Consider the following 71,489-nt stretch of genomic DNA (forward strand, 5'->3'; position numbering starts at 1 on the left):
CCCCCCCCCCACCTACAAACCCGCTCGGATCAATCACACACACACAGAACATGGAGAAATGCGCTCTCTCTCGCTCTCTCTCCGCTCTCTCCTGCTCCGTCAGTCAATTCGGTCTGCGGATCTGTTCCGTTAACGTTTAGGGTTCTCAGACGCAGGTTTGTTTTTAACTTCGGTTTGTAGTCCTTAAATAATAACCATAGCATTTTGGTGAACGTGGGGTTTGTAGTCCTACATTAGTAAACCGTAGATTTTGGTGAATTGGTTTGTAGTCCTTACATAGTAACCAGTAGATTCTGGTGAACGTGGGGTTTGCAGTCCTTACATAGTAACCAGTAGATTCTGGTGAACGTGGGTTTCAGACATGCTGCTTGTTTTAAATGCGACTACAGTTGCGTCTCTGCCATCGGAGTTTTTTTTTTTTTACTGTCAGCTGCCCCCCCCCCGCCCCTCTCTCTCTGTGTCTCTCTTACTCACACACACCAAACACTCACACACACACACACACACACACACACACACACACCACACACAAATATACCTGGTGTGAAAATAAAAAAAATAAAAAAAGAACCAAAAAAAAAAAAATCACATGATCATCAAAAATAAAAAGTTAAAAAAAAGAAAGTATATTGATATGAAAACTCTTTTTCATTACATTTACTTCATAATTGCAACAGCATGTGTTGTATTAATTGTTGCAAAACGTTCTGTATATAGTTTGTTTGTTACCATGACAACACATGGATCTGAAGCTCGATGCTGTCATGTAAATAGTTTTCAAATCAGCAATAAATATAACAATTTTTGATCAACTCATATCAATTGCTCTCAGGTCCATTGACAGTTTTGGAACGGGCAGCTCAATGTGCATCGTAAATTGTTTTCCAAAGACAGAAGAGGTGCACCGTTCCCAGCGATGCTGCAATACGGGTCGATGCGTGGAGTGAATGAAGCAAGCCCCTTTTTCAACTCCCATTGCTAAAAATCCATTTAATATGTTGTCCCTGATAGAGGACATATCAGATTAAAGATAAGAACAGATACTACACTTGATCTTAGCCAAAAGGCCGAGAAGCGATGACCACCACCTCTATGCTGTCAGATGCGACCCCCTCCCGGACGGTTCTCAGTTGTCACGGTCCAGTAATTTGAAATGGACATAACAGCTGCTGCTTAGCACCCCGTCCAAGCGCTTCATGGGGAAGCACAAAAAGTTTTAGTTAAGACGGCAATTGTGGTTTTCCCAATTGGTCAAGCTCCTGCCAACGGCAATATTCCCATGCTGTCACATTTTGGCTACGTTTAAGAATCTGAGTTCCTTTTGGAGAGCGCATATTGTTTTTCACATGTACAAAAGGCTTAGCCAAACAGCAAAGCCCACCAAAAATAATTTCAACTCATAGGCGTCTCACCTATTCCCACAGTCACAGGGCCAATATTTTGTCCTTGCTGTTTTTCTGCCAATCAAAAGTGCAAATCTTGCTGCACTTTTGTATGGCTTTATCTTGTGTTGGAGCTAAATCCTGCTCCATTCTCAGGGTTCATTCATTTAGTAGTCAAAATCTCAGATGTGGATGTGTGAATCCATTTTATACATAGGATATCCTAGAGACAAATACAGAGTCAACCTAACACGGCTCAACCCCAAATCTGTCTGACTCTCTGCTCCTGACCCCCTGGTCTTATTCCAAAGGGTGGGGTCTTTGGCCACAGTGGTGTGTGTGTGTGCCTATTCGTTATCTTTCAATTGGAATGTGACTTAAAGTTTATGACCCTCAGTTCAGGACTGGCAAAGCAAAAGGTCAGTGGCCATGAAGAAGAACATCATCGATTCAACTTCTGACACATTTGTAGAGCTGTATTTAACAAATGTAACAGAACATCTTATCTTATAAAACAGAAGTATTGCAAAACATCTTAATGTAACAAAAAAAACAAAAACTATATACTTATGACAACAAACTTAATGCATGACCAACATGTCTTCATTTATGCTGAAATAATGCTTTACCTTTTGACTTGAATGTATAATGCAATCACCACAATGTTTAAGCACATATAACATTTTAAATTCCAACAACGCATACTCTTAATAAGTAGACTTCCAGAGTATTTGCATGACAAAGACACAAGCATGGACACAAGCATGGCTGTTGTGATAAGATGGGATATAATCAACCACGTTCAAACACACCACAAGCTATTATGGGTTACAATTTTTATCATTTAAAATACGGGTCACTTCCTGTCACCGGGAAGTCTTACCGTCTTATAAACCTGGTGTGCACGGCAAACTTCCTTTTAAAACAGAAAAGAGAAGATGCCGGTAAGACAAATCTGAAATGACTAATGTTAACCTGTGTTACACTTTGAAACTAAATAAACAGACACATAGTTGTCGGAGATGTGAGTATTGCGTGGTTATTGTGAATAGATAATGTTTGTGAAGTATGGTATAGTTTTAAACAGAATGACGGATTGATGAATGTAGCAGTAGCATGTAAATCACCGTAGTTTTAGATGTTAAAATGTCTGCACAAGAAAGCTACGAGATTACTGTGGGGAAATGAGAATGGCTAGGTTAACTGATGATTTTAAACATTGTGAAAATTAAAGAAACATATGAACACGTTAAACATATGCAGATATATAACAAATCCCTGCAGTCTCAGTCTTTGGATGGTATAGGTAGCATACCGTGACGGCCGACACGCGCCCCGTCAATTTTGGCAATGAATGAGTATTTCACATTAAACACCTACGATTGGGTGGTCATTATAGCCAGGGCAGAGTACAGATTTTAACAGCAGAGTCAGCAAGGAGTCTACCAAGTTTCCTCTAATGACTTTTGGTATTTACCAAGCTATGTCATAAGGAATGCCGTCATCTGAACTACAAGTCATCACATTGGTTGCCTTCCAGCAGTGTAGTATTTGCAGATGGCAGTGGTGGGATTTGAACCCACGCCTCCAGAGAGACTGGAGCCTTAATCCAGCACCTTAGACCACTCGGCCACACTACCTGTATGCAACTATTAACAGCATTGTGAGATGCACAGGGACCGTAACTAACAGTATGCTTGTTAATGTTATTGGAAATAAACTTTTGCAAGACAAAAGCCAATATTATATAAAAAAATGCCAGTAAAAAATGTTATCACTCTTTGTCATTTTTCTCTGGCATCGTTGATTATTAGAATATTGTAACCAGCATTAAGTGAATAGGTTTAGGTCTGTGTGAATATGGGCTGAGCATCTACCTGGGCTGAACTTGCGAACAACTCTTTTGCATATTCACTGTAAAGAGCCATTACTCCTCCAACTGCCAACTATTGTTCTAGAGACAATAGGATATACAGTTTTAGATTGCAAGGTAACTGTCAAAGAAGAAAGACTACACGGAAATACCTCAAGTGATCAAAACAGTTTGTCAAAATTCACAGCATATAAAACTACTCTTTAAAATATGTTCATGTACCATTCAAAAACAAAAGTACAATCATAAAACATATACTACTTAGATACTGCAGCCATCCTGATCACAGCCACGGGGGGGGGGGATCTGCATGTGCTTTCTTACCAGCAAGTTTCTGGAGGTTCAAATGGCATCTTTAGATGGCAGCCAGGGTGAAACACTGATTTGCAAAGTGTATAGCTGTAAATCTGCTTCCTAAAAACAATAACAGATCCGGCACTCCTCTCCCTATTTCCTCTTTTCATCACTCTTTTTTCCTTACCTCTATTAGCAAGTACAGTTCGGCAAAATTAATCTTTGCGGCCATTGGTATGCAGGTCACTTGATGTAATACAAGCAAATACATAAGGCCCCCCCCAACAGTTTTGTGATACGTGGCGTGCAACTATATGTCAATGATCAAGCTTGTTGCTGTGACCAAGAAACCACCAAAAAAATGACTGATACATCATCAGTTCCAAAATTTTCTTGGATGCCAAATATTTGAATTCAAAGTCAGAATCCAATTGACATGTAAGAACAAGACAATGCACGTCCAGCTTCTATCACCAGTCAGCCATTGCACCCACACTGCTGTATGTGGACTGTGGCTTCTGCGTCAGTGAGGGGTCCAGCAAGCTGCAGACAAAGTTTGGGGAGTGGCCAGACCAAAGGAGGCCACCATCAGCCTCATTGAGCGGCGGCTGCAGGAGCTAGGAGTGGCAAACCGGAAGGACCTCATGGGGTTGCCACTGCAGGACCAGGTGCGCATGGAGCAATCTGGCGTGTGCAGCAACGCCATATCAAGTGCAGGACCTGCCTGGCTGGTAGCAGCTTTCTGCTTGTTTCTTTGAGCTAACTGTATTAGCTTTAGCCTGGCTGGTAGCAGCTTTCTGCTGTTTCTTTGGGCTAACTATATCAGCTTTAGACCAGCTGGTAGCAGCTAATAAATCAGCTATTTATTTGAGAAGTGGGAGAACTTGCAAAATAGCAGGGTGTTCAAATATTTTTCCTCACTGTACGAGGAAAAATGTCTTTTTAACAGGCAGAAACCTCAAACTAAAACTGGCTCATGGTGGGCAGTCATCTGACACAACCAGTTGGGGGAGAGGGGGAGAGAGAGAGAGAGAGAGAGAGAGAGAGAGAGAGAGAGAGAATGGATTGAAAAGATGACCGGTGGTAATTATGGCAGCAGTAAAGGTAGAAAGAAGAACTATTACTAATAATAGTAGCAGTAATAGTGCAGGGCGTCTAGCAGGACCATGGCAGCAGCTGCATCCACTACTCAGGTGCCACCACAATCCAAGGAAATCTGACAAGGGAGAAAGCACAAGGGTTTCTGGAAAGAAGCAACATTAGTTACATGCATGCTTTTTTCAAGTATCATCAACAACAAGAACTATCATATATATGATAGGGTAGAAACATTCTTGCAGGGGGCACCCAGATTTGAACTGGGGACCTCTTGATCTGCAGTCAAATGCTCTACCACTGAGCTATACCCCACACACTTTATGTGGAATAAGACTATGGTGCATCAAAACAATGGCTGGGCCTCCACCATGTGGTTACCTTTGTTGGTAGGTGGAGTCTGACGGGCCTGTTGGGTTTAGAAAAAATAGTAGTTTGTAGCAGTTCTTTGTAGTAGTTCATGGCATAGCAGGGCACTGTGCGGCATTACAAGGCACAGCAGGACGTAGCAGGGCACCACAGAGTGTAGCAGATGAACATGGCATCGCAAAACGTGTAGCGGGACCATGGCGACAGCTACTACCCTGATTTCGGAGCCTCTCTGATCCAAGGGAACATGCTGGGAAAAAAGAACATGAGGACTCCGGGGAGTGACTCCCCAGAGCTAGGTTAGTAACAAGCATTTCTGGGAATATTCAATTCTATGCCCTTACTATAAACTTTATGATTCAACAAGGTGCTGAAAGCATTCTTTAGAAATGTTGGCCCATATTGATAGGATAGCATCTTGCAGTTAATGGAGATTTTTGGGATGCACATCCAGGGCACGAAGCTCCGTTCCACCACATCCCAAAGATGCTCTATTGGGCTGAGATCTGGTGAGTGGGGGCCATTTTAGTACAGTTAAGTCAGGGGTTGGCAACCTGCGGTTCCGGAGCCGCATGCGGCTCTTTGATCCCTCTGATGCGGCTCAGCTTTTAAAAAATACTTAATGAATATTTAATTAAAATGTATTTTATTTTAGTTTGTACAGCAAATTAAAGACATCATTTCAGCTGTGGCCTGTGGCCTCCTCAACTGCCTGTGATGAATCTAAAGACTAAGGTGATATTGAACAAATTGCGCTGTTCTGCCAGTATGTAAACTCAACTGGGCCACAAGTAAAAATGATCCAGTGATACCACTTAAAGGCCAAACATGGGGGGGGGGGGGGGTTGTGAGGCTGTCTTGAATTGTTTAAGAGCAAGAGGAATAACCCCCCCGGTGTCAGTGGTACAGACGGAGCACCGAGTATGACAGGCGCGCACAACGGCTTTGTGGCTTTGCTGCAGAAGTTGCTGGACAGGAAGTTGCTGACTTTTCACTGCATCCTGCACCAAGAAGACCTGTGTGCTCAAACATTTCCTCCGGAATGCACAGAAGTCATGAATGTTGTCATTCAGATTCTGAGCAAATTAATGGCGAAAGGTTTAATTCCCCGTCAGTTCCGTTCGTTACTGGACGAGCCGGGAACAACCAGAGTGGCTGGGTCTCGTAGACATGACAGCACACCTGAACACCTGAACACAGCTCTTCAGGGTAAAGGATGCGCTGCCCTGTGTGTCCTTTACCCTGAGGACCTTTTTGCCATTTTAGCCAAGTTGACAGTGCTAGCCCTATTTTACCAAACCGTTAACCCAACGTTTTTTGTTTTTTTTCGGAGTTAAAAATGATTTGTTGCATGCAGAAATGTTATTTCATTTTCTCTGCAGTCGTTCATTGATTTCATAAATGTAACACAGTTTAGTTTGTTTATACATAGCACAAATGTGTTATATACAGTGTTATTTCATTTTAAATTTTAAAAGGGTTTTGTGGCTCCCAGTGTTTTCTTTACTGTGTGAAACTGGTCCAAATGGCTCTTTGAGTGGTAAAGGTTGCCGACCCCTGCACTAGACCATATGGGACTGACTAGATATTAATAACAGGGATTTCAGGAATCAATTCATAGTCTGGCTGGAAACAGGCCTTCTCCTGAACATGAAAAAAGAAGCTTCTTGTCAACAGGTTGATTTCTGTTAATAACAAACACAACTATAGTCAAAAGAAAAAGAAAATATATATATGAAAAGCCGTCTTGGTTCATCTTTCCACTGTTCCTACAATCACCGATCTGGTCTGGTTGGAAACTAAAGGATCTAAACTAAAAGGATGTTCCTCTTTAACTAACAGGTCTATCTCTGCAGGGATCCATCCCATAATGTTGTCACACACTTAGAATAATGATCTGAGTCTGTCAGCAACAACAACACAACCTTTAGTGGACCCTGACTTTACCTTTAAATTAGGAGTTTAAACAGAGACACAACAGGAAGAATAAATCCATCAAATCAAGTCCCCAATAATCAGCATGTGGCCTTGTTTTATTTCAGGTAGTCACCATGGAGCTGTTCCACATTCCCAGACATTTAAAACAAGTCAATCATTGGCGTTATTCTACGAGTCAGATGAATAAATCAGCTGTTTGCTATTTGAGCTGCTCTGTTTCCTGCTGCTCCGTCATTCTTTAGTGTCCTCTGGAAACAGGTTGCTGTCCTTTATGTTTCTTTTGGATGACATCATCAGTGTCTTTGCTTTAGTCTGAAGAAACTCCAACAGATTTAAAACCATATGCAGTCACAGAAAAAACAAACAGGGAATAGAAAATGTCAGACAAAGAATATGAAATGAAAAGTCCCCAAAGTAGGAAAATATAATGTTAATCTACCAAACAACAACTGGAGAGCATCCAACTAAACATGGCCGACTTCCAGTATGTCGGTAATGAAGAGAGGAATGTTTGGACATATTACAGATTCATTTTATTTTTATTTAACCTTTATTTAACCAGGAACAATCCCATTGAGCTACAGTAACTCTTCTTCCAGGGAATCCTGCCAAGACAGACGGCAATAAGTTTCATAATACATAAAAGACAGGACAATGGTTCCATACTACACCACAAATCTCTATAGATACTACAACACAAACAAGATACTACAACACAAACAAAATACTACACTTAACTTAAGCCAATGCATACATGCAACTTAAAATCAGGTTCCACTGAGATTTGAACTCAGATCGCTGGAGTCAAAGTCCAGAGTGCTAACCATTACACCATGAAACCCTTAAAAGTGTTGCAAGGGTTTGCCTGGAAGTTTCTTTCATAATATCCACATGTATGCTATTGAAGGCACACAACAGTCACAATGAAGATGAAAAAGCAACAATTGCTTGCCAACTTAAGTCATTTAGTTAGCTAAGCGTTCAGAGGATGTGGGAAGAAGCAAGTCAAGAACAGGTTTTGAAGGACTTGCCACAGACAGTGAATACAGCAGTAGATATGTCTACTGTGTACAAACACATGGTAACTTTACATCTGTTGACAATAAAGATGCTCACAAAACGCTGCACTTGCAATTGCGTTTCTTGGGCACATTCATGTCCTCTTACATACAAAGAACTGATCAATTCTTTAATCGCGATATCATGTGTCAGACATTAGTTCCAGATGAAAACACTGGTTGTCAGAAGTGGGATTTTAACCCACGCCTCCAGTGGAGACTGCGACCTGAACGCAGCGCCTTGGACCGCTCGGCCATCCTGACTGATCCAACAGATGTTCAGTAGGACCTGTTTAAAAAATTATAAGATAGTGAATTAAACATGTCACTCTATTGTAGGTTCTCAGTCATCCATGTCATAGTTAACAAGGGAAGGTTTCTCAACTGTCAGTCCAAATATATGGGTGTTCATGGAGACATGGAAGAAAGTCACCATTGTGGCAATGTGCTTGACAATGGCATGGCATTGCGTGTGATGTGAAGGGAATGTGCAATACAGGCCAAATCCTATGGTGGGAATCAAGATCCACCAATGTTTCTGTCAACAATGTCCACCTGAATCCAGAAATGTCCCTGCCAGATGGGAAATAGACTGACAATTGGGTCAACATTGTGCAATTATCTTCAAAATGTCCAACTGAGTCCACAAATAAACCTGCCAGATGGGAAATAAACTGATAACTGTCTTCATGGTCTAAACGTGTCATATATTGCCGTACAATTCCCACAATGAGTCCAGATGTGTCCGTTTTGGTTCTTGATCCATGCTATTACCCCAAAAGTGCACAACTAGGCCAAGGGACATTGGACTTGGTAAAAGGTCCTCCGCAGAAGTTTTGTCTCTCATCCAAGAGACTTCTTTAGTTTTTTACACAGAAAGGGTTTGACACAGTGCCCACTCCCCAACCATATCTGACAGTTGAAAGCTGTGGGGAAAGGGGGGTTCCAAAGCTAATAGACCATCAACAAGCAATTCTGATGCTCTATACTGGCCCATTCAGGATGAACACTGTATACTCTGACTATTGCAACACAAGTTCAAATTTCAATGATAGCTTATTTTTATGGTGATTATGAGACTGAATACAAAGTTTGTTTCCCCCATGCAACTCAAAGCCTATCACTTCCAGTCAATACTGTCAAATTTGGAGCTCCTTCAGATTACATTAACAACCAGGTGACTCCTCAACATGCCCCCACCAACATAAGCTTACTTTAAACTAGATGTGGAAAGTTGAAAGGTTGAATGTTTTCACCTATGCTGTGGCTTAAAAACAGGTTCCACCGAGATTTGAACTCAGATCGCTGGATTCAGAGTCCAGAGTGCTAACCATTACACCATGGAACCTTCAAAAGAGTTTGCTAGGCAGTTTCTTTCATTATATCTACATGTGTGATATTAAAGGCACACAACAATCACAACAATTAAAATATCACGCCCCAATATATTCTCGGTTTTGAGTCCTCGCCCGTACTATTTACGACATGGCCAGACGTAATCCGGCTAAGAAGCAGCACTTTTCACAGGTGGAGATTGAAACCCTGACATCTCAGTTTAATTTGCAGTAAAGTATACACCTACATGTAAAGTGTACCCATATTTAAATAAACACACGGTAGCAAAGTTTATGCAGTGTTTTTTAATTTTACTCGTGTTTTTTCGTGAGTCAGTGTAAATATTAGTGCAAATCAGTATTACACTATATTTCAGGTTGTTGTGGCCGAGTGGTTAAGGCGATGGACTTGAAATCCATTGGGGTCTCCCCTCGCAGGTTTGAATCCTGCCAACAACGAGAGGGGCTCTTTATTGTGGTCACACATCTCATTATGACAACGGCAGATGTGCCTTCATGGACAATACTATAATATCAAATAGTTACTGGAAGCCACTGAGCATTTATTTTCATTCTCAATGCCCAGATGTGTTGCAGTTGATATGGCTTTGGTTCCCAGCCAGTAACATTCTTTGAGTGACGTTACTTGCTTTATTTTTCGGGAAGTAACCAGAAAGGTTACTCTCCCAACCCGGTTTGATAAAACATTAGATCTCTGTTATATCGCACAAATAAGGGAACATAACAATCAATTAAGCTGCCTCCATGAGGATCCACAGACATAGACATGTTCCACCACCCGCAATTAAGCCTGTCTCCTCAGCTTCTAGACGCCGCTGCATCACCTCGCATCTGCGTTTGTGACAGTTTCTCACAGTTAGCAAAGCTCACATAAAGCAAATGCTTGTGGCTTAAAGATCGAGCTCCCTGGAGTGAGCCAACTCTGGGATTTATCCTTCTGCAGAAGACCATAGAGGCAGCTTCTCCAATTTCTGAGTAACAGGAAAATAGCCTGATAAGCATACATGTGCAGCTCAACCTCAAAAAGCCATAAATTAAATGCTTGTGGCTTAAAGATCAAGCTGGCGCTCATAAAACATCAGCCAGGCGCAGTCTCTGTGGCGCAATAGATCAGCGCAGTCGGCTGTTAAGTGAAAGGATGGTGGTTCAAGTCCACCCAAAGATGATTGTTGCTTAAATAAACTGGAGTAATCCAACTCTAGGATCTATGAGCTCAAAGATAACCCAAGCAGCCTTATATCAGAAGGTACAGTTCTGCAAACCATGTACATATTAATCTTTGCAGTCATTGGTATGCAGGTCACTTTATGTAATACAAGCAAATACATAAGGCCCCACCCAACAGTTTAGTGATAGGTGGCGTGCAACTGTATGTCAATGATCAAGCTGGTTGCTGTGACCAAGAAACCACCAGCAAAATGACTGATGCATCATCAGTTCCAGAATTTTCTTGGATGCCAAATATTTGAATTCAAAGTCAGAATCCAATTGACATGTAAGAAAAATGCAATGCACGTCCAGCTTCTACATTTCCACATGAGTCAGCTTCCCCAATTTCTAAGTAACAGGAAAATAGCCTGATAAGCATACATGTGCAGCTCAACCTCAAAAAGCCATAAAGCAAATGTTTATGGCTTAAAGATCGAACTCCCATTCATAAAACATCAGACAGGCGCAGTCTCTGTGGCGCAATAGGTCAGCGCAGTCGGCTGTTAACCGAAAGGATGGTGGTTCAAGTCCACCCAGGGACGTTTGCTGCTTAAATAATCTGTAGTGAGCCAACTCTGGGATTTTTCCTTCTGCAGAAGACCATAGAGCAGCCCAAAGATAACCCAAGTGGCCTTACCTCTATTAGAAGGTACAGTTCTGCAAACCATGTACATATTAATCTTTACGGTCATCAGAGATGGGAAGTAACAAAACACAAATACTTCATTACTGTACTCCAGTTGAATTTTCAGGTATTTTTACTTTACTATTTATTTTTTGGGCGACTTTTTACTTCTACTCGAATATCGGTACTTTCTACTCCCTACATTTTACAAAATTGGCTTGTTACTTTAGTTTTGTACTAAAGGTTGTCTATCAGGTGTGATTTGGAGTCCATGTCGGAGAATAGCGCGGACATGCGCCTCACACCACGAGCAGGCGCGCACGGCACACGGAGACAAAAATGAGAGAAAAGAAAAAGAGACGAGCTGTCTGGAGGATAACCAGCTGAGAATGTGTGTGCGTCTTTGAGAACTGTAAGTCATATAAATGATGTTGTCAGTTCATGTAAGCCTGTTGTTGTGTTGGTCTGTAGTTCTGGTACATTTAAAAGTTAGCTTGTTTACGTTCTTCTACTGTTGGCTAGGTTACACCTGGCTGTTGATTCGATATAATGGCGATTGTTGAACGTCCTTGCTCATTAAGATAATGTAATTAGTAGTTGGTTTATTGTTATTATTTACTAGCATATATGATTCCTATACATTGTGTATGGTAGCCTTTACAATGTTGTTTATTTCATTTATTACACACACACATTCATAGCAGAGCTGCCCCCCCCCCCCCCATGTTTATACTGATGATTGATTGTAATAAATCAACAGAGAGAAGTTGTCTCCGTCTGTGTTTTAACAGACACACCTGGGCCGAAGTTGGAAACCACAATTAGCTTTAAATCCAGTTCTAATCTAGTCCTCACTAAATTTCAAATAATTCCCTGGAGTTACCATTACAAAATTTAATCTAATTAAATTGGAACATACACAGACTTCTCACAAAATCACACTTGAATTCATATCTTGCTACTTGGTCAGAATCTTATTAACCTGGAGTCCCAGTCTCTGTCAATATATATAGGCTATATGTTATATATGTTTTAGGCCTATTGGCAGACGGCCATTTAAAATGTAGGCAATGGCATATAAAGAATAAAGAATAAAGAGTCTTTTCTCCATGTCCACTGTAGTTTCTCAGTGTGTTCTCTAGTAACATGTGTCTGGTCCAGGGAGCTTTGTCATTCATAAGGCTACTTTTACTTTTATATTTTAAGTATATTGCTAAGCCTGTACAGATGGAGGAGAGATGAAATGTGTCAGTAATATAGGAGATTGTTGGCTGGAAGTATGGAGATACTAATATGCATTTCTTAAAAGGAGAAAACTAAAATATTCTATGGTCATGTAAGTATCTGTTTTCCAATAAAAAGATTGACTTGAGAATAATTACTTGGTCTATAAGTGATGCTCAGAGGCCCGACATGGCCCTTCTATGTTCATGTTAGTATGTGTTTTCCAATAAACATTTGACTTGAGAATAATTAATTAGTCTATGAATGATGCTCAGAGGCCCCACATGGCCCTCACCTTGTTCGGCTTATTGAAGAGGCAGCTCCCGCCCCCTGGAGCAAGAACTGGATGTACTCATCAACGCTGCAGCGAGAAAACTTTCTGGGTAGATAGTATCTGCATTCGCACACGCACGCGCGCACACACACGCACGCACACACACAGATCGAGACCAGGACATGACAAAAAAATTAAAAACGGCTCAATACTTTTCTGCCAGTAAGGAACGTGGGTGTCTGTGCCACCACTTTGCAATCTGACATAAATGTTACCATCTGTAGTAGGATATAACTCATATGAATAATTCAAATCTGTATGGTTCCCTCTGTTTAGGAGAGCCAAATCACATTAAAAAAATCACATTCTGTGTAGTAAATACTTTTAATTATTAATTTTGTAATTCTTTCAAGGTGGTGGGCATGCTGGTGTCTGATGTTTCAACGCATCAAATACAAGCTGTGATTGAGATTGTGAGTAAAAGTCAAAGCATCCCTCGGTTACCGGTGTTTAATTGTCTAATTAAGTAAAATGAACAGAACAAATTGCAGCGACAAGAAAACAGTCTTGCTGTTTAATTTTGTCAACAAACAGAGAAGAGATTACTTTTACAGGTCTGTTGTGTTTTGTTTTGTTGTTCACATCAGTGTGCTATGATGTGAATTTTTACCCTGTGTCTTCCATGATGCAGCCCAGCTAAGCATCTGGGCACCTGCAGTCCCCTGTAATGAAGACAAGGAGGAAGAAGAGCATAGATGAGTGGGAAAAGGTGACTCAAAGGAAAGGAAAGGAAAGGAAAAAAATAATGTGTTAATTGGCATTTACAACCCAAGATATAACACTTCACGTGCTGCAGCGAGAGTTATGATCAGCAAAGAAGAATAGACTTTCCATAGAACTGGCACCTAGTGACAGAGGCATGGAGAGCCTATAGTGTGTGCACTGAGCTCTTGTCCTGACGTTAAATAATAGGCATAATGGCTCTTCAACATTAGTCAGAGCCCAGTGTTCAGTGGCAGCAATGTTCTAACCACCGCCCCCTCCTTCTTGGACACAGGTGACTTGTCACCCAATAGAAGAGTCTAATGACAGAAGAGAACTGATGGACACGGATACAACACCCAACTCTCTCTCCAACACCCCCCCTCAAAACCATCCCTCCTCCTCTCAATCCTTCCCACACTGATCTTGCTTTGATCATTTATTCAGTTAAGCGCCTGGTTTATTAGATCTCTCTATCGCCCCCCTGCATTATCAAGGTTTCATGTTATCTTTTACCTGCAGAGTTGCGTACGTTGTTCCACCTCATGCCGATGTTCTGGCCGAGAGTCTGGCACAAAGTGATGGCCTACATTCCCATACTGGAACAAATACCCATTGGAAAACTTTATTTTGAGATGGGGACAACGTTAATATACAATGCTAAAGTTAACTTGGGCTGCACCAAACATGATGTACTTAAAACCAGGATTAAAGTAATGATAATGATAAAATAAGGGCTACAGCCAGCAGCAAGTTTAGCTTAGCATAGAGACTGGAAGCAGGGCTCTGTCAAAACGGTGACAATAGCCTTAAAAGTTGTTAAGTCTGTACAAAAACAAAAGTGTAAAAACAACATAAGTAAAGAAGTTAAATCAGTACTTCTACTTTTACCAGAGTATTTGTTAACACAATTATCTCTTCTTCTACTTGAGCACGGGCAGTGAGTACTTTTGCCATCTCTGACGGCCTCTGTATTGTTCTGTTTAGAGTATGTATATATTGTGTGTATAGACTAGTGTGTATATTTTGTTGTTTTGGTTGTTTTGTGTTTTGTGTGTAAGCACAGTGTGAGCAACACACAAAAAAAATTCCTCGTATGTGTCCTCATACCTGGCGAATAAAGCTGATTCTGATTCTGATTCTGATTCTGATATGCAGGTCACTTGATGTAATCCAAGCAAATACATAAGGCCCCCCCCAACAGTTTTGTGATACATGGCGTGCAACTGTATGTCAATGATCAAGCTTGTTGCTGTGACCAAGAAACCACCAGCATAATGACTAATACATCATCAGTTCCCAAATTGTCTTGGATGCCAAATATTTGAATTCAAAGTCAGAATCCAATTGACATGTAAGAAAAATACAATGCACGTCCAGCTTCTACATTTCCAAATGAGTCAGCTTCCCCAATTTCTGAGTAACAGGAAAATAGCCTGATAAGCAGACATGTGCAGCTCAACCTCAAAAAGCCATAAAGCAAATGCTTGTGGCTTAAAGATGGAGCTCCCGCTCATAAAATATCAGACAGGTGCAGTCTCTGTGGCGCAATTGGTCAGCGCAGTCGGCTGTTAACTGAAAGGATGGTGGTTCAAGTCCACCCAGGGACGTTTGATGATTAAATAATCTGGAGTAAGCCGACTCTAGGGTTTATCATTCTGCAGGTGAATATAGAGCAGCCCAAAGAAAACCCAAGTGGCCTTGCCTTTATCTGAAGGTACAGTTCTGAAAACCATGTACTGTACATATTAATCTTTACGGTCATTGGTATGCAGGTCACTTGATGTAATACAAGCAAATACATAAGGCCAGACAAAGACAAAAAGTAAGAGAAAAGAAAAAGAGACTAGCTGTCTAAAGGATAATCAGTTGAGATTGTGTGCGTCTTTGAGGACTGTAAGTCATATAACTGATGATGTCAGTTTATTTAAACTAATGAGGAAGAATTTGACAAATCAAAATCAAGTCCAGCAACTTATTCTTTCAAACATCACACCTGAGTCTCTCAAGTCCTGACCATTCCCTGACCGGGAATCAAACCCAGGCCGCGGCGGTGAGAGCGCCGAATCCCAGCCACTAGACCATCAGGGAGTCACATCTATCAAATTTATCTTTGTAGATGTGAGTTTTCTTTTCACTTACTGGAATGACTCATATTGTTTTAGGCGAGGAGTGGCGCCTGGCTAGAGCTTCAGAAGGCAGGACATGACAGATTACACATCTGTCACATAGTCAGTTTGTAGTCTTAAATACCAAGTCTCTTGCTGTTCCTTGACTAGTTGGCCACCCCTGCTTTGCATCGCTCAGGTATGTAGAAAAAAAATCTGTTATGCACCTTGCATTGCGCTAAAATGTCAAAATTGGACCTGAATCCAACAATAAACATTACTTGACACTCACATACATTGGTTTTCAGTTAAAAATGTTGGTTAGGGGTTTAGTTACTGCTTGAAAAAATGAAAAGAATTGTTATTGTGATGGAGGCAGATGAAGTGTTTATGACCCATCAATGATGACAAAAGGATACATCCACTGTCGTGGTCTGATTTAAAGGAAATGGTACTCTTTAAAACGTTAAACTAATGAGGAAGAATTTGACAAATCAACCAAAAACTTGCTCTTTTAAATCTGTATCTGTCAAGTCCTGACCATTCTCTGACCGGGAATTGAACCCCGGCTGCGGCGGTGAGGGCGCCAAATCCTAGCCATTAGACCATCAGGGAGTTACATCTATCAAATTTAATTTAACATATTGTTGGTTATATTGTTTTAGGCAAGAAATGGCGCATGGTTAGAGATTTAGAAGGCAGTGGTGCAAAATGCAAAACTGCCTGTTTTGATTTAATTACATGGTAATATTACAATAACAGAGGTGTAGTGATTACTTGGAAATGCTCCCGGTAGTTTCTGAAATAAAAACCATGAATCAGTGGTGGAAAATGCAAAACTACCTGTTTCTATTTTATTACGTAGTAATATTACAATGACAGAGGTGTAGTGTTTACCTGGAAATGCTTCTGGTAGTTACTGTCAAACAACCATGAATCAGTGGTGGAAAATGCAAAACTGCCTGTTTCAATTTTATTACATGGTATATTAGAATAACAGAGGTGCAGAGATTAGAGGTGCAGAGATCACCTGGAAATACTTACCATGAAATATGTCTTGTCCTTCACGTACGTAACGCTGTGCAATCTGACCAGCAGCTAAACACCTTCCACCATCAAGCACTGGCGACCGGGATCCTGTAACACGTTTATTTGAGTAACAAAGGGTGAAACTGGGAGGAAAACACAATGACCAGTTACTTAGATAGTAATGAGTCACAGATATTAAACAAAGATAATGTAAAAACAATATAACTACACAACAGGCTAGCAAAAATGTAAGATGAAATAAAGAAACACGTAATGTATTGTTATACAGTGTACGTAGTATAACCTATGTTGGGTATCTAAATAAACTAAGATATACTTACATGTGGCATTACCCAAGATAAAAGTGGGTAAACTAGCTACTGAAGTATACCGTCAGTTAGGGCCTGACAATATTGTGTTTTAGCATTAACATCGCGATGTGCGCATGCGCGAAAGTCACATTGCAGGACGTTACGATGTTGACGTTAATACTTTTTTGCTGCTTGATAGAAAAGTAACCTTTCACGTTTCTCCTTTACATGATTATTACCATCCGACCGTTCCCCTTTAAGACAGGTAGCCATGTGGGCAACGTGTGTATGTGACGTAGTCCGACGGGGTTTGGTATGGAAGTGAGGCTCTCCGTGTGTAGAAAAGTAGCCTACCGTTGGTAAACAGCTGCCTCTGACACAGTGATGTCATAGTATTTGATGGGTAGTGAGTGACGCTACAGTAGTTGGGGTTTTATGTTCTCCTCAAATACAAAACTAAACCCCTGATTAATGCAACATAATCACAACGTCTCCCGGCCATTTCCCACCGCAGAAAGCTGCAACCAGTCAGGCTAAAGCTAATATAGTTAGCTTAAAGAAACCAGCAGAAAAGCTGCTACCAGCCAGGCTAAAGCTAATATAGTTAGCTTAAAGTAAGGTGACCAGATTTCTCAGACAAAATCCGGGGACATTTTCAGCTCCGAAGCGTATTTACCTCCAAAACAAGTAATGTTTTTATTTTTATAAAACTTAAAACGGGGACACTAGACCTAGAGCTGTTCTCATTAGGGGCTGAGCCCCCCCCCCACCCCCCCAAGGTATGATCCTAGACCCACCCCTGCTGCTACTTCCTACTCCACTCCACTACACCTCAAGATAGAAAGTCCTAATATTTCCAGATAAAAAATCCATCCTTATACTTCAAGATAAAAAGTCCTAATATTTCAAGATAGAAAGTCCTAATATTTCAAGATAGAAAGTCTTATATTTCAAGATAGAAAGTCTCAATATTCATAATGTTGTAATGTTTACTGAACTATGACAGCTTTGCTTTATTGCTCAAGGCTTGTTTCTGCAACAGCTCATTGAGAATCAGATACAACAAAAAATTATTGAGGACATATTTTCCTTTGACATTGATGCATATTAAACAAGATCGCTGCAATGTAAGTTAATAGGATAATTGTCCAGCTTGTATTTACGTTCATAAAAGGGCTTGTTTAGCTGCTAACAGACTCAGATTAATATTCTAAGTGTCTGACAACATTATGGGAAGGATTCTAAGTTCTAGGTCGACCTTCCTGTTAAAGATTAAGCTTCTTTTTAAAACATAAAAGTCCGCGGAATTCCGTTTGCTAAACCCACCAGACTCCATGTAAATAATCAGTGATCTTAAAACACGGCTTCTAAAACATCTCTGAGCACCGCTGGCTCTGGCGGTCTGGAGCCTGCGGTGCTCAGAGATGTTTTAGAAGCCGTGTTTTTAAGATCACTGATTATTTACATGGAATCGGTGGGTTTAGCAAACGGAATTTCGCGGACTTTTATGTTTGGGTGTGCGACCTTCGGCTCCGTTTTGTCAGTATTTTCTTTCTTTCAGTCCAATTTCGGGGTCTGTCAGTCACAGTGAAAACCGGGGACATTTCGGGGACAGATCCAGCCGGGGACAGGTAGCCAAATCGGGGACTGTCCCCGGAAAACCGGGGATGTCTGGTCACCCTACCTCAAATACAAACTAAACCCCCTGATTAATGCAACATAATCACAACGTCTCCCGGCCATTTCCCACCGCAGGAAGCTGCAACCAGTCAGGCTAAAGCTAATATAGTTAGCTTAAAGAAACAAGCAGAAAGGCGCTACCAGCCAGGCTAAAGCTAAAATAGTTAGCTTAAAGAAACAAGCAGAAAGCTGCTACCAGCCGGTCTAAAGCTAATATAGTTAGCTTAAAGAAACAATCAGAAAGCTGCTACCAGCCAGGCTAAAGCTAATACAACTAGCCCAAAGAAACAAGAGTTATGCAGGTCTGGTCAGTTTATCAATCAGTTTATCCATGTCCGTCTGCAGCTGCAGGACCTGGAGCTCACCGCCAGTGTTTCAGTTTGACTGTTAAAAAGTGTTGAGATAATTAAAAAGTATTTGTTTAGAAGCAGGCTGGCTGCTAGTTAGCCAATGCTAGCTTCCATGCTACATAAATAAGCCTGACAGAGCTGTCCCTCACAGAAAAAAAACACTGGTAAAATTAAAAAAAACACTACATAAACTTTGCTACTGTGTGTTTATTTAAACATAGGTACACCTACATGTAGGGTGACGAGATTGCAATATAAGCCTTTATATTAATATTAGTAGCGGAAGCGTGCTGGGCCCATAACCCAGAGGTTGATGGATCGAAACCATCTTCTACTATTTCCTGTGCTTTGTATCTTCAGTAAGTATATATCCAGTCTGTTGATGTTTAACACAGCAACTGATGTTGCAAGTGTCTGAAGTGAAATGTCTCCACCTGCTGAAGAGTATAAACTTACTGGCATGTTGAGATTATTTCACCCATAAAAAAAGAAACTACAGTGCTCATACCTTTTATTCCCGCTGCAACACACATAAAAACTGGAGTGTAATACAGTAAATATATTACACTACAAGTAATAAATACTGTAAATAGAAACCGTAAAACATGTACGTTCAAAGTGCTTGTTGTGTTGTTTTCCAGTCAGATTACCACAGGAGGTAATATCTGTTGCAGCTCTTTTAAAGACTCTACCATAATACCTGCTGGAGATGCCAGGTCCTCATACATGTAAAGCATGAGCTCTACCACTGAGCTACATCCCCTGAAGATTTTGAAATTCTTTTGACCTTTTTTCTGAGATAGACTTAGACTTATCTTTATTAATCCTTTTCGGATGACTCCCGCAAGGAAACTGAAATATGCGGTGGCTTGAAATCAAACCTGGGCAAAATGCTTGCAATGCTATGGTATAAATCATAGTCGAAAAGTAACAAACCTGTTCCCTTTCTGCTGGACAATACAACGTTCACTGCAAATCTTGTAAGACAGATTGATAAGAAATACATTGGTGGAGACTGGTTGCTTCCAGTACCTATGAGATAAGAAAATATTGATTATGAAGGCACATCTGCGATTTGGTATACTGTGATGTGTCATTGGTTGGCTACCACTCTTAAAAAACAGCACTCGTTGTCGGCAGGATTTGAACCTGCGCGGGGAGACCCCAATGGATTTCTAGTCCATCACCTTAACCACTCGGCCACAACAACATGACAAGTACTTCTCTACCTTTTGCACAAATGTTCATAAACGTTTCTATTGGTTAAGACTGTAACTTAAGATGTCATTGTAATCACATTCAGATCACCTCAAATAAAGACACTGATGATCATTGTGTTCATAAGTGCTTCTCTTTGGGGTTGTCTTGGTTGTGAGTTCATCATCAGACACTAACACATGCAGAGCAAGTACATGTCACCAGTTGTCCACCGCTAGCTAAATATATAAAAGAATGGGAGTTTTGGAATAGATATTCAGCACTAACTGGTACTTTCTATTGCTGAATGAGCTCTATCTGGAGGAAAAAGGAGTTGCCCCAAAGAAAGTCATTGGACTCTAATTGACCACTCATAGACTGTTAATGGCATACATTGGGATGATGGTTGTCTATTCATGAAGCCATTCATTACTTACAATAGTCAGTTTTTTTGTTTCTTGTTATGTCTCGGCAAGAAGTATTATACTTTTGGGTTGTCTGTCCATCTCTACATCAGAATCAGAAAATCTTTATTGATCCCTGAAGGGAAACTCTGGAAAAGACTGCTCCTTCGAGCCAGATTTGAACCAGTCTCAATGCCCAAATGTGTTACAAGATTTGAAGTGAACATCACATTGTCCAGTGATGGTGGTATAGTGGTGAGCATAGCTGCCTTCCAAGCAGTTGACCTGGGTTCGATTCCCAGCCATCGCAGTAACGGTTTTTGGGTTGTGGTACTTTCTTTTTTTACAAGAAGTCAGCAGAAAGGTTACTTGCCCAACCTGGTTTGATAAAATCTCTTTGAGCTGCATGATTATGGCCAAAATGATAACGACAATTACTTTGATCAATATGGATATCACGATTAATTATCACAATTATTTGTTGATTTTCTAGTCCAAAGTGCTGGAAAGGAAGGTTTCACCAATCGTTGAACCTCAGGTTAACAAGGAACAATCTCAGCAAAGTTGTGATGGATGATTCTAGTTACTTCACCAAGTTCAGGCCAAATGCCACAGCTGTAAGACATCACATTGGTTGCCTTCCAGCTATGTAATAGACGCAAATGGCAGTGTGGGATTTGAACCCACACCTACAGAGAGACTGGAACCTTAATCCAGCGCCTAGACCACTCAGCCACACTACTGCAATTATCAACCTTCCACATCATGACAACACAGGCCCGTAATCAACGTTATGCTTGTTAATGTTATTGGAAAACTTGATGTAATACAAGCAAATACTTAGGCCCCACCCAACAGTTTTGTGATATGTGGCGTGCAACTGTATGTCAATGATCAAGCTTGTTGCTGTGACCAAGAAACCACCAGCAAATGACTGATACATCATCAGTTTAAAAATTTTCTTGGATGCCAAATATTTGAATTCAAAGTCAGAATTCAATTGACATGAAAGAACAATACAATGCACGTCCAGCTTCTACATTTCCGCATGAGTCAGCTTCCCCAATTTCTGGGTAACAGGGAAATAGCCTGATAAGCATACACGTGCAGCTCAACCTCAACAAGCCATAAAGCAAATGCTTGTGGCTTAAAGATCGAGCTCCCGCTCAAAAAACATCAGACAAGCGCAGTCTCTGTGGCGCAATAGGTCAGCGCAGTCGGCTGTTAACCGAAAGGATGGTGGTTCAAGTCCACCCAGGGACGTTTCTTTCTTAAATAACATAGAGGGAGATAACTTTGTGATTTATCCTCATACCAGGATACCACAGAGTAGTCCTAAGAAAACCCAAGTGGCCTTACCTCCATTAGAAGGTACAGTTCTGCAAACCATGTAAATATTAACCCTCTGAGCCCGAGACACTCGCCCACGAGTAAAAAAGTACCTCTGATTCATAGTTTAATAACTTTTGAACCATACAAGCGATTTACTCACTTTCGGTTTCGTTTAAATCCTGACGTTTTTGGCTTTACGGCGGTCTTTTCCCTGTCTTTCTAGCCTCTACAGGTGATTTTCTATCCAGCCTGGAACTTCAGCCTCTTTGGGCTTTAAATCCATACTGTTATATCCAAGATTGATCCACTTTATATATTAATTCATAGCGTTTTGGCTCATTTTCTGTCGCTGGCTCGCTCATCCGCGTCTGCCCTGTCTGTCCGTCTATTGTTTCAGGAAGTACATGCCCATATATGGGAGATAAAGGCAACCCCTCTTGTATGGAAGGCCAGAGGGGACAAAAATGCCTATATACTCTATGGAAGGCCAAATAATGCAATATTTAGCACACATATTTGCTTGTATCACATTGCTGTGGGTGTAATATCAATAAATATGAACATTATTATGTTATTATTGGCATAAGTAAATGTCATGAGAGCAAAACGTCTTGACTTTTTTTGGAAAAAAGCAGTATTTTGTCAACTGTATAAGTTATAATGATTATTCTTCACAGTGTGACTCCCAAGACATATGACCAGTGTTTTAGAATGGAAAATGGCTTAGGTTTTACTTATATTTCTGTGATATCAATACATATCTGGAAGATTCATTTATTTATTTATTATCTTTAAGGCCCTACAACCATTTTTAACATGCAGGTGACCTCACTGCAACCCAAATATTCCAATAACCCAGTTTGTCCTAAAAAATGATGTTCATATCTTGACTGTAGACAACAGGGTTGATGTTTTACAAGCTTTTTATAAAATAAATCCAGACGGAAATTAACTGTAAAATGGCCTCAGGGCCAGAGTGTTAATAAAGATAAGTCTATGTCTATCTCGAAAAAGTAAAAAAATCTGAAAATCTTCAGGGGATGTAGCTCAGTGGTAGAGCTCATGCTTTACATGTATGAGGACCTGGCATCTCCAGCAGGTATTATGGTAGAGTCTTTAAAAGAGCTGCAACAGATATTACCTCCTGTGGTAATCTGACTGGTAGGGTTATAGAACGTAGTGGTAGACTAAGACCTCCTGTCACACAAACTAAGCGGTATACTCTCTCTTTTATACCTCAAACTATCAGACAGCACAACAAGCACTTAAATGTACATTTTTTACAGTTTCTATTTTACCGTATTATGTACTTGCACTGTAGTATATTGTGTATACTCTGGTTTTTTATGGGTGTTACGGCGGGTATGAGCACTGTAGTTTCCATTTTTATGGACGAAATAAACTTAACATGTCATTAGGTTTACTCTACAGCAGGTGGAGACATTTCACGTCAGACACTTGCAGCAACAGACACTTTGTTAGACATCAACAGACTGGAAATAGACTTAAGTTGGCCAGTGATTGTTGCTTTTTCATCTTTGTTGTTATTTTTGTGTCTTTAATGTCACACATGTGGATATTATGAAATAACTGCATAGAAAACCTTTCTAGCAAGTTCAAAGGTTCCATGGTGTAATGGTAGCATTCTGGACTCTGAATCTAACATCTGAGTTCAAATCTCAGTGGAACCTGGTTTTTAAGCCACAGCACTGTGAAAAAGATCAACCTTTCAACTTTCCACATCTAGTTTAAAGTGAGCTTACAGGTTTAATGTCCTGGCCATTTAGACTGTAAACACTACGTTAGTGGGGCATGTTGAGGAGTCACCTGCTTGTTAATGTAATTGAAGGAGCTCCAAATTTGACAGTATTGACTGGAAGTGATAGGCTTTGAGTTACATGGGGGATACACACTTGCATTCAGTCTCGTAATCACCATAAAATTAGGTATCACTGAAATTTGAACTTGTGTTGCTGCAGTCAGAGTGTACAGTGTTCATCCTGAATGGGCCAGTATAGTGCCTCAGAACTGCTTGTTGATGGTCTATTAGCTTTGGAACCCCCCTTTCCCCACAGCTTTCAATTGTCAGATATGGGTGGGGGAGTGGGCACTGTGTCCAACCTTTTCTGTGTAAAAAAAAAACACTAAAGAAGTCTCTTGGATTAAAGACAAAACCCGGAGAACCTTTTACCAAATCCAGGTGCCCTTGGCATAGTTCTGATCTTTTGGGGTTTAGCATGGATCAGGAACCAACACATCTGGACTCAATGTGGGCATTGTACGACAATATTTGACACATTTAGACCATGAAGACAGTATCAGTTTATTTTCCATCTGGCAGTGTAATTGTGGACACAGTTGGAAATTTTGAAGATAATTGCACAATATTGACCCAACTGTCAGTCTATTTCCCATCTGACAATCAGAAAGGGTGATGCAACAAGAAATTACCAGTCCAAACCATCGTGGTAATTCTCACTGGGATGTGGTGGAACGGGAGCTTCGTGCCCTGGATATGCATCCCACAAATCTCCATCAACTGCAAGATGCTATCCTATCAATATGGGCCAACATTTCTATGAAGAATCAGGTCAAACACAGTATTAGTATGGTGTTCCTAAAAATCCTTTAGTGATGTGAGTGTGAGTATGTGAGTGTCGAGTATTGTTATTGTTGGATTCAGGTCCAAATTTTGACATTTTAGCGCAATGCAAAGGTGCATAACAGATTTTTTTTCTACATACCCGGAGCGATGCAAAGCAGGGGGGGCCAACTAGTCAAGGAACAGCAAGAGACTTGGTATTTAAGACTACAAACTGACTATGTGACAGATGTGTAATCTGTCATGGCCTTCCTTCTGAAGCTCTAGCCAGGCGCCATTCCTCGCCTAAAACAATATGAGTTATTCCAGTAAGTGAAAAGGAAACTCACATCTACAAAGATAAACTTGGAAGATGTGACTCCCTGATGGTCTAGTGGCTAGGATTCAGCGCTCTCACCGCTGCGGCCCGGGTTCAATTCCCGGTCAGGGAATGGTCAGGACTTGACAGATACAGGTGTAACATTTGAAAGACTAAGTTCCTGGACTTGTTTTGGTTGATTTATATTTGTCAAATTCTTCCTTATTAATTTAACGCTAGAACCCCAACATTTTAAAGAGTACCATTTCTTTTAAATCAGACCCCCGACAGCGGATGTATCCTTTTGTCATCATTGATGGGTCATAAACACTTCATCTGCCTCTATGTCAATAACAATTCTTTTCATTTTTTCAAACAGTATCTTGTAATGGAAAATTAAATTTAACCAATGATTTTCATATTAATTATTCATGATAAGATCTCCAATGCCTCTCAGAGTATATGACTTCTGAATCTGTCCTCAGTGTCTTCTCCTTGTAGAAGACAACTGAATTTGCTATGACTTTGCATTTGTCCTCCAAGGACAAATGGCCTAAAGTCCGACAGAAACAGTTTTGTGTTTATCATGGCAGGTCCCAGGTCGAGACCATGGCCTATCCAAGAGACAAGATGTTCTTTTTCAGCTAAGATAGAATGACCGGTCAAGACACTTGACACAAGGAGGGCAGATTCAGAAATACTTAATGGAACTAACTGTCTGCCTGAGGTCCACTGATTGTTATGTTTGAGATTAAACTTTTTTCCAAACAAGGGTTTTTCGCCTCTGGGGGCACTGGATATAAGGAAGTGTATCACTGATTGTATTCACACAGAACTGTTGTCACTCTGTAACTTTGTGCATTGTGAAGGCTGTTCTTGTCATTTTGATTTTTCTCTGCAGAAAACAATTAAACTTTCACCGGAGACTAAACTTTGATTCAGTTTGCAGCCTTCAGTCTTTATTCTATATACAGAGTCTTAATTCCAGCCAAATTCCTCCCTTGCTGTAACAAGAAACTTCTACTACAGTTTGGCGTCACAAACAGGATTTCAAGGAGGAATCAGAAAGGGACTCCACCGGTGACTGATGAGGGCGTGCATCCAGGGATCTGATGATCACCTGCCTCTAAACCTCGCCAAACATCTTTGAGAGACAGAGGGTCAGAAACCACGGAGGGCTCGCTGAGTCCACTCTGAAATCCAAACAACAAGGAAGCAATTTCAAACAGCGGGGTAAGTTAAAGTTTCAATTCTGTTGGATAAATGATTTGAATTGGACATTGAGACGGTTTGTGAGACAAATATTGACTGTGATTTAACTGAGGGATTCGGTGAAAGTTATCTTTTGTTTTGTAAAACTTTGGGTTGTGTACAAAACAGGAGAAAAGAGAAGGTATTTTTTTTTCCAATTCTTCTGGTCACACTTGGCACTATTTCACAACTTTGTCTGAAGTTCTCTATTCAGTCAGGGCTTAACTCTGTCTCCCCAACATCTTCTTTTTTTTCTTGTTATGTCTCGGCAAGAAGTTATTATGCTTGTGGGTCGTCTGTCCATCTATACATCAGAATCAGAAATACTTATTTATCCGTGAAGGGAAACTCTTGAAAAGAGGGTTCATTTCAACTTCATGCCACTACAGTCCTCCGCTCTACCAACTGAGCTATCAAAGGGCAACAACATGTATGAAAGCACTTCCTATTCTTGCGAATGTGATGACACAGGACCCCCCTGGAGGGAATTTCTTCAAATTTTGCCAAAACATTCACAAGAACTCGTAAATCAATGATGAGATTTTGGGGGTCAAAGGTTCAATGTCAAGGTGACTGCGTCTTCATGTCTGTCCATCCGATTCTTGTGAATGCAAGATCTCTGAACCTCTAGAGGGAATCACTTTTTTTTTGGTATACATAACCACTTGGAGTCGCGGATGAACTTATTTCGATTTTGGAAGTCAAAGGTCAAGGTTACTGTTTCATCACGTCTCCAGAACTGCACATGTATTTCTCCTGAACTGGTGTATATGGTACTTGTAAAGCCCCAGTGGCCTAATGGATAAGGTGCTGGCCTCCTAAGACAGGGATTGTGGGTTCAAGTCCCATCTGGGGTGGTTTTCAGCAGAGTGGCACAGCGGAAGCGTGCTGGGCCCTTAAACCAGAGGTCGATGGATCGAAACCATCCTCTGCTAATCTCCTTTGCTAGTGACACAATGGTAGACAATCAGAAAAGGTGATGCATCAAGACATTGTGACCCTCAACTTGATTTCCATGGGGGGATGAATCATGATAAAACTGCTGTAATTGTTGACATCACTGTAACTGTCTCTGGAACAATAGTTGGCAGTTGGAGGAGTAATGGCTCTTTAAAGTGAATATGCAAAATTCAGTCCAGGTAAATGCTCAGCCCATATTCACACAGACCTAAACCTACTCACTTAATGCTGGTTACAATATTCTAATAATCAACAATGCCAGAGAAAAATGACAAAGAGTGATAACAGTTAACAAGCATTACGTTAGTTAAGGTTTCCTGTGTGTGTTACGATGTGAAGCATAGTCATGTGCAGGTAGTGTGGCCGAGTGGTCTAAGGCGCTGGATTAAGGCCCCAGTCTCTCTGGAGGTGTGGGTTCAAATCCCACCACTGCCATTTGCAAATGTTACATTGCTGGAAGGTAACCAATGTGATGACTTGGTGTTTGGATGAGGTTATCCCTTGTGACATAGCTTAGCCTGAGGTATAAAAGGGAGAGCATACTGCTTAGTTTGTGTCACAGGAGGTCTTAGTCTAACACTACGCTCCAAAACCCTTCAAGTCAGATTACCACAGGAGGCCTTGGTCTACCACTATGTTCCATAACCCTATCAGTCAGATTAACACAAGAGGTCTTAGGCTGAATCTCATTTCTCTATCTTACCCCTACCCCTTTCCCTACATCTTGAGCGTTCACGTGAGTGCTGTCCCAATAATGTTTTTGATCGAGGGGTAAGGGGTGTATGGCCCAAGGAACCATAGACAATGAATGAAGAAAATCAAGGGAGAATGCCATCTTACTTGAAACCGAGGGGTAGCGATATACAATGTGCAACAGGCAACAATGGCTGCCGCATCGACCAGAGAGACGCATTTCTGGTATTTTCGGCTTAAATAATTGATTTAAAAATTACGACAGTCTTGTTTTGTGGTCTATACAGTCCTGTCCATACATGCTTGCAACCATGTTCCTAACTGAAACTTTTTAAAAATCGCTAGCTTGCTATGCTAACGCCAATCGCTAACCACTAACGTTAACGTTGACTTTTGAACAAAATCTATTGGATATTTTAAACTTTTTTAGCAAATAAAAAACTGAAAAGTGGTGCGTGCTAAATTATTTGGCCCCCTTGCGTTAATACTTTGTAGAGCCACCTTTTGTTGCGATTACAGCTGCAAGTCGCTTGGGGTATGTCTCTATCAGTTTTGCACATCGAGAGACTGAAATTCTTGCCCATTCTTCCTTGCAAAACAGCTTGAGCTCAGTGAGGTTGGATGGAGAGCGTTTGTGAACAGCAGTTTTCAGTTCTTTCCACAGATTCTCGATTGGATTCAGGTCTGGACTTTGACTTGGCCATTCTAACACCTGGATACGTTTATTTGTGAACCATTCCTTTGTAGATTTTGCGTGTGTTTGGGATCATTGTCTTGTTGGAAGATAAATCTCCGTTCCAGTTTCAGGTCTTTTGCAGGCTCCAAAAGTTTTTCATCCAGAATGGTCCTGTATTTGGCTGCATCCATCTTCCCCTCAATTTTAAACATCTTCCCTGTCCCTGCTGAAGAAAAGCAGGCCCAAACCATGATGCTGCCACCACCATGTTTGACAGTGGGGATGGTGTGTTGAGGGTGAAGAGCTGTGTTGCTTTTACGCCAAACATATCGTTTTGCATTGTGGCCAAAAAGTTTGATTTTGGTTTCATCTGACCAGAGCACCTTCTTCCACATGTTTGGTGTGTCTCCCAGGTGGCTTGTGGCAAACTTTAGACGAGACTTTTTATGGATATCTTTGAGAAATGGCTTTCTTCTTGCCACTCTTCCATGAAGGCCAGATTTGTGCAGTGTACGACTGATTGTTGTCCTATGGACAGACTCTCCCACCTCAGCTGTAGTTCTCTGCAGTTCATCCAGAGTGATCATGGGCCTCTTGGCTGCATCTCTGATCAGTCTTCTCCTTGTCTGAGCTGAAAGTTTACAGGGACGGCCAGGTCTTGGTAGATTTGCAGTGGTCTGATACTCCTTCCATTTCAAAATGATCGCTTGCACAGTGCTCCTTGGGATGTTTAAAGCTTGGGAAATCTTTTTGTATCCAAATCCGGCTTTAAACTTCTCCACAACAGTATTACGGACCTGCCTGGTGTGTTCCTTGGTCTTCATGATGCTCTCTGCGCTTTCAACAGAACCCTGAGACTATCACAGAGCAGGTGCATTTATACAGAGACTTGATCACACACAGGTGGATTCTATTTATCACCATCAGTCATTTAGGACAACATTGGATCATTCAGAGATCCTCGCTGAACTTCTGGAGGGAGTTTGCTGCACTGAAAGTAAAGGGGCCGAATAATTTTGCACGCGCCACTTTTCAGTTTTTTATTTGCTAAAAAAGTTTAAAATATCCAATAGATTTCGTTCCACTTCACAATTGTGTCCCACTTGTTGGTGATTCTTGACAAAAAATAAAAATTTTTATCTTTATGTTTGAAGCCTGAAATATGTCAAAAGGTTGAAAAGTTTAAGGGGGCCAAATACTTTCACAAGGCACTGTATACATACATCAACTTTCTTTTTGACTAATGCATATACACATCAACTTTCTTTTAGATTTATCATCACTATTCATTATGACATCAACTTTCTTTTAGATTAATGCATATACAAATCAAATATCTTTTTGATTAATGCATATACACATCAACTTAATTTTAGATGTATGCATACACATATTAACTTTCTTTTATATTAATGCATATACAGGTTAACTTTCTTTTTGATTTATCATCACCATTCATTATGTCATCATCACAATTCATTATGACATCAACTTTCTTTTTAATAAATGCATATACACATCAACTTTCTTTTAGATTAATGCATAAACACATCAACTTTCTTTTTAATAAATGCATATACACATCAACTTTCTTTTAGATTTATAAATATTAGGGGTGATCCGAGTATCCGGCTGAAACGAGTATCCGGTACGGATAAAGCACTTTTGCCGAGTACAAGTATTATCCGAGTAATATGAGTCAATATCCGTGCTCGGATTGAATAAAACTCCTCAACTGGCCGCGCAGCGTTCTGTGATAGTCACAGCCCCCCCCACCCCCCCCCGCCTACAAACCCACTCACAATCAACCACACACACACACACACACACACACACACACACCACACAGAACATGGAGAAATGCGCTCCCTCTCTCCCCCCTCCCCTCTCTCTCTTTCTCTCTCTCGCTCTCTCTCTGTTCCGTTAACGTTTAGGGTTTCTTCAGCTTCAGGTTTGTTTTTAACTTCGGTTTGTAGTCCTTACATAGTAACCAGTAGATTTCTGGTGAACGTGGGGTTTGTAGTCCTTACATAGTAACCAGTAGATTTCTGGTGAACGTGGGGTTTGTAGTCCTTACATAGTAACCAGTAGATTTCTGGTGAACGTGGGGTTTGTAGTCCTTACATAGTAACCAGTAGATTTCTGGTGAACGTGGGGTTTGTAGTCCTTACATAGTACAGTAACATTTAGATTTAGATTTAACATTTAGATTTAGATTTCAGATTTAGATTTAACATTTAGATTTAGATTTAGAGTTAACATTTACATTTAGATTTAGATTTAACATTTAGATTTAGATTTAATATTTAGATTTAACATTTAGATTTAGATTTAGATTTAACATTTAGATTTAGATTTAACATTTAGATTTAACATTTAGATTTAGATTTAACATTTAGATTTAGATTTAACATTTAGATTTAGATTTAGATTTAACATTTAGATTTAGATTTAACATTTAGATTTAGATTTAGATTTAACATTTAGATTTAGATTTAGCATATAGATTTAACATTTAACATTTAGGTGTAACATTTAATATTTGGATTTAACTATTTAAAATATTTCCAAGTTGACAAATATTGTTGTAAATGTGCAAGAAAGTGACCCTCAAAATTTCATACCAGTTTTTTAAACATTATTTAAAGCTAAATGTGACAAAATGTTGCTGTTATTTTCAGCACGAGCCGCTTTACAAACGGCGCCCCATAGAAATGATCCCTGAAAGTATAGTCTTGGCTAGACTGAGGGGAACTGCATCTCATTCACTGCAGACTGATTTTCACTCAGGGTTCAGAGGGACAGAAGCTAATCGTTACGTGCTCCAGATGACTCTGAGGTGAGAAAATCTATTTAGATCTTTAAGAAGACCGATATGTAGATTGAATTAGATTTTCAGTCACTGTTGTCTCAATACTTCAGTGTCAGTCTACTTTTTTTCAACATTAAATGCTCCAGTTCTTTCTTTGCATTAAACACCAGCCAATCACAAGTGTTACATATGAATAATCAATGTGTGAGTAATCAGGAAGCTCACATAAAAGATAGTTGTAAGGTCTACCAAATGTTTAACTTTACAACCCGTAAGCTGTTGGAGCCTTGGTTGCCACCTTGCCTCAAAATGTCAATCACAGATTTTCTAACCCCTGAGAGCAGAGCGGGAGCGTGCTGGGCCCCTAACCCAGAAGTTTTTGGATCAAAACCATTCTCTACTATTTGTTATGCTATCAGCATGAAGTCTACTTCCAGTCTGTCAACAAATCATCTGTTGCTGCAAGTGTCTGATGTGAAATGTCTCCACTTGCAGAAGAGTAAACTTAATGGCATGTCAAGTTTCAATAAATCTAAAAATGGAAGCTACAGTGCTCATAACCGCCATGACACCCATAAAAACTGGAGCGTAACACAATAAATATATTACAGTACAAGAAGAAGATTTTCAGATTTTTTCATAGATAGACATAGACTTATGTTTATTAATCCTTTTGGGATGACTCCCACAAGGAAATGAGGTTTACTGTGATGTGGTTTGCTCTCACTCTTAAAGAATGCCATTCGATGTCAGCAGGATTCGAACCTGGGCAGGGAGACCCCAATGGATTTCTAGTCCGTCGCCTTAACCACTCGGCCACAACAACTTGAAAAGCAAATATCTGTTAGCACAAATGTTCATAAACTTTTCAATTGGTTAGTAGTAGTTATCAGACACGGGCAAAGTGCAAATCGTAGTGCACTGACTGAGTCTGTGGATCCTCGTGGAGGTAGCTTGATTGATTGATATGCTCTCTTATTTGTACCATAACAGAGATCTAATATTTTATCAAATTAGGTTGGACGAGTAACCTTTCTGGCTAATCTTCACAAATAAAGCAAGTAACCACACAATGAAAACTACTGCAATGGCTGGAAATTGATCCCAGGCCAACTGCTTAGAAGACACCTATGCTCACCACTATACCACCATTGCTGGACAGCACAATATTCACTGAAAATCTTGTAACACATCTGGGCATTGAGACTGAAAATGTGCTCTATCACTGAGCTACAGCCCTTGAAGATTTTCAGATTTTTTAAACTTTTTTTGTGTTACACGGAATAAGAGAAGAAACCTGGGTGGAATATGTAATTTATGTTGTATATGGCTTCAAAACCTGGTAGTGGCTGGAAATCAAACCATGGAAAATGCTTGCACTGCTATTGTATAAATCAAAGTTAAAAAGTAACATGACTCAAAGAAATTACTGCGATGGCTGGGAATCCAACACCGGTCATTTGCTTGGAAGGTAGCTATGCTCACCACTATACCACCATCGCTGGACAATGCACTGTTGATTGCAAATCTTGCAACACATCTGGTCATTGAGACAGATTTTTGCATTTTTGCATTTGGTTCCATGGTGTAATGGTTAGCACTCTGGACTCTGAATCCAGCGATTTCAGTTCAAATCTCAGTGGAACCTGTTTTAAAGCCACAGCACAGGTGAAAAAGATCAACCTTTCAACTTTCCACATCTAGTTTAAAGTGAGCTTACAGGTTCAAAATGGAACTGAACACGGAGGAGGATTCCTCCCTAACGGCCACTCTGCTCTGCTCCGTGCCCCCGTCGTCCGGTAATAGTTAAAGCAGATAAAAACCAAAAGAACACTCAAAAGCTTCAAGATAAAACTTTTTAAGAAGCTTCTTCACGTTCAAGAGAAGGCCTGTTTCGAGCCAGCCTATGAATTGATTTATGTAATCATTTTCCTGTTATTAATGTTCCATATGGTCTAGCAGTTAGGATTCCTGGTTTTAACCCAGGTGGCCTGGGTTTAACTCCCGGTATGGGAATCGATGTCTAGCCGATGAAGGTCTGCAGCAAGGTCTGTGTCATTGGTCCTGTATTAAATGAGAGCTGTATTAGCCCTATGCCCTGATATGCATTTCCCCGAACCTAACTCATGTAATGATATATGTATCATTGTATTTATATGTATTTGCCCTGTTCCTGGCATATCTATGGATGTATTCATAAAATCACTGTTATTATTCAACGTGTCAGTCCCATATGGTCTAGAAGTCTGGATTCTGCCTAAATAACCTTTACATGCATTCTTAAGGAGTCCTCTGGAAACTACAATCAGTAGATCTGAGAAAGCGTTCAGTTAGTTTGATTTTACATTCATTTGGCCTAAGTGGTGTCCAAAAGGTCTTGGTTGCTGCTCTTAAAGACTTCTAATAGTAAGGAAAACCCTGGTTTTCACCCAGGTGGCCTGGTTCAGCTCCTGGTATGGGAATTGGTATTTAGCTGGTGAAGATCTGCACGATCTCTGACATTGGTCCTGTATTAAATCAGAGCTGTAGTTACGTACGTAAAAAGGCAAAAAAGTGGAAGTTAACTCAAGAAGTGTTTAATAAAGATTAGCACGTACAGCTGTATCTGTATCTGTTAACCATATGAATTATCTGTATCTGTATCTGGCCAAACCCAGAAGTGGACAGGATTTAACCTGGAAGTGGGTTAGGTTGTCATGAAATGGGCGGGGCTTTAACCATATTTATTTAAGCATGCAATTGATATGGGTTGATCAAAAATTGTTATATTTATTGCTGAATGCCAGGGACCCGAATGGCGAGGCTGCGGCCTCAAGGTAGTAAAAAGACATCGAACAGGGATGCATAATAAATAAAACAAGGGGCTCCAAGACCCAAAGGATGAGGTCATGATGGCATTTGACATGAAATGAAAGCGGTAGGCTAGTACAAAGGTCACATAAACTAAACATGTCCCTGTGACACAAAGGACAATACAAAAGGTTAAGTTGGCCAGTAATTTTTGCTATTTAATTTGCGTTGTGATTGTTTTGTGCATTTAATATCACACATGTGGATATTATGAAAGAAACTGTCTTGCATACCCCTGCAACACTTCTAAAGGTTCCATGGTGTAATGGTTAGCACTCTCAACTCTGAATCCAGCGATCTGAGTTCAAATCTCAGTGGAACCTGTTTTTAAGTTTTATATCTGCATTAGCTTAAGTGTATTGTCTTGTTTGTGTTGTAGTATGGAACCATTTTCCTGTCTTTTATGTTTTATGAAACTTATTTCCCTGGAAGAAGAGTTACTGTAGCTCAATGGGATTGTTCCTGGTTAAATAAAGGTTAAATAAAAATAAAATTAATCTGTAATATATCCAAACATTCCTCTCTTCATTACCGACATACTGGAAGTCGGCCATGTTTAATTGGATGCTCTCCAGTTATTGTTGTTTGGTAGATTAACATTATATTTTCTTACTTTGGGGACTTTTCATTTCATATTCTTTGTCTGATATTTTCTATTCCCTGTTTGTATTTTCTGTGACTGCATGTGGTTTTAAATCTGTTGGAGTTTCTTCAGACTAAAGCAAAGACACTGATGATGTCCTCCAAAGAAACATAAAGGACAGCAACCTGTTTCCAGAGGACACTAAGAATGACGGAGCAGCAGGAACAGAGCAGCTCAATACAAAAGCTGATTTATTCATCTGACTCGTAGAATAACGCCAATGATTGACTTGTTTTAAATGTCTGGAATGTGGAACAGCTCCATGCTGACTACCTGAAATAAAACAGGCCACATGCTGATTATTGGGGACTTGACTTGATGGATTTATTCTTCCTGTTGTGTCTCTGTTTAAACTCCTATTTAAAGGTAAAGTCAGGGTCCACTAAAGGTTGTGTTGTTGTTGCTGACAGACTCAGATCATTATTCTAGTGTGTGACAACATTATGGGATGGATCCCTGCAGAGATAGACCTGTTAGTTAAAGAGGAACATCCTTTTAGTTTAGATCCTTTAGTTTCCAACCAGACCAATCGGTGATTGTAGGAACAGTGGAAAGATGAACCAAGACGGCTTTTCATATATATATTTTCTTTTTCTTTTGACTATAGTTGTGTTTGTTATTAACAGAAATCAACCTGTCGAACAAGACTTCTTTTTCATGTTCAGGAGAAGGCCGTTTCCAGCCGACTATGAATTGATTCATGAAATCCCTGTTATTATATCTAGTCATCCCCATATGGTCTAGTGCAGGGTCGGCAACCTTTACCACTCAAAGAGCCATTTGGACCAGTTTCACACAGTAAAGAAAACACTGGGAGCCACAAACCCTTTTAAAATTTAAAATGAAATAACACTGTATATAACAATTTGTGCTATGTATAAACAAACTAACTGTGTTACATTTATGAAATCAATGAACGACTGCAGAGAAAATGAATAACATTTCTGCATGCAACAAATCATTTTTAACTCCGAAAAAAAACAAAAACGTTGGGTTAACGGTTTGGTAAAATAGGGCTAGCACTGTCAACTTGGCTAAAATGGCAAAAAGGTCCTCAGGTAAAGGACACACAGGTTCAGGTGTTCAGGTGTGCTGTCAGTCTACGAGAACCCAGCCACTCTGTTGTTCCGGCTCGTCCATAACAAACGGAACTGACGGGGAATTAACCTTTCGCCATTAATTTGCTCAGAATCTGAATGACAACATTCATGACTTCTGTGCATTCCGGAGGAAATGTTTGAGCACACAGGTCTTCTTGTGCAGGATGCAGTGAAAAGTCAGCAACTTCCTGTCCAGCAACTTCTACAGCAAAGCCACAAAGCCGTTGTGCGCGCCTGTTCTACTCGGTGCTCCGTCTGTACCACTGACACCGGGGGGTTTTCCTCTTGCTCTTAAACAATCAAGACAGCCTCACAGACCCCCCCCCCAGTTTTGGCCTTTAAGTGGTATCAACGGATCATTTTTACTTGTGGCCCAGTTGGTTACATACTGGCAAAACAGCGCAATTTGTTCATATCACCTTAGTCTTTAGATTCATCACAGGCAGTTGAGGAGGCCACAGGCCACAGCTGAAATTATGTCTTTAATTTGCTGTACAAACTAAAATAAAATACATTTTAATTAAATATTCTTAAGTATTTTTAAAAGCTGAGCCGCATCAGAGGGATCAAAGAGCCCATGCGGCTCCGGAACGCAGGTTGCCAACACCCTGACTTAACTGTACTAAAATGGCCCCCACAGTCACCAAATCTCAGCCCATTAGAGCATCTTTGGGATGTGGTGAACGGGAGCTTCGTGCCCGGATGTGCATCCCAAAAATCTCCATTAACTGCAAGATGCTATCCTATCAATAATGGCCAACATTTCTAAAGAATGCTTTCAGCACCTTGTTGAATCATAAAGTTTATAGTAAGGGCATAGAATTGAATATTCCCAGAAATGCTTGTTACTACCTAGCTCTGGGGAGTCACTCCCCGGAGTCCTCATGTTCTTTTTCCCCAGCATGTTCCCTTGGATCAGAGAGGCTCCGAAATCAGGGTAGTAGCTGGCGCCATGGTCCCGCTACACGTTTTGCGATGCCATGTTCATCTGCTACACTCTGTGGTGCCCTGCTACGTCCTGCTACGTCCTGCTGTGCCTTGTGATGCCGCACAGTGCCCTGCTATGCCATGAACTACTACAAAGAACTGCTACAAACTATATTTTTCTAAACCCAACAGGCCCGTCAGACTCCACCTACCACAAAGGTACCACATGGTGGAGGCCCGCCATGTTTTTGATGCACCATAGTCTTATTCCACATAAAGGTGTGGGGGTATAGCTCAGTGGTAGAGCATTTGACTGCAGATCAAGAGGTCCCAGTTCAAATCTGGGTGCCCCCTGCAAGAATGTTTCTACCCTATCATATATATGATAGTTCTTGTTGTTGTTGATGATACTTTAAAAAGCATGCATGTAACTAATGTTGCTTCTTTCCAGAACCCTTGTGCTTTCTCCCTTGTCAGGTTTCCTTGGATTGTGGTGGCACCTAGTAGTGGATGCAGCTGCTGCCATGGTCCTGGATACGCCCTGTACTATTACTGCTACTATTTCTTTCTCTACCTTTACTGCTGCCATAATTACCACCGTCATCTTTTCAATCCATTCTCTCTCTCTCTCCTCTCTCTCCCTCTCCTCTCTCTCTCACACCTCCCCAACTGGTTGTGTCAATGACTTCCCACCATGAGCCAGTTTAGTGTGAGGTTTCTGCCTGTTAAAAAGACATTTTTCCGTACAGTGAGGAAATAAGTATTTGAACACCCTGCTATTTTGCAAGTTCTCCCACTTCTCAAATAAATAGCTGATTTAATAGCTGCTACCAGCTGGTCTAAAGCTAATATAGTTAGCCCAAAGAAACAAGCAGAAAGCTGCTACCAGCCAGGCTAAAGCTGATATAGTTAGCCCAAAGAAACAAGCAGAAAGCTGCTACCAGCCAGGCTAAAGCTAATACAGTTAGCTCAAAGAAACAAGCAGAAAGCTGCTACCAGCCAGGCAGGTCCTGCACTTGATATGGCGTTGCTGCACACGCCAGATTGCTCCATGCGCACCTGGTCCTGCAGTGGCAACCCCATGAGGTCCTTCCGGTTTGCCACTCCTAGCTCCTGCAGCCGCCGCTCAATGAGGCTGATGGTGGCCTCCTTTGGTCTGGCCACTCCCCAAACTTTGTCTGCAGCTTGCTGGGCCCCTCACTGACGCAGAAGCCACAGTCCACATACAGCAGCAGTGTGGGTGCAATGGTGACTGATGATAGAAGCTGACGTGCGTTGTCTTGTTCTTGCATGTCAATTGATTCTGACTTGAATTCAAATATTTGGCATCCAAGAAAATTTGGAACTGATGATGTATCAGTCCTTTTTTTGGGGTTTCTTGGTCACAGCAACAAGCTTGATCATTGACATATAGTTGCACGCCACGTATCACAAAACTGTTGGGGGGGGCCTTATGTATTGCTTGTATTACATCAAGTGACCTGCATACCAATGGCCGCAAAGATTAATTTTTGCCGAACTGTACTTGCTAATAGAGGTAAGGAAAAAAAGAGTGATGAAAAGAGGAATAGGGAGAGGAGTGCCGGATGTTATTTTTTTAGGAAGCAGATTTACAGCTATACACTTTGCAAATCCGTGTTTCACCCTGGCTGCCATCTAAAGATGCCATTTGAACCTCCAGAAACTTGCTGGTAAGAAAGCACATGCAGATCCCCCCCCCCGTGGCTGTGATCAGGATGCTGCAGTATCTAAGTAGTATATGTTTTATGATTATACTTTTGTTTTTGAATGGTACATGAACATATTTTAAAGAGTAGTTTTATTGCTGTGAATTTTGACAAACTGTTTTGATCACTTGAGGTATTTCCGTGTAGTCTTTCTTCTTTGACAGTTACCTGCAATCTAAACTGTATATCCTATTGTCTCTAGACAATAGTTGGCAGTTGGAGGAGTATGGCTCTTTTACCAGTGAATATGCAAAAGAAGTTGTTCGCAAGTTCAGCCCAGGTAGATGTTCAGCCCTATTCCACACAGACCTAAACCTATTCACTAATGCTGGTTACAATATTCTAATAATCAACGATGCCAGAGAAAAATGACAAAGAGTAATACATTTTTTTACTGGCATTTTTTAATAAAGTATTGGCTTTTGTCTTGCAAAAGTTTATTTCCAATAACATAACAAGCTACTGTTAGTTACGGTCCCTGTGCATCTCACAATGCGTTAGTAGTTGCATGCAGGTAGTGTGGCCGAGTGGTCTAAGGCGCTGGATTTAAGGCTCCAGTCTCTCTGGAGGCGTGGGTTCAAATCCCACCACTGCCATCTGCAAATACTACATTGCTGGAAGTACCAATGTGATGACTTGTAGTTCAGATGAGGGCATCCTTATGACATAGCTGGTAAAATACAAAAGTCATTAGAGGAAACTGGTAGACTCCTTGCTGACTCTGCTGTTAAAATCTGTACTCTGCCCTGGCTATAATGACCACCCATCGTAGGTGTTTAATGTAAATACTCATTCATTGCCAAAATTGACGGGCGCGTGTCGGCCGTCACGGTACGCTACCTATACCATCCAAAGACTGAGACTGCAGGATTTGTTATATATCCGCATATGTTTAACGTGTCATATGTTTCTTTAATTTTCACAATGTTTAAAAATCATCAGTTAACCTAGCCATTCTCCATTTCCCCACAGTAATCTCGTAGCTTTCTTGTGCAGACATTTTAACATCTAAAACTACGGTGATTTACATGCTACTGCTGCATTCATCAATCTGTCATTCTGTTTAAAACTATACCATACTTCACAAACATTACTCGTCACAATAACCACGCAACACTCACATCTCCGTTAACTATTGGTCTGTTATTTAGTTGTTATATGTGCTTAAACATTGGGGTGATTGCATTATACATTCAAGTCAAAAGGTAAAAGCATTAATTTTCAGCATAAATGAGACATTTGGTCATGCATAAGTTTGTTGTCATAAGTATATAGTTTGTTGTTTGTTGTTTGTTACATTAGAATGTTTGCAATACTTCTGTTTCATAATATAAGATTCTGTTACATTTTGTTATAATCCACTCTACACATGTGTCAGAAGTTGAATCGATGATGTTCTTCTTCATGGCCCACCTACCTTTTGCTTTGCAGTCCTGAACTGAGGGTCATAAACTTTAAGTCACATTCCAATTGAAAGATAACGAATAGGCACACACACACACCACACACAACACACACACACACACCACTGTGGCCAAGAGACCCCACCCTTTGTGAATAAGACCAGGGGCCAGAGCAGAGAGTCGACAGATTTGGGGTTGAGCCGTGTTAGGTTGACTCTGTATTTGTCTCTAGGATATCCTATGTAATAAAATGGATTCACACATCCACATCTGAGATTTTGACTACTAATTGAATGAACCCTGAGAATGGAGCAGGATTTAGCTCCAACACAAGATAAAGCCATACAAAAGTGTAGCAAGATTTGCACTTTTGATTGGCAGAAAAACAGCAAGGACAAAATATTGGCCCTGTGACAGTGTGGAATAGGTGAGGCCTTGGATTTGGAAAGCGGCACACCAAGTGAGAATTACCGCGAGGGGGGGACTGGGAAGACTGGCGTTTTCGGCTGCTCTCGAGAGTGGGCTGTACTTACTCTGGTTCTCTCATAACGCACAAGTCTTTCGCCTTTTACTAAAGACTTCCGTGGAGAGGAACGCCTATGAGTTGAAATTATTTTTGTGGCTTTGCAGTTGGCTAAGCCTTTTGTACATGTGAAAAACAAATATGCTCTCCAAAAGGAAACTCAGATTCTTAAACGTAGCCAAAATGTGACAGCATGGGAATATTGCACGTTGGCAGGAGCTTGACCAATTGGGAAAACCAAAATTGCCGTCTTTAACTAAAACTTTTTGTGCTTCCCCATGAAGCGCTTGGACGGGGTGCTAAGCAGCAGCTGTTATGTCCATTTAAAATTACTGGACCGTGACAACTGAGAACCGTCCGGGATGTCGCATCTGACAGCATAGAGGTGGTGGTCATCTGTTTATCAGGTTAAGATAGGATATGTCCTCTATCAGGGAAAACATATTAAATGGATTTTTAGCAATGGGAGTTGAAAAAAGGGGCTTGCTCCGTTCACTCCACGCATCGAAACGCGGTATTGCAGCATCGCTGGGAACGGTGCACCATCTTCTGTCTTGGGGAAAAACAATTAACGATGCACGTTGAGCTGCCCGTTGCAAAACTGTCAATGGACCTGAAGAGCAATTGATATGAGTGATCAAAAATTGTTATATTTATTGCTGATTTGAAAACTATTTACATGACAGCATCGAGCTTCAGATCAATGGTGTGTCATGGTAACAAAACAAACTATATACAGAACATTTTGCAACAATTAATACAACACATGCGGTTGCAATTATGAAGTAAAATGTAATGAAAAAGAGTTTCATACTCAATATAACTTTCTTTTTTTAACTTTTTATTTTTTTATGATCAGTGTGATTTTTTTTTTTGGTTCTTTTTTTTTCCACACCAGGTATAGTGTGTGTGTGTGTGTGTGTGTGAGTGTGTGTGGTGTGTGTAAGTAAGGGAGAGACACAGAGAGAGAGGGGGCAGCTGACAGTAAACAAAAAAAATCTCCGATGGCAGAGACGCAACTGGAGTCGCATTTAAAACAAGCAGCATGTCTGAAACCCACGTTCACCAGAAATCTACTGGTTACTATGTAAGGACTACAAACCCCACGTTCACCAGAAATCTACTGTTACTATGTAAGGACTACAAACCCCACGTTCACCAGAAAATCTACTGGTTACTATGTAAGGACTACAAACCCCACGTTCACAGAAATCTACTGGTTACTATGTAAGGACTACAAACCCCACGTTCACCAGAAATCTACTGGTTACTATGTAAGGACTACAAAACCACGTTCACCAGAAATCTACTGGTTACTATATAAGGACTACAAACCCACGTTCACCAGAAATCTACTGGTACTATGTAAGGCTACAAACCCCACGTTCACCAGAAATCTACTGGTTACTATGTAAGGACTACAACGAAGTTAAAAACAAACCTGAAGCTGAAGAAACCCTAAACGTTAACGGAACAGATCCGCAGACCGAATTGACTGACGGAGCAGGGAGAGTGACGAGAGAGGAGAGCGAGTGTGAGTGCGCATTCTCCATGTTTGTGTGTGTGTGTGATCCGAGCGGGTTTGTAGGCGGGGGGGGGGGGGCGCTGTGATTATCACAGAACACTGCGCGGCAGTTGAGGAGTTTTATTCAATCTGAGCACGGATATTGACTCATATTACTCAGATAATACTTGTACTCGGCAAAAGTGCTTTATCCGTACCGGATACTCGTTTCAGCCCGGTACTCGGATCACCCCTAGTGTATATGCAGTAATATAAAAGAAAGTTGATGTCATAATGAATTGTGATGATGACATAATGAATAGTGATAATGACATAATGAATGGTGATGATGAATCTAAAAGAAAGTTGATGTGTATATGCAGTAATGTAAAAGAAAGTTGATGTGTATATGCATTAATCTAAAAGAAATTTGATTTGTATATGCATTTATTAAAAAGAAAGTTGATATCATAATGAATTGTAATGATGACATAATGAATAGTGATGATAAATCAAAAAGAAGTTGATGTGTATATGCTTAATAAAAAAGTTGATGTGTTATGCATTATCTAAAAGAAAGTTGATGTGTATATGCATTAATCTAAAAGAAAGTTGATGGGTATATGCATTTATTAAAAAGAAAGTCTATGCCATAATGAATTGTGATGATAAATCAAAAAGAAAGTTGATGTATATATGGTGGAACGTACATATACTGGCATATAATACGTACATATAATGGCATGATAAATAAAACAGGGGGTCTCCCGAGACAGGTCAGGTGACTGAGAACTACTATATCTACTATAAACTACTATTCAAATTTGATTTACTATATTATCATTTTGAGACAGGTCCTTCGGAACATCTGTTGGATCAGTCTGGATGGCTGAGTGTCCAAGGCGTTCAGGTTGCAGTCTCCACTGGAGGCGTGGGTTCAAATCCAACTAGTGTTTTCATCTGGAACTAATGTCGGAGACATGAGATTGGGAATAAAGAACTTAAATGTTCTTTATATTTAAGAGAAAATGAATGTGCGCAAGAAACGTTATCTCAAGTAAAGCGTTTTGTGAGCATCTTTATTGTCAACACATGTAAAGTTACCATGTGTTTGTACACAGTAGACATATTACTGCTGCATTCAGTGTCTGTGGCAAGTCCTTCAAAAACCTGTTCTTAACTTGCTATTCCCCACATCCTCTGAACGCTTAGCTAACTAAATGACTTAAGTTGACAAGTACGGAGTTTTGTGAGCATCTTTATTGGAGAACATGTTGTCCAGGAACTAGGGCCATTGCTGCCCAGTGGTACAGAGCCGGTGCTGTGCAGAGGGTCGGAGCTCTCAGTGCTGTACAGCAAGCCGGAGCCTTTGTGCTGTGCAGCGGGCTGGAGTTCTTGTTACTGTGCAGTCCAGCCATCCAGGGTCTTAACTGACGTCCAACTATCCAGAGTCTTAGCTGAGTCCAGCCATCCAGAGTCTGCATCCAGTGCTTTGTTGGTGGTCCGTCTAATTCCTGATAATGTTCTTTGTTGCTGGCCGCAGCATCTCAGTCCCTAAAGGGCTATAGGAATGACTTAGAAAACATTAAACATTTCTTTATGGAGGAAATCCTGGACTTTAGAGGTCAGTAAAACTACCCCAACAAGTAGCACTTACTGCATAAACAACTCAAGTCAGTGCTTATTGTTAGTTATTGGGTAGTTCTTGTGCCAGATGAATGCATTTTACTAGTGTTGGGAAGAATTGTGAATTAGCCTGTCTCTGCATTTGTTCAGAGATATGTCTGATGATGAACTCACTACCAAGACAACCCCAAAGAGTAGCACTTATGAACACAACAATCATCAGTGTCTTCATTTGAGGTGATCTGAATGTGATTACAATGACATCTATCTTCAGTTAGTATTTAGCATTATCATGTTCAACTGCCCCAACAAGTAGCACTTACTGAATTCAACAGTCAAGTCAATGCTAAAGTTAGCGTAATAAGAATGACTTACCAAAACAATCATTTACCCAGAGACACAATCTAGAATGAATTATAACAGATTTTAGTTTTGTCCAACTAGTAATACAACGTAAAATAGCTGTTACTGTTAAGTCTTTAGATAAAATAGTGGGAATCAGTTGTCAGAAAAACAACCCCATAGATTAGCACTAACTAAAATCAATCCAATGCCAATGCTTGAGTTAGACCAACGTCAAAGTCTTACAGTAAGCACCTCTTTGCTCATGATCTTCTCCAAGTCCCGATGTTTCTTCTGGCATCTTCTGTGTTGTGGAAGTGGTCCTTACACAGATGTGCCATCTTAAATACTAAATGCAGCCATTTCACAAGGGGTGATCGAGTATCCGGCTGAAACGAGTATCCGGTACGGATAAAGCACTTTTGCCGAGTACAAGTATTATCCGAGTAATATGAGTCAATATCCGTGCTCGGATTGAATAAAGCTCCTCAACTGGCCGTGCAGCGTCTGTGATATGATAATCCCCCCCCCCCCACGCCTACAAACCGCTCGGATCAATCACACCACACAGAACATGGAGAAATGCGCTCTCTCTCGCTCTCTCTCGCTCTCTCCGCTCCGTCAGTCAATCAGACGGCTGCTGGTTAAAGTAGTAAGTAAGTAAGTAAGATGTATTTATATAGCACCTTTCAAGATAAAAATCACAAAGTGCTTCACAGTAAATGAGTACAATATATGCAAAGACACTTAAAAACAATGGAAAACATAACACAAACCATAAAAACACCCACGTCTAACTAAAGCTGTTTGAACAGCAGCGTTTGTACTGTGACTCCCGTGCGTCTCTGCCATCGGAGATTTTTATTTTTTTTTACTGTCAGCTGCCCCCCGCCCTCTCTCTCTGTGTGTGCTCTCTCTACTCACACACACCAACACACACCCCACACAAAACATACCTTGTGTGGAAATAAAAAAATAAAAAAATAAAAAAAGAACCAAAAACCAAAAAAATCACACTGATCATCAAAAAATAAAAAATTAAAAACTTCATAATTGCAACCGCATGTGTTGTATTCATTGTTGCAAAACGTTCTGTATATAGTTTGTTTGTTACCATGACAACACCATTGATCTGAAGCTCGATGCTGTCATGTAAATAGTTTTCTAATCAGCAATAAATATAAACATTTTTGATCAACTCATATCAATTGCATGCTTAAATAACATACCGGTTAAAGCCCCGCACATTTCAAGAGAACCTGACCCACTTCCTGGTTAAATCTGACCACTTCCGGTTTAGGCCCCGCCCAGTCCGAGTATGGATCCGGATACAGATCATTCATGTGGTAAACAGATACAGATACAGATAATGCTGTACTCGCTCATCCCTAATTTCCACTCAACCCCACCTTCTTTTTGATCAAGTTTCAGTGGTCTTTTCTATTGTAAGTAATGAATGGCTTCATGAATAGACAACCATCATCCCAATGTATGCCATTAACAGTCTATGAGTGGTCAATTAGAGTCCAATAACTTTCTTTGGGGCAACTCCTTTTTCCTCCAGATAGAGCTCATTCAGCATTAGGAAGTACCAGTTAGTGCTAAATATCTATTCCAAAACTCCCATTCTTTTATTTATTTAGCCAGCGGTGAACAACAGCTGAAAGAATTCCTAAGAATATTTAAATTATTATATGATAAAAATTGTCCAACGAAAATATATAGCAGAAAACAAAAACTAAATGATAGACCGTGGATTTCCAAGGGATTACAAAACGCCTGTAAAAAGAAAAATACACTTTATAGAGAATTTATAAAACACAGAACCATAGAGACAGAAAATAAATATAAGAAATATAAGAATAAGTTAACTAATATTATGAGATCTTGTAAAAAAGAATACTATACAAAACTATTAGATATAATAAAAACATTATAAAGGTATGTGGAACATTTTAAATAATATTATTAAAAATAATAATAGACAGTCTACTTATACTTATCCCCATTACTTCATCGATAATGATAAAAATATTAACATGGAGGATGTGGTTAATAACTTCAATAATTTTTTGCAAATGTGGGACCAAACTTAGCTGAACAAATCCGGTTCCACAGTCTTTAGAAAGTACATATAAGAGATAATAGAAAGAAATCCAGTTCAATATTTCTGACAGCAGTAGATGAAAAGAAATAATTGATATTGTTAAAGAATGCAAAAACAAACCATCCATGGATCACGATGGAATAGATATAAAAATTATACAAAAGTAATAGAGGGGATCGCCAAACCCAACGAACATCTGCAATTTATCATTTTTAACCGGTAAATTTCCAACAAAAATGAAAATAGCAAAAGTCATTCCTCTATACAAAACTGGAAATAAACACCACTTCACAAACTACAGGCCTGTCTCTTACTGTCACAATTTTCAAAAATTTTAGAAAAATTATTTAACAACAGATTAGAGAAATTTATTGATAAAATAAACTACTCACTGACAGCCAATATGGATTCAGAAAGAATAGATCAACCTCACTAGCACTAACAGAACTCATTGAAGAAATCACAAACTCCACAGATAAAAAGAAATATGCAGTTGGGTTTTCATTGATCAAAAAAAAGCATTTGATACAATAAATCACGAAATATAATCAGTAAACTGGAACGAATCGGGATCAGGGGGGTAGCTCTAGACTGGATAAGTAGTTATCTGAGAGACAGAAAACAATTTGTGAAGATGGGAGATTATTGTCTGAATGTCTGGGCGTTGCTTGTGGTGTCCCCAGGGTCAGTGTTGGGACCAAAGTTATTTCTATTATATATCAATGATATTTGTAAAGTATCTAGTATTGAATTTTGTATTATTTGCAGATGATACAAACATATTTGGATCAGGGGACAACTTACAGCAACTCTTGGAGTTAATCACTTTAGAATTCAAGAAAATTAAACAATGGTTGACATAAACAGGTTATCAATAAATTTGAGTAAAACTAAATTCATGGTATTTGGAAACTGTAAGTCAAAGCATCAGGCAGAGATACAGATAGAGGGGGTTAGCATAGAAAGAGTATATGAAAATAAATTCCTGGGAGTGATCATAGATGACAAGATTGCTGGAAGCCTCACATAAAAACACATCAAAACCAAACTGTCCAGAAGTATTTCAGTCCTAGCAAGAGCTAAGCACATTCTGGAACCCAAATCACTTCACATCCTATACTGCTCACTACTGTTACCTTATTTAATTACTGTGTAGAGGTTTGGGAAACACTTATCAACACTCACTACAGCCACTAGTCATTATGCAAAAAAGAGCAATAAGAATCATTCACAACGCCGGATTCGGGATCATACTAATTCATTATTCTAATGTCTAAATTGCTAAAATATCATGATTAATTAAATATCAAACTGCAGTATTCATGTTCAAAGCAAGAAATAGCCTATTGCCTGGGAATATTCAAAAGATGTTCACTGAAAGGGAGGGAGGGTACGATTTAGGGGAAGAGGAAATTTTAAGATTAATAGATGTAGAACATCAAGGAAAGATTATGTTTATCAATGCGCGGAGTAAATTGTGGAACAAACTAAATAAGAACCTAAAGCAATGCCCAAACATATTCCTTTTCAAAAAAATGTACAAAGAAATTAGTTTTAGAAAGTATAAGAAGCACTGTAGAAAGTTTTGTTTGTGTTTTTTGTTTGTTTTTATTTATATATATATATGAGGGTAGGTGTGTGTGTGGTATATGTATGTATGTATGTGGTGTATATATGTATATATATGTGTGGTATGTATATGTGTATATATATATATATATATATGATGTGTGTGTGGTATGTGTATATGTATGTGGCTATGTATGTAAATGTATGTATCTGTAATTGTGTGTATTGTACATGTGTGTGTGGTATGTATTTGTGTAGGTATGTGTATATATATATAATATATCATATATAGCACATAATTATAAATATTGTAAAGCATGCAAGAATTAAAGGGGTAGGAGTACATAAGTTTTACTTTTTACTCCTTTTCGCACATGTAATAGAGTTAAAGAAGGATACTTTGTTTGTTATGTTTCTCTAATTTTTTTGTTTATTATTTATTTTATTATTATTTTTTATTGTATACACTTTCTCTTGCATGTTCGAAATAAAATATATCAATCAATCAATCAATCAAATGTACTTGCTCTGCATTTGTTAGTGTCTGATGATGAACTCACAACCAAGACAAAGAGAAGCACTTATGAACCCATTAATCATCAGTGTCTCCATTTGAGATGATCTGAATGTGATAACAATGGCATCCATCTTCATTTACAGTCTGTAGCATTGTCATGTTCAACTGCCCCAACAAGTAGCACTTACTGAATTCAACAGTCAAGTCAATGCTAAAGTTAGGGTAATAGGAATGACTTAGAAAACATTTCAGCATTGTTCAACCATCATCCAATGTATGCATTAACAGTCTATGAGTGGTCAATTAGAGTCAATAACTTTCTTGGGGGCCAACTCCTTTTCTCCAGATAGAGCTCATTCAGCATTAGAAAGTACCAGTTAGTGCGGAATATCTATTCCAAAATCACATTCTTTTATTTATTAGCTAGCGGTGGACAACAGCTGAAATGTACTTGCTCTGAATGTAGTGTCTTATGGTGAACTCACTACCAAGACAACCCACAAAGAGAAGCATTTATGAACCAAATAATCATCAGTGTCTCCATTGAGATGATCTGAATTGATTACAATGACATCCATCTTCATTTACAGTCTGTAGCATTGTCATGTTCAACTACCCCAACAAGTAGCACTTACTGAATTCAACAGTCAAGTCAATGCTAAGGTTAGAGTAATAAGAATGACTTACCAAAACAATCATTTACCCAGAGACACAATCTAGAATGACTTATAAACGATTTTAGCATTGTCCAACTAGTAATACAACGTAAAATAGCTGTTACTGTTAAGTCTTTAGATAAAATACTGGGAATCAGTTGTCAGAAACAATCCATATATTAGCACTAACTAAAATCAATCCAATGCCAATGCTTGAGTTAGACCAACGTCAAAGTCTTACAGTAAGCAACCTTCTTTGCTCGTGATCTTCTCCAAAGTCCCAATGTTTCTTCTGGCATCTTCTGTGTTGTGATCTAGAAGCCGTGGAAGTGGTTCCTTACACAGATTTGCCATCTTAAATACTTAATCCAGCCATTTCCACTCAACTCCACCTTCTTTTTGATCAAGTTTCAGTGGTCTTGTCTATTGTAAGTAAGGAATGGCTTCATGAATAGACAACCATCATCCCAATGTATGCCATTAACAGTCTATGAGTGGTCAATTAGAGTCCAATAACTTTCTTTGGGGCAACTCCTTTTTCCTCCAGATAGAGCTCATTCAGCATAGAAAGTACCAGTTAGTGCTAAGTATCTATTCCAAAACTCCCATTCTTTTATTTATTTAGCCAGAGGTGGACAACAGCTGAAATGTACATGCTCTGCATTTGTTAGTGTCTGATGATGAACTCACTACCCAGACAACCCCAAAGTGAAGCACTTATGAACCCATTAATCATCAGTGTCTCCATTTGAGATGATCTGAATGTGATAACAATGACATCCATCTTCAGTTAGTCTGTAGCATTGTCATTTTCAACTGCCCCAACAAGTAGCACTTACTGAATTCAACAGTCAAGTCAATGCTAAAGTTAGAGTAATAGGAATGACTTAGAAAAAATGTCAGCATTGTTTAACCAGTAACCAAGGAGAATATCCCTTTTAAACATTTCTTTATGGAGGAAATCCTGGACTTCAGAGGTCAGCAAAACTACCCCAACAAGTAGCACTTACTGCATACACAACTCAAGTCAGTGCTTATTGATTGGGTAGTTCTGGTGCCAGATGAATGCATTTTACTAGTGTTGGAAAGAATTGTGAATTAGCCTGTCTCTGCATTTGTTCAGAGATATGTCTGATGATAAACTCACTACAAAGACAACCCCAAAGAGAAGCACTTATGAACACAATAATCATCAGCGTCTCCATTTGAGGTGATCTGAATGTGATTACAATGACATCCATCTTCATTTACAGTCTGAAGCATTGTCATGTTCAACTGCCCCAACAAGTAGCACTTACTGAATTCAACAGTCAAGTCAATGCTAAAGTTAGAGTAATAAGAATGACTTACCAAAACAAGCATTTATCCAGAGACACAATCTAGAATGAATTATAACACATTTTAGCATTGTCCAACTAGCAATACAACGTAAAATAGCTGTTACTGTTAAGTCTTTAGAAAAATACTGGGAATCAGTTGGCAGAAAAACAACCCCATAGATTAGCACTAACTAAAATCAATCCAATGCCAAAACTCGAGTTAGACCAAAGTCAAAGTCTTACAGTAAGCAACCTTTGTTGCTCATGATCTTCTCCATAGTCCCGATGTTTCTTCTGGCATCTTCTGTGTAGTGATATAGAAGCAGTGGAAGTGGTTCCTTACACAGATTTGCCATCTTAAATACTGAATGCAGTCATTTCCACTCAACTCCACCTTCTTTTTGATCAAGTTTCAGTGGTGTTGTCTATTGTAAGGAAGGATTGGCTTCATGAATAGACAACCATCATCCCAATGTATGCCATTACCAGTCTATGAGTGGTCCAATAACTTTCTTTGGGGCAACTCCTTTTTCCTCCAGATAGAGCTCATTCAGCATTAGAAAGTACCACTTAGTGCTGAATATCTATTCCAAAACCCCCATTCTTTTATTTATTTAGCTAGCGGTGGGACAACTGGTGAAATGTACTTGTTCTGCATGTGTTAGTGTCTGGTGATGAACTCACTACCAAGACAACCCCAAAGAGAAGCACTTATGAACCCATTAATCATCAGTGTCTCCATTTGAGATGATCTGAAAGTGATGACAATGACATCCATCTTCATTTACACTCTGTAGCATTGTCATGTTCAACTGCCCCAACAAGTAGCACTTACTGACTTCAACAGTCAAGTCAATACTAAAGTTAGGGTAATAGTAATAACATTTTAGCATTGTTCAACCAGTAACCAGGAAGAATATCCTTTTACAACTTTCTTCTTGGAGGCAATCCTAGAATTCAGAGGTCAGCAAAACTACCCCAACAAGTAGCACTTATTGCATACATGACTCAAGTCAGTGCTTGTGTTTGGGTAGTTTTGCTGTCAGATGATTTCATTTTACTAGTGTTGGGAAGAATTGTGAAATAGACTATCTCTGCATTTGTTCAGTGATATGTCTGATGATGAACTCACTACCAAGACAACCCCAAAGAGAAGCACTTATGAACACAACAATCATCAGTGTCTCCATTTGAGGTGATCTGAATGTAATTACAATGACATCCATCTTCAGTTAGTCTGTAGCATTGTCATGTTCAACTGCCCCAACAAGTAGCACTTACTGAATTCAACAGTCAAGTCAATACTAAAGTTAGGGTAATAGTAATAACATTTTAGCATTGTTCAACCAGTTACCAGGAAGAATATCCTTTTACAATTTTCTTCTTGGAGGAAATCCTGGACTACAGAGGTCAGCAAAACTACCCCAACAAGTAGCACTTACTGCATACATAACTCAAGTCAGTGCTTGGGTTTGGGTAGTTCTGGTGCCAGATGAATGCATTTTACTAGTGTTGGGAAGAAATGTGAAATAGCCTGTCTCTGCATTTGTTCAGTGATATGTCTGATGATGAACTCACTACCAAGACAACCCCAAAGAGAAGCACTTATGAACACAATAATCATCAGTGTCTCCATTTGAGGTGATCTGAATGTGATTACAATGACATCCATCTTCATTTACAGTCTGTAGCATTGTCATGTTCAACTGCCCCAACAAGTAGCACTTACTGAATTCAACAGTCAAGTCAATGCTAAAGTTAGGGTAATAGGAATGACTTAGAAAACATTTCAGCATTGTTCAACCAGTAACCAAGGAGAATATCCCTTTTAAACATTTCTTTATGGAGGAAATCCTGGACTTTAGAGGTCAGAAAAACTACCCCAACAAGTAGCACTTACTGCATACACAACTCAAGTCAGTGCTTGGGTTTGGGTAGTTCTGGTGCCAGATGAATGCATTTTACTTGTGTTGGGAAGAACTGTGAATTAGCCTGACTCTGCATTTGTTCAGAGATATGTCTGATGATGAACTCACTACCAAGACAACCCCAAAGAGAAGCACTTATGAACACAATAATCATCAGTGTCTCCATTTGAGGTGATCTGAATGTGATTACAATGACATCCATCTAAAATTAGTATTTAGCATTGTCATGTTCAACTGCCCCAACAAGTAGCACTTACTGAATTCAACAGTCAAGTCAATGCTAAAGGTAGAGTAATAAGAATGACTTACCAAAACAATCATTTACCCAGAGACACAATCTAGAATGAATTAAATCACATTTTAGCATTGTCCAACTAGTAATACAACGTAAAATAGCTGTTACTGTTAAGTCTTTCGATAAAATACTGGGAATCAGTTGTCAGAAAAACAACCCCATAGATTAGCACTAACTAAAATCAATCCAATGCCAATGCTTGAGTTAGACCAACGTCAAAGTCTTACAATAAGCAACCTTCTTTGCCCATGATCTTCTCCATAGTCCCAATGTTTCTTCTGGCATCTTCTGTGTTGTGGAAGTGGTTCCTTACACAGATGTGCCATCTTAAATACTGAATGCAGCCATTTCCACTCAACCACACCTTCTTTTTGATCAAGTTTCAGTGGTCTTGTCTATTGTAAGTAAGGAATGGCTTCATGAATAGACAACCATCATCCCAACGTATGCCATTAACAGTCTATGAGTGGTCAATTAGAGTCCAATAACTTTCTTTGGGGCAACTCCTTTTTCCTCCAGATAGAGCTCGTTCAGCATTTGAAAGTACCAGTTAGTGCTGAATATCTATTCCAAAACTCCCACTCTTTTATTTATTTAGCTAGCGGTGGGACAACTGGTGAAATGTAGTTGTTCTGCATGTGTTAGTGTCTGATGATGAACTCACTACCAATACAACCCCAAAGAGAAGCACTTATGAACCCATTAATCATCAGTGTCTCCATTTGAGATGATCTGAATGTGATTACAATGACACCCATCTTCATTTACAGTCTGTAGCATTGTCATGTTCAACTGCCCCAACAAGTAGCACTTACTGAATTCAACAGTCAAGTCAATACTAAAGTTAGGGTAATAGTAATAACATTTTAACATTGTTCAACCATTAACCAGGAAGAATATCCTTTTAAACATTTCTTCATGGAGGAAATCCTGGACTTCAGAGGTCAGCAAAACTACCCCAACAAGTAGCACTTACTGCATACATGACTCAAGTCAGTGCTTGTGTTTGGGTAGTTTTGCTGTCAGATGATTTCAGTTTACTAGTGTTGGGAAGAATTGTGAAATAGACTGTCTCTGCATTTGTTCAGTGATATGTCTGATGATGAACTCACAACCAAGACAACCCCAAAGAGAAGCACTTATGAACACAACAATCATCAGTGTCTCCATTTTAGATGATCTGAATATGATTACAATGACATCCATCTTCAGTTAGTCTGTAGCATTGTCATGTCCAACTGCCCCAACAAGTAGCACTTACTGAATTCAACAGTCAAGTCAATGCTAAAGTTAGAGTAATAGGAATGACTTAGAAAACATTTCAGCATTGTTCAGCCAGTAAACAAGGAGAATATCCCTTTTAAACATTTATTTATGGAGGAAATCCTGGACTTTAGAGGCCAGCAAAACTACCCCAACAAGTAGTACTTACTGCATACATAACTCAAGTCAGTGCTTGTGTTTGGGTAGTTCTGGTGCCAGATGAATGCATGTTACGAGTGTTGGGAAGTATTGTGAAATAGCCTGTCTCTGCATTTGTTCAGATATATGACAGGTGATGAACTCACTACCAAGACAACCCCAAAGAGAAGCACTTATGAACCCATTAATCATCAGTGTCTCCATTTGAGATGATCTGAATGTGATAACAATGACATCCATCTTCAGTTAGATTTTTAGCATTGCCATGTTCAACTACCCCAACAAGTAGCACTTACTGAATTCAACAGTTAAGTCAATGCTGAAGTTAGAGTAATAAGAATGACTTACCAAAACAAGCATTTATCAAGAGACACAATCTAGAATGAATTATAACACATTTTAGCTTTGTCCAACTAGTATTACAACGTAAAATAGCTGTTACTGTTAAGTCTTTAGATAAAATACTGGGAATCAGTTGTCAGAAAAAACCCATAGATTAGCACTAACTAAAATCAATCCAATGCCAATGCTTGAGTTAGACCAACGTCAAAGTCTTACAGTAAGCAACCTTCTTTGCTCGTGATCTTCTCCGTAGTACCAATGTTTCTTCTGGCATCTTCTGTGCTGTGGAAGTGGTTCCTTACACAGATGTGCCATCTTAAATACTGAATCCAGCCATTTCCACTCAACTCCACCTTCTTTTTGATCAAGTTTCAGTGGTCATGTCTATTGTAAGTAAGGAAAGGCTTCATGAATAGACAACCATCATCCCAATGTATGCCATTAACAGTCTATGAGTGGTCAATTAGAGTCCAATAACTTTCTTTGGGGCAACTCTTTTTTCCTCCGGACAGAGCTCATTCAGTAATAGAAAGTACCAGTTAGTGCTAAATATCTATTCCAAAACTCCCACTCTTTTATTTATTCAGCCAGGGGTGGACAACTGCTGAAATGTACTTGCTCTGCATGTGTTAGTGTCTGATGATGACCTCACAACCAAGACAACCCCAAAGAGAAGCACTTATGAACCCAATAATCATCACTGTCTCCATTTGAGATGATCTGAATGTGATTACAATGACATCCATCTTCAGTTAGTCTGTAGCATTGCCATGTTCAACTGCCCCAACAAGTAGCACTTACTGAATTCAACAGTCAAGTCAATGCTAAAGTTAGGGTAATGGGAATGACTTAGAAAACATTTCAGCATTGTTCAACCAGTAACCAAGGAGAATATCCCTTTTAAACATTTATTATGGAGGAAATCCTGGACTTTAGAGGTTATTAAAACTACCCCAACAAGTAGCACTTACTGAATACATAACTCAAGTCAGTGCTTGTGTTTGGGTACTTTTGCTGCTAGATGAATGCATTGCAGCAGAAGCAGGGCAATCAAAGCTATTGTAGAACTGGTTGAGTTGGTTGAGTTGGACCCGGAGCAGTGGACCAACCAGGTCCCCAGAGGACCAGCAGCAGGCCCAGTCTCTGGTACCAGCCATGTTCAGGTCAGTGTTCAGGACACAACAACCAGTCTAAACTAAGAAGCTGTTTCACAAGACCTAGATAGTGGATTAAGCTGGGCTTTTCCAGGGTTTCTGGATGTATAAACAAGGCTAACAGCTAGCCTACTCCTGACCAGGCTAACAGCCAGGCTAACAGCTAGCCTGCTCCTGACCAGGCTAACAGCCAGGCTAACAGCTAGCCTGCTCCTGACCAGGCTAACAGCCAGGATTTATAAATCCTGCAGTCTTTGTTCACTCAGCAGTGCTTTTACCTTCTTATTGTTATAATTAGCCTGCATTAATATACAACAGGAACCTTCTGCTGTTCAGTTAAGTACTGATATTATTTTAACATTGTGATCATTATTTAAATAATTATCCATGTGACAGTCATCTGTGCTGTTACGTTGCCTCTATGATTACTAACAAACTGCTGGTCATATTGTTGTTAGAAGTCTGGTGAGTATAGTATGACAGTTGCTGAGATCATTAGAAAAGGCTGATACAGTGCTAAATGAGTCAGTGATAAAGGATAATATATAACGTCCTCTGCAGTTTTAAAAACAGGTAGTTAGTCCTACACTTAGACTAGGCAACACAGGCTCTGATTTCTTAATTTAATGATCATAAATGCATTTTGTGTTGAGATATTTCTTTTGTTGTAGACATGATTATAGATTATCAGCAGTTAAAGTTATTTTTGGCAACAATGCAAAAAAAGCTGTGTGCAGTAAATTGAGGAAGTGGTTTAATAGGAGGCCACTGATGCATAAAAGGTTATGCTTGCTAGAAGTCTCCCCCCCCCCTCCCTGTGAGGTTATGGTAAAGGTTTGAGGGAGAGAAGAGGGCGTGGTGCCATACAGGATGTTAAAGTTAAAGTGTACCATGATGATTGTGTGGTAATGTGTGAGAGGTTTAATGGCAGGAAATAGTCAAGTAGGGATGTGTGTTGTTGGAATTTAAAATGTTATATGTGTTTAAACACTGTGAGTGAGTTGCAATATAGATTATACATTTAAGCCAAAAGGCAAAAGCATTTTTTCAATATAAAAGAAGACATGTTGGTCATGCATTAAGTTGTTTTGCAATACTCCTTATCTCTAAGATAAGGTGGTCTGGTACATTCCATTATAATCCAGCCTCTCCTAAATGTGTCGGAAGTAATTGATTGTTAGGGACGCATCTTGAGTCTGGTTTCAGTCCCTCTTTAAAAGCTCACTGATCTTTTGCTTTGCAAGTCCTGAACTGAGGGTCAAAAACTTTCAGTCTCATTCCAACTGAAAAGATAACGAATAAGCACACAAACACATCACATCACTGTGACCTGGAGACCCCACCCTTTGTGGATAAATCTAAGGGTGTAAGAGCCAAAGAGCCAGACAAATTTGGGGGAGAGCTGGGATAGTTTGACTCTGTATTTGTCTCTAGAATATTCTACGTAATAAAAAGGATTCACACATCAACATCTGAGATTCTGACTACTAATTGACTACACCCTGAGACCGGAGCAAGGTTTAGCTCCAACAGTGTTTAGGTGCTTGGTCAAAAGGGTCATGAGGGAGGGGTTTTTGTCACCCCCCATTCACAGAATGAGCAGACTTCTGCCATCCTGGGGTGAGGGGAGAGGACACTTCAATGGTTTTTATACATATTATTACATTACGCTATTATATTTTGCGTTTTTTTAAACTGATGAATACACTATTACAGTCATGTCTACAGTGGACATTTAGTTGATCAATTTCCTTATTTTTGTAGTTTCTAGATTTCAGAATCCAAGAGACAGACAGAGTTAGAGGGAGGTATGTAGGCTATGCTTCATATTCTAGCATTGTAGATAAGTGTTTTTATTTTATCTTAATAATAATTTCCTGAGTAACATTATCTTCTGCTAACTTTTAAAGTGCTCCTATTATATTTGTAGACTGCTTACGCATTCAGGTGGTCCACCATCATCTGCCACACTTTCTTGTTTCATTACAGCATTGCAGTTGTTTTATTGAAGTTTGCCTGAAAGAGTTAGAATATTTCAGGACATGAAGAGTGCATTTGGTTTCATTAAAACATGTCAGTAATATTTTCCTTCATTTTGTCATAAATTATTGAGTTAAGAGTTAAAATTGTGAGTAAGAGAAAATCCAGGGTTTAAAGAAGGTTGTTCACTAACTCTCTCTGTTTGTCTGTTGCTATAGAAACGGAGAGGAGAGGGACCCAAATGTCACCACTGTCAACACTGTGAGAAATCCTTCACAACATCTGGATATTTAAAGATTCATCAGAGAGTTCACACTGGAGAGAATCTACACAGCTGTGATCAATGTGGATCAGTTTTCACACTACGGAGTTACCTAAAAACACATCAACGCATTCACACTGGAGAGAAGCCGTACAACTGTGATCAATGTGGGGCAGCTTTCACAGTGCAGAATAAACTAAAAATACATCAGCGCATTCACACTGGAGAGAAAGCCATACAGCTGTGATCAATGTGGGAAAAGATTTTTGTGAGTGGAACCTTGAAAGCCACCGGCGTGTTCACACTGGAGAGAAGCCGTACTGGTGTGATCAGTGTGGAAAAGTTTTCTCGCAGTAGTAGCCTAAACCCACCAGCTCATTCACTCTGCCTCGTTGTGCAACAGTTTCAGAGCCAAGCTGTTTCCTCCTCCTCATGCCCTGATAGCTGTGTTCTTATATTCTGATCTTCTCTCCTCATTGAAGGCTGACCAGCAGTAACGCCATTTAAGACTAGGAAATATAACGTGTTTGCATTAAACACTACAATGGAAACACATTCTTCTGCTTTGATTTAGCTGACTAGTTGCTAATAGGGTATTGCTGCCCTCTACTGTTTGTTACCGACATTCTCATAAATTATTAGTTTTTATTATAAGCCACAACTGAAAAAGTACACCATCCTAGTGAGAGTAATAAATATAGATTATAAAGTGAACAGTCAGCCTAATTAAATGTTCATTTAAAGCTTGGATCCCAAACTTACATACAGTGCCCTCGCGTCAACCTAGCAGTGTTCCAGACTCCACTAATCCACACCTGCTAAAGCGCCTCACATGGATGTCCCTTCATCATCTTTATCCAGCTCCCGACACATTCCACATTGTCCACATTCTTGGCTGTAGTGAATGTGAGCGTTCTTCCTCGCGGGTCTCTTCAAGGGTGGCCGGATAAATAAGAAAGTTTGAGACACCTTTAGCATGTCATTTACACTGTTTACTTCCTGTCGCTGCTGGATGGTGAAAGAACTGTAGCCAGGCTTAAAGTGCAGCATTGCGTTGGAGATCTGAATCGGGCCGTCCTGCTGCCCCCTGAAGGATTGCTTGGCGGCCCTGGTATCTCAGACACCTTCAAATCAGCGTATGTGTCATTGTACTCGTAGAATAACGCCAATGATTGACTCGTTTTAAATGTCTGGGAATGTGGAACAGCTCCATGCTGACTACCTGAAATAAAACAAGGCCACATGCTGATTATTGGGGACTTGATTTGATGGATTTATTCTTCCTGTTGTGTCTCTATTTAAACTCCTAATTTTAAAGGTAAAGTCAGCATCCACTACAGGTTGTGTTGTTGCTGCTGACAGACTCAGATCATTATTTTAAGTGTGTGACAACATTATGGGATGGATCCATACAGAGATAGACCTTTTAGTTAAAGAGGAACATCCTTTTAGTTTAGATCCTTTAATTTCCAACCAGACCAGAGTGGTGATTGTAGGAACAGTGGAAAGATGAACCAAGATGGCTTGTCATATTTTGTTTTTTTCTATTGACTATAGTTGTGTTTGTTATTAACAGAAATCAACCTGTCAACATTTCTATTTGTCATAAAGTTCCAACGTTAAGTTTTTTACCGCCAGTTCAAAATGGAGCCGAACACGGAGGAGGATTCCTCCCTAACGGCCGCTCTGCTCTGCTCCGTGCCCCCGCTGTCCGGTAATAGTTAAAGCAGATAAAAACCTAAAGAACACTCAAAAGCTTCAAGATAAAACTTTCTTAAGAAGCTTCTTCATTTACGTTGAAGAGAAGGCCTGTTTCCAGCCAGACTATGAATTGATTCATTAAATCCCTGTTATTAATGTGGACTCAGTCCCATATGGTCTAGTGGTTAGGATTCCTAGTTTTCACCCAGGTGGCCCGGGTTCAACTCCCGGTATGGGAATTGGTATTTAGCTGGTTAAGGTCTGCAGAAAGATCTATATGATCTCTGACATTGGTCCTGTATTGAATCAGAGCTGTAGTTATGTACATTCCCAACACGGTTAGACTTTGCTGTAATTTCTACAGTTACTTACCGTAAAATACGATAACTTTCTTTTCTGGTTCACTACTGTAATATGCATTGCATTATGGGTAGTAACATTTAATTTACATTTATTTACTGTATTTACTGTAAAACAACAGCAGTAGTGCTACTGTAGGTGAATAAAATTGTTTGTTCATGTTATAGAAGCATAGAATGAAATGGAAAAATAAAATATCTCTAAAAAATTAAACTATTTATATTATAGAATATTTTTACATTTTCTTTATTATGCTTTTAGCAGTGGAGTAATTTAAAAATGTGAAATGCTTTTCAGCAGTGTAAATAACTTATTGAGAGTTGAGAGACAAACAACCTGTAGTTTTCTAATGTTAAACTAGATAAACTGAAGTTATTGCTCTGGGGCCCAAGCACCTCCGTGAAGCATTATCCAAAGAGATAGTTACTCTGGATGGCACCACCCTGGCCTCCAGCACCACTGTGAGGAATCGTTTCACCTACGTAAAAATGCAAAATAAATTTGTTTTAAATATTAATGCATTCTTTTCACTTTTATGGGTGTTACGACAGGTATCAGCATTGCAGTTACCATTTTAACTTGACATGCCATTAACTTACTTTTCAGCCGCTAGATACATTTCACTCAAGACACTTGCAGCAACAGATACCTGGCCAACCATTGACAAAACTGGAAATAGACTTGATGCTAATACAAAGCATAGCAATTAGCAGAAGATGGTTTTGATCCATCGACCTCTGGGTTATGGGCCCGGCACGGTTCCACTGTGCCACTCTGCTCTGCTGTTCACACTTAGGGGAAGGGAAATTTTGGGATTTACATTTTGAGGGACAGTGGCAACAAAAGGGTTACGGGTTGCAAAGTTAAACATTTGGTAGACCTTGCAACTATCATTTATGTGAGCTTCCTGCTTACCTCGAAGAGTCTTGAAGGAGTCTACTGAAGCAATAATGAGCAAATACCTTGTTAAAAAATGTTATCAACACCCTTCACTCTTTGCAATTTTTCTCTGATATATTTTATTTTAGAAAATTGTAACCAGCATTAAGTGAGTAGTTTTAGGTATGTGTGATATGGGCCGAGTATTTACCCCGGCTGAACTTGTGAACATCTTCTTTGGCATATTCACAGTCTGATCAAGTCCAGGTGCTGGAAAATCTGTGATTCCGTTTTGAGGGAATGGGATCTGCATGTGCTTTCTTACCAGCAAGTTTCTGGAGGGTCAAATGGCATCTTTGATGGCGGCAAGGGTGAGACACTGATTTGCAAAGTCACATGCTGCTATCTGTTTCTTTGGCCTCGCCCCATATAGCACTAGCTGTGCTGTGAGGACCTCCCTTGCTGGTAAGTATAGGAATTGCAAGGAGCCGGCCGTTGCCCACAGGTCTACGGCAGAGCGGCCCTCCTGGAGCAAATGCCTCAAAACCAGCCTCCGCACTGGACTCTCAGGATCCCACTCCGGCACAACTGAAATGAGATGTGTGTTGCTCAAGGTGAAAACGTTTTAAAAAGGTCTGGATAAAAGCATAGGTGGTGGCAGGATTAAAGACCCAGGTACTTAAGATCAGAGGGGATCTTCAATCTGTTTGAGTATGATCCCATCCAGAACCGTGTCATGACTGCATTTCTGGATGGGGCCGTGGCTGCTATTATGTGTATAGTTATGTGTATAAATCTCTGCTCTAAAAAAATAATAGGTCCTGCACTCCTTTCCCTCCCTTTCTCCTTTGGCTTCTTCGTCACTCTTTTTTGCACTCGTTCCCACTTGGACCCCCACAGGAAATAACAAATGGCTCGTTCCAGGTCTAAAATGTCTTTTCTGGGTGGGATACTCGTCGATATATCTGCAAGTTCATGTGAATGTGTTTGCAAAATCTATTGCGATAACAAATAGCTACATTTATGTAAAGTAATCGACAGGTTTTATGCCCGTGTTGAGTAGGGAGGGAAATGTAATGCATACCCCTACGTTTTATCATCTTCTAATATTATCATGAAACAAGGAAGCGGTATAGAGACCTAGTAAACAAAAAGTGAGAAAAACAGCAGTGAGAGAAACAATCAAGGGACTGAAGAACAGGAAGTGGAGAGCCAGAGGAGTTTGGGAGTTTGGAGAGAGGGCATGTGATGAAATTGAGGGCTCTGACACAGAGAGGGATATTCCAGAGGGTGAGGAAGATGAAGAAGAGGTGAGGAGGATGAAGAAGCGGGTGAAGAGCATGAAGAAGAGAGTGAGGAAGAAGAAAACATAAATGGACAGAGAGAGGAACAGCCAGAGGGACAGCAAGTGGATCCATGGATCAAGTAGCCTACTGCACCATCAGGTTTGTGATGAAGAAGATTCTTTCTATTTTCAAAAGCAGTGCAATTACATTTCATTGTAGGTCTGCTGTGTATCCTTAAAATGGGGCTTTCTGCTGTAAAAAATTTTTTTTGTGTCAATACAGCTCTGTCTCTTTTTTTAAAAGTACATGCTTGGCCAAAAAAGAAATTTAAAAAATTGTCTAATGGAAATTGATCTCAATGCCTTAATTTAATAAAAAGGAAAAATTTAACCTTTAAGGACACCTATTGTATTGCCCAGTGATGGAGGTATAGTGGTGACCATAGCTACCTTCCAAGCAGTTGACCTGGGTTTGATTCCCAGCCATTGCAGTAGTTTTCTTTGTTTGGTTACTTGCTTTATTTGTCAAGAAGTAACCAGAAAGGTTACTTGCCCAACCCGATTTGATAAACTGTTTGATCTCTGTTATGGTAAAAATAAGGGCGCATATCAATCAATCAAGCTGCTCCACGAGGATCCACAGACACAGGCAGTGCACTATGATTTGCACTTTGCCCGTGTCTGGTAACTACTACGAACTAATATAAAAGTTTATGAACATTTGTGCAAACATGTATAGCACTGCATTTCAGGTTGTAGAAATCCATTGGGTCCTGGAAGCCACCAGTCTCAACCAAGGTGTTTCTTCTCAGTCTGTGTTACAAGATTTTAGTGAACGTTGTATAGCAATCATGCAATCATTTTGCCCAGGTTTCATTTCCAGCCATTTACAGGTTTAAAGCCATACACAACATATTCAATTTCCTTGCAATAGTCATCCCAAAAGGATTAATAAAAATAGTCTAAGTTTACCTCAGAAAAAAGTCTATAAAATCTGAAAATCTTCAGGGGATGTAGCTCAGTGGTAGAGCTCATGCTTTCCATGTATGAGACTGGCATCTCCAGCAGGTATTATGGTAGAGTCTTAAAAGAGCTGCAGAAGATATTACCTCCTGTGGCAATCTGACTGGTAGACAGCACAACAAGCACTTTAAACATACATGTTTCTATTTACAGTATTTATTAACTGTAGTGTAATGTATATATTGTTTTATGCTCCAGTTTTAATGGGTGTTACAGCAGGTATGAGCACTGTAGCTTCTATTTTTATGGATGAAATAAACTTGACAAGCTATTAAGTTCACTCTTCAGCCGGTGGAGACATTTCAATTCAGACAATAGCAGCAACAGATGCTTTGTTAAACATCAACAGACTGGAAATATATTTACTGCTGATACAAAGCATTGTAATTATCAGAGGATGGTTTCAATCCATCAACCTCTGGGTTATGGGCCCAGCACGCGTCCGCTGCGCCATTCTGCTCTGTTGTTTTTCCTCAGGGTCGGGAAAAACAAGCCGAAATGTGTCGGTCAAAGGCCCAAAGGAACTGTTCACTTGTGGCCATTAACGACAAAAAGACAAACTTGAAGAATAAAAAAAATATTATGCATTGTCATGTTTCCTATATTGAGTATCATTGCCAAACATAACACCATACCTTTTGACAGCGAGAAGTAATACCCTGTCTCCTTCGTATAGCTCCCATTTGGGGCAGTGCTGGACACTGCTCTCTGGGCAAATCCCTTTTAGGAAGAAACCTCTGATAGATGGCCGGTTGGGTTTGAAATGAAGACTGGCAATAACAGTCACAGTAAAAGATAATGGAACAGTGACTAGAAATAGTAGTTTGTAGTAGTTCACGACATAGCAGGGCACTTTACGGTGTCACAAGGCACAGCAGAGCGTAGCAGGGCACCGCAGAATGTAGCAGGATGTAACAGGGCATTGCATGATTCGTAGCAGGACCATGGCAACAGCTGCAAGCATGATTTTGAAACCTCCCTTATCCAAGGAAACAAGGAAACATGCTGGGGGAAAAAGAACAAAAGACCCTGGGGAATGACACGCCAGAGCTAGGTTGGTAACAAGCACTTCTGGGACATTGACGCACTCAAATGGAAAGATAAAGGAGAGAGGAGCTCAGTGTGTCAAAGGAAGTTCCCCGGCAGTCTAAAACTATTACAGTGTAACTAAGAGAGCCAGGGTAAAGAGAGGAGCCTGGTAGGGCTAGAACTCTCCCCTGCTGGATCAGGCTCTACTGCACTGCCTTCCAGTAGTTTTATTATATTATTGATTATATGGTAAATTAACCAGACTATGAAGAGAAGCAGAGAAGAAAAGGAGTGCCATGTCTGCGGCTATACACCCTCCCCCGCCGATCTAGGCGATCACTGCGACTCCTTACTCCCTAACTATAAGCTTTATCAAAAAGGAGAGTTTTATGTTTACTCTTAAATGTGATGACAGTGTCTGCGTAAACTTGCGTACACGAGGTCGCAGCCTACGCTCACGTTCAAAATGATAAATGCCGAACTTTGCGTAGGAATCGCCGTACGCCCGTCCTACACCTCTTTTAGGTAGTACGCATGTTTCATAAATGAGGGCCAATGTGAGCACGATAAAGACTTCTTGAAAAAATTTGTCCTTTATAGTTCTATTTTTTTTTCTCCAATTCTTCTGGTCACACTTGGCACTATTTCACATTTTTGTCTGTAGTTCTCTATTCTGTCAGGGTTTAACTCTGTCTCCCCCACCTCTTTTTTTGTCTCTTGTTATGTCTCTGGTTACAACACATTTCCTCAGGCTACCTTTGACAAGGAAACAAACAGTCCTCAACTCATGGCTAGCAGCCAGCTGCCTTAAACGGGCTAGCCCTCCCACAGCCCCTGGATTTTGAGTCTGTAGCATTTTTTAGCGACAGGCTATTTTGAAAGCTGTGCTTTTGATAACAGCGTCACTGGTGAGGTTATGTCCAACAGACTGAAACCTGAGGCCTACAGGCTCCAGTGCAGGGTAGACCGATAGACCACCGGCAAGTAACAGCACCGATGCTACCTGCCGCAGACAGGGTGCTGAAACGCTCACAGCAGGCAGAGGACAGAGAGTAGCTATGTCTACCTGTTGTCAGCATACTATCAAGTCTACCAGGCAAAGGGCTGGATGTAACGTTGTTGTCACATACACAAAACACGAACATGTTTATTTACAAAACACACTGGGAAATTGAGACACAACACCAAGCTAGATACCAAACGATCCAACCTAGGGAAAGGGCTAGCAACTAAATACGTTGGAAGCACTCTTAAGACAAAACCCACAAGCTAGCACTCCCACCATAGACTGTATAAATAAACCAAGACTCCGACGATATCATAGATCAAAAATAATGCCGCTAACTAAACCCCAGAATCCAGATGCAGGTTTGCATCATAACAATGCGGGTGCTATCTCTAAATGAACAATGGGCAACCTACATCCATCTTGATAGCACCCAAATCTCTGTGCTGATCTCCCTGCTTGGATGGCAAGTCATCTGGTGCATTTTTCCCGTCAAGAGGAAGCGGATCAAGAGGGAGAGTTGTTTTATTGTACTTACCAGCAATAAAGTTTATTGGTCTAGAGCCCTAAAATTGCATTAGGTTATCAACGTTTTCAGCAAAAAAGAATACCACAGCTCAAGTCCCTGGTAAGGCAACAGCTTGATTCTGGGATATGTATGAAGTGCTCGCTAACATAATCTGTCATGCAGGTTTGCTGGATGTTCACAGTCTGCTAGTGGCCATGATAAGTTTTGAGCTTTGAGCTTTTTAATGGTTTTGGCCAATTTAGCCAATTTTCAACCAGTTTGTGCAATAACATTGGGTGTTCTCAGGCATTGTGCAGATCGTGGTCTACCCTCCTGCTGTCCAGAAGACCGTGATCATGGCAACAGCTTAATGGTCTTCATTTACTTGCGCTTCAATTTGTAGTTCAGGACATTGTTTTTTCCACAGCCCTTTGTTTTGGAAGCCTTTGTAGCTCAGTTGGTAGAGCATCAGACTTTTAATCTGAGTGTCCAGGGTTCAAGTCCCTGTTCAGGTGTAGAGTTGCACATTCTGCTAGATGAGTTGTCCATTTGGCATCCCTGAATGCTCCAAAAACTTCCAAGTCATTTGTGTCCCATGCACAATTCTTTAAAAAGAATTGTGACTGTTTTTCAAGCAGGTTTGTATCATAACAATGTTGCTGGTAAGTCTAAATGAACAATGGGCAACCTACATCCATCTTGCTAGCACCCAAATCTCTGTACTCATCTCCCTGCTTGGATAGAAGGTCATCTGGTGCATACTTCCTGTCACGAGGGCTAAGTGTATAGAAGCGGAACAAGAGGGAGAGTTGTTTTCTTGTACCCACCAGCAGTAAAGTTTACTCGTCTGGAGTCGTGTTGTTTGAATTAGGCTATCAACGTTTTTTAGATTATTTATTGGGCATTTTTTGGCCTTTATTTGACAGGACAGCTTAAGTTGTGAAAGGGGAGAGAGAGGGGGAGTGACATGCAGCAACGGACCGGCTGCGTCGAGGAGTAAACCTCTATACATGGGCATCCGCACAGACCACTGCGCTATCTGGATGCCAAGGCTATCAATGTTTTGAGCGAAAAAGAATACCACAGCTTAAGTCCTCGGTAAGGTGACAGCTTTATTGTGGGGTATGTATGAAGTGCTGATCTCCATGCTTGGATAGCAAGTCATCTGGTGGATTTTTCCTTCCATGGCAACAGCTTAATCTTCTTCATTTACTTGCACCTCAATTTGTAGTTCAGGAGATTGTTTTTTCCACAGACCTCTGTTTTTGAAGCACGGGTAGCTCAATGTTGCTGGTAAGTCTAAATGAACAATGGGCAACCTACATCCATCTTGCTAGCACCCACATCTCTGTGCTGATCTCCCTGCTTGGATGGCAAGTCATCTGGTGGATTTTTCCTGTCGCGAGGGCTTTTGCTCAAACTACGTATAGTGCTTCCGCATGAGGACACTAAGAGTATAGAAGCAGAACCAGAGGGAGAGTTGTTTTATTGTACCCACTAGCAGTAAAGTTTATTTGTCTGTAGCCATAAAATTGCATTAGGCTGTCAACGTTTTGAGCGAAAAAGAAAACCACAGCTCAAGTCCCTGGTAAGGCAACAGCTTGATTCTGGGATATGTATGAAGTGCTCGCTATTGTCATCTGTCATGCAGGTTTGCAGGATGTTTACAATCTGCTAGTGGCCCTGATGAGTTGTGAGCTTTGAGCTTTTTAACCGTTTTGGCCAATTTAGCCAATTTACAACCAGTTTGTGCAATAACATCTGGTGTTCTCAGGCAATGTGCAAATCGTGGTCTACCCTCCTGCTGTCCAGAAGACCGTGATCATGGCAACAGCTTAATGGTCTTCATTTACTTGCACTTTAATTTGTAGTTCAGGAGATTTTTTTTCCCACAGTCCTCTGTTTTAGAAGCCTGGGTAGCTCAGTCGGTAGAGCATCAGACTTTTAATCTGAGGGTCCAGGGTTCAAGTCCCTGTTCAGGCGTAGAGTTATACATTCTGCTAGATGAATTGTCCATTTGACATACCTGAACTCTTCTGACAATGTTATATCATGTGTGTTCCATGCACAAGTCTTTAAAAAGAATTGTGGCTGTTTTTCAAGCAGGTTTGTATCACAACAATGTTGCTGGTAAGTCTAAATGAACAATGGGCAACCTACATCCATCTTGCTAGCACCCACATCTCTGTACTCATCTCCCTGCTTGGATAGTATGTCCAAGGACAAACCATTTATGTTCTATAACCCTTTTCATTGGTTTGCTACCACTCTTAAATAATTCCTTTCATTGTATCAATCTCAGAAATAACCAAAGAATAACAAATTCCATTCATGTGCTTGTGCCAGTATTCAACCACCTGTCACTGTATTTTAAGCAGCAGTAGTCTTTTTTTGTTTTTTAAAACACCTGCTCCGTGTGAGAGTTGAACTCACGACCTTCAGATTATGAGACTGACGCGCTGCCTACTGCGCCAACAAGGCTATGATAGGTATTGCAATGGTTCGCAAAATTTCAGAAAAACTAACAATTTGGTCATCAATCTTAATAAAAACAATGTATGTGGAGACCTATGTTCTCACACAAAGGCTAAGATCAACAATAGATGCTTTGTAATGACCCCATGAAAAGGGGAGACAAAAGACTGTGTGCAAAGGTTGTATACATGTATGCCTGGTGTATGCATAGATGAGTGTGAGGTATGGTGTCAGTGATTTATGCTGGACAGTGTAAAACTAACACAGATGAGGGGGATAGGTGCTGGACTGAGAGACCTCTAGTGCAATCACAGATACACAACCAATAATAAAACACTAGTGAGTGAATGCGTTCAGAAAATGAAGAACATTGTTCAGAAAGCTTAATGAAGCTTCATTTGACCATAACTATTAACCAGCTGAACTTGGTAAAAGGTATGAGGTACTCCTGCATAGCTAGCCAGTGATTTACATCCTGTAGATGGTGGTCGGCATGCCAACGAGGCTTGGAAATTTGCAGATGGTGATTCAGAGGAGATGTAACAGTTTAAAGTTTAAAGTAACTTAATTTTCTAAATTGTCCACCTACAGTGCCAACGAGAGCTCTTCTCTAATATTACCGGGTACGCAATAGCTATTCAACTTTAGAAGGTATTGTTGATCTCAGAAACAACGATAGACAGCACCATCTTATCACAACGCCCATGTTTGTGTTTCTTCAAAGTTTGCAAAAACATTCATCTGAACTCGCAAATCAATTGATGAGATTTTGGAGGTCAAAGGTTCAATGTCAAGGTGACTGTGTCCTCATGTCTGTCCATCCGATTCTTGTGAATGCAATATCCCTGAACGCCTAGAGGGAAGACCTTTAAATTTGGCATACATAACCACTAGGAGTCGCGGATGAACTGATTTCGATTTTGGAGGTCAAAGGTCAAGGTTACTGTTTCATTTCATTTCTCCTGACCTGGTGAGCTTTGGAGATGTAAATTTGTGGGTTCAAGTCCCATCTGGGGTGAATTTCAGCAGATTGGCACAATGGAAGCGTCCTGGGCCTCTGACCTAGAGGTTGATGGATTGAAACCATCCTCTGCTAACGCTGATTTCCATGGTAAGGTGAATCATGATATAAATGCTTGAAAAGTTGTTGACAGCCCATAAAAAGTGGCAAGTCATGTTCTGGCAGATTAAAAAATTGACATCCACTACCCTGTCAGGATCCTGTAGTAATGTGGTTGGACTGTTTAAAGGTTTTGATCATATCCATCGGTTGCATGGATGGGACATCAATACCCCGGTTCTATCACCTGATCGCTGTCTTGTCTTTGTCGCTCAACGACTATTTGGGCTCACACCTTAACACACCTGAAGCATCTCAGCCTAAAATCACGCTGCACCTCAAAGGACTCTCAAGCACTCCCAGCTGTGCTTTTGCAGAAGAGTGCCTTGTTTCTTTTAGCTTGGGAAAAGGCTTTAGCTTATGACAAGGTAAACAGATTGCACCATTGTGCTACTCATTAGTGGGTCCACTTCAGTTATGTATTGAAGCACATCCTTAGAGCTAATGGCCCTCATTTATTAACCTAACGTACGACAGGCTTCACGTGAGATTCATGAAACGTTCTTATCACACCAATCAGAGCGTAAGAATGATCGTACATTGATAAATGCAGCGGCTAGAAACGATTGTAATTTAAATATCACGCCCCAATATATTCTCAGTTTTGAGGCCTCGCCTCTATTATTTATGACATGGCCAGACATAATCCGGCTAAGAAGCGGCACTTTTCAGAGGTGGGGATTTAAAGCCTGACATCCCAGGTGCTCTGGTGCAGCCAGATACCACCAGGCCCAGGGGAATATGCCGCCTAAGAAAAATGCAGTCCTACCCGATGAGAAGAATAAACATTGTGAAAATAACGAAAATATGAATACATTAAACATATACGGGCATTGAACATATTGCTGCAGTCTCAGTCTTTGGATGGTATAGGTAGCGCCCCGTCAGACATGTCATGATATAGTAGGTTCTCATGACTGAGAACCTACTATATCATGACATGTTTAATTTACTATATAATAATTTTTGAGACAGGTCCTACTGAAGATCTTTGGATCAGTCAGGATGGCCGAGCGGTCCAAGGCGCTGCGTTCAGGTCGCAGTCTCCACTGGAGGTGTGTGTTCAAATCCCACTTCTGACAACTAGTATTTTCATTTGGAACTAATGTCTAAGAGTTGATATTGGGAATAAAGAACTTAGCAGTTCTTTGTATTTAAGAGGACATGAATGTGCATGAGAAACGCAATTCCAAGTGCAGCGTTTTGTGAGCATCTTTATTGTCAACACATGTAAAGTTCCTTAGGGGCCCGTAGTGGATGAAATGGTAAAACATTTGGCCCTGGATGCATAGAATTCCTGCCATATTGAGCGACAAAGTTTGGGTGTCCTGAAAAAAGGGTCTTGAACTCTATCTCGCCGACCTCTTTTTTTTACTGTTTCTTGTTATGTCACGGCAAGAAGTATTATGCTTTTGAGTCGTTTGTCCATCTCTACATCAGAATCAGAAATAAAAAAAACATCAGACATATGCAGTCTCTGTGGCGCAATAGGTCAGCGCAGTCGGCTGTTAACCGAAAGGATGGTGGTTCAAGTCCACCCAGGGACGTTTGTTGCTTAAATAATCTGGAGTGAGCCAACTCTGGGATTTATCCTTCTTCAGGAGACCATAGAGCAGCCCAAAGATAACCCAAGTGGCCTTATGTCTATCAGAAGATACAGTTCTGGAACCCATGTACATATTAATCTTTACAGTCATCAGAGATGGGAAGTAACGAAGTACAAATACTTTGTTAACAAAATAACGAAGTACAAACACTTCATTACTGTACTCAAGTAGATTTTGCGGATATTTTTACTTTACTCTTTATTTTTTTTGGCGACTTTTTACTTTTACTCCTTACATTTTACCACAATATTGGTACTTTCTACTCCCTACATTTTACAAAATTGGCTTGTTACTTTAGTTTTGTACTAAAGGTTTTCTATCAGGTGTGATTTGGAGTCCATGTCGGAGAATAGCGCGGACACGCGCCTCACACCACGAGCAGGCGCGCACGGCACACGGAGACAAAAGTGAGAGAAAAGAAAAAGAGACTAGCTGTCTGGAGGATAACCAGCTGAGATCGTGTGCGTCTTTGAGAACTGTAAGTCCTATAACTGATGTTGTCAGTTCATGTAAGCCTGTTGTTGTATTGGTCTGTAGTTCTGGTACATTTAAAAGTTAGCTTGTTTACGTTCTTCTACTGTTGGCTAGGTTACACCTGGCTGTTGATTCGATATAATGGCGATTGTTGAACGTCCTTGCTCATTAAGATAATGTAATTAGTAGTTGGTTTATTGTTATTATTTACTAGCATATATGATTCCTATACATTGTGTATGGTAGCCTTTACAGTGTTGTTTATTTCATTTATTACCACACACACATTCATAGCAGAGCTGCCCCCCCCCCCCCATGTTTATACTGATGATTGATTGTAATAAATCAACAGAGAGAAGTTGTCTCCATCTGTGTTTTAACAGACACACCTGGGCCGAAGTTGGAAACCAGAATCAGCTTTAAATCCAGTTCTAATCTAGTCCTCACTAAATTTCAAATAATTTCCCTGGAGTTACCATTACAAAATTTACTCTAATTAAATTGGAACATACACAGACTTGTCACAAAATCACACTTGAATTCATATCTTGCTACTCGGTCAGAATCTTATTAACCTGGAGTCCCAGTCTCTGTCAATATAAATAGGCTATATGTTTATATATGTTTTAGGCCTATTGGCAGACGGCCATTTAAAATGTAGGCAA

The 71,489-nt window shown here is 40.1% G+C and overlaps 1 long non-coding RNA gene and 21 other non-coding genes across 22 annotated transcripts; 15 read left to right on the forward strand and 7 right to left on the reverse strand.

The window, feature by feature from the left end:
* Positions 1-894: 894 nt before the first annotated feature.
* On the reverse strand, positions 895-1,079 carry LOC116683004 (U2 spliceosomal RNA). The gene has a single exon (XR_004330503.1). It is a non-coding gene; the product is annotated as a U2 spliceosomal RNA (small nuclear RNA).
* A 1,861-nt stretch (positions 1,080-2,940) lies between these two features.
* Positions 2,941-3,022, reverse strand: trnal-aag (transfer RNA leucine (anticodon AAG)). Its single transcript has one exon. It is a non-coding gene; the product is annotated as a tRNA-Leu (tRNA).
* A 1,865-nt stretch (positions 3,023-4,887) lies between these two features.
* Positions 4,888-4,959, reverse strand: trnac-gca (transfer RNA cysteine (anticodon GCA)). Its single transcript has one exon. It is a non-coding gene; the product is annotated as a tRNA-Cys (tRNA).
* Positions 4,960-7,720: 2,761 nt separating this feature from the next.
* On the reverse strand, positions 7,721-7,792 carry trnaq-uug (transfer RNA glutamine (anticodon UUG)). Its single transcript has one exon. It is a non-coding gene; the product is annotated as a tRNA-Gln (tRNA).
* A 1,493-nt stretch (positions 7,793-9,285) lies between these two features.
* trnaq-cug (transfer RNA glutamine (anticodon CUG)) lies at positions 9,286-9,357 on the reverse strand. The gene has a single exon. It is a non-coding gene; the product is annotated as a tRNA-Gln (tRNA).
* Positions 9,358-9,720: 363 nt separating this feature from the next.
* Positions 9,721-9,802, forward strand: trnas-uga (transfer RNA serine (anticodon UGA)). The gene has a single exon. It is a non-coding gene; the product is annotated as a tRNA-Ser (tRNA).
* A 1,239-nt stretch (positions 9,803-11,041) lies between these two features.
* trnan-guu (transfer RNA asparagine (anticodon GUU)) lies at positions 11,042-11,115 on the forward strand. The gene has a single exon. It is a non-coding gene; the product is annotated as a tRNA-Asn (tRNA).
* A 1,633-nt stretch (positions 11,116-12,748) lies between these two features.
* Positions 12,749-14,024, reverse strand: LOC116683003 (uncharacterized). Its single transcript, XR_004330502.1, has 3 exons — positions 13,975-14,024; positions 13,367-13,418; positions 12,749-12,816 (listed from the first exon to the last, which is right to left on the reverse strand). It is a non-coding gene; the product is annotated as an uncharacterized LOC116683003 (long non-coding RNA).
* A 970-nt stretch (positions 14,025-14,994) lies between these two features.
* trnan-guu (transfer RNA asparagine (anticodon GUU)) lies at positions 14,995-15,068 on the forward strand. Its single transcript has one exon. It is a non-coding gene; the product is annotated as a tRNA-Asn (tRNA).
* Positions 15,069-20,064: 4,996 nt separating this feature from the next.
* On the reverse strand, positions 20,065-20,146 carry trnas-aga (transfer RNA serine (anticodon AGA)). The gene has a single exon. It is a non-coding gene; the product is annotated as a tRNA-Ser (tRNA).
* A 629-nt stretch (positions 20,147-20,775) lies between these two features.
* Positions 20,776-20,847, forward strand: trnag-ucc (transfer RNA glycine (anticodon UCC)). The gene has a single exon. It is a non-coding gene; the product is annotated as a tRNA-Gly (tRNA).
* Positions 20,848-21,726: 879 nt separating this feature from the next.
* On the forward strand, positions 21,727-21,800 carry trnan-guu (transfer RNA asparagine (anticodon GUU)). Its single transcript has one exon. It is a non-coding gene; the product is annotated as a tRNA-Asn (tRNA).
* A 3,030-nt stretch (positions 21,801-24,830) lies between these two features.
* On the forward strand, positions 24,831-24,902 carry trnae-cuc (transfer RNA glutamic acid (anticodon CUC)). The gene has a single exon. It is a non-coding gene; the product is annotated as a tRNA-Glu (tRNA).
* Positions 24,903-26,804: 1,902 nt separating this feature from the next.
* Positions 26,805-26,877, forward strand: trnar-ccu (transfer RNA arginine (anticodon CCU)). Its single transcript has one exon. It is a non-coding gene; the product is annotated as a tRNA-Arg (tRNA).
* Positions 26,878-27,333: 456 nt separating this feature from the next.
* Positions 27,334-27,415, forward strand: trnal-aag (transfer RNA leucine (anticodon AAG)). Its single transcript has one exon. It is a non-coding gene; the product is annotated as a tRNA-Leu (tRNA).
* Positions 27,416-36,964: 9,549 nt separating this feature from the next.
* Positions 36,965-37,035, forward strand: trnac-gca (transfer RNA cysteine (anticodon GCA)). The gene has a single exon. It is a non-coding gene; the product is annotated as a tRNA-Cys (tRNA).
* A 1,886-nt stretch (positions 37,036-38,921) lies between these two features.
* trnal-uaa (transfer RNA leucine (anticodon UAA)) lies at positions 38,922-39,004 on the forward strand. Its single transcript has one exon. It is a non-coding gene; the product is annotated as a tRNA-Leu (tRNA).
* Positions 39,005-40,340: 1,336 nt separating this feature from the next.
* Positions 40,341-40,451, forward strand: LOC116683006 (U5 spliceosomal RNA). Its single transcript, XR_004330505.1, has one exon. It is a non-coding gene; the product is annotated as a U5 spliceosomal RNA (small nuclear RNA).
* A 247-nt stretch (positions 40,452-40,698) lies between these two features.
* LOC116683005 (U2 spliceosomal RNA) lies at positions 40,699-40,882 on the forward strand. The gene has a single exon (XR_004330504.1). It is a non-coding gene; the product is annotated as a U2 spliceosomal RNA (small nuclear RNA).
* Positions 40,883-59,225: 18,343 nt separating this feature from the next.
* trnae-uuc (transfer RNA glutamic acid (anticodon UUC)) lies at positions 59,226-59,297 on the forward strand. Its single transcript has one exon. It is a non-coding gene; the product is annotated as a tRNA-Glu (tRNA).
* Positions 59,298-67,058: 7,761 nt separating this feature from the next.
* trnak-uuu (transfer RNA lysine (anticodon UUU)) lies at positions 67,059-67,131 on the forward strand. Its single transcript has one exon. It is a non-coding gene; the product is annotated as a tRNA-Lys (tRNA).
* Positions 67,132-70,216: 3,085 nt separating this feature from the next.
* trnan-guu (transfer RNA asparagine (anticodon GUU)) lies at positions 70,217-70,290 on the forward strand. The gene has a single exon. It is a non-coding gene; the product is annotated as a tRNA-Asn (tRNA).
* The last annotated feature ends 1,199 nt before the right edge of the window (positions 70,291-71,489 follow it).

The sequence above is a fragment of the Etheostoma spectabile genome, unplaced genomic scaffold (assembly GCF_008692095.1).
Source record: "Etheostoma spectabile isolate EspeVRDwgs_2016 unplaced genomic scaffold, UIUC_Espe_1.0 scaffold00018867, whole genome shotgun sequence".
NCBI lineage: Eukaryota > Metazoa > Chordata > Actinopteri > Perciformes > Percidae > Etheostoma > Etheostoma spectabile.